Source organism: Psammomys obesus, unplaced genomic scaffold, assembly GCF_907164565.1.
Source record: "Psammomys obesus unplaced genomic scaffold, mPsaObe1.curated_primary_1811, whole genome shotgun sequence".
NCBI classification, from domain to species: domain Eukaryota; kingdom Metazoa; phylum Chordata; class Mammalia; order Rodentia; family Muridae; genus Psammomys; species Psammomys obesus.
The window spans coordinates 112,407-164,451 of record NW_026590905.1 but is presented as its reverse complement, the minus strand read 5'-3'; the positions used below and the strand labels follow the sequence as shown (position 1 = coordinate 164,451).

The window sequence follows — 52,045 nt, the reverse complement described above, 5'->3', positions numbered from 1 at the left end:
ACAAGGCACATACCTGAACATAGTAAAGGCGATATACAGCAAGCCTATAGCCAACATCAAACTCAATGGTGAAAAGCTTAAATAATTCCCACTGAAATCAGGGACAAGACAAGGCTGTCCACTCTCTCCATATCTCTTCAACATTGTTCTTGAAGTCCTAGCTAGAACAATAAGACAATTGAAGGAGATCAAGGGGATACAAATTGGAAAGGAAGAAGTCAAAGTATCACTGTTTGCACATGATATGATGGTATACCTGAGTGACCTCAAAAACTCTACCAGGGAACTCCTACAGTTGATTAACACCTTCAGCAAAGTGGCTGGATACAAAATTAACTGAAAAGAATCAGTAGCCTTCCTGTATACAAAGGACAAAAGGGCCGAGAAAGAAATTAGGGAAACAACACCTTTCACAATAGCCACAAAGGACATAAAGTATCTTGGTGTGAACCTAACCAAGCAAGTCAAAGACTTGCATGAAAAAAATTTCAAGTCTCTGAAGAAAGAATTAGAAGAAGATATCAGAAGATGGAAAGATCTCCCATGCTCATGGCTTGGCAGGATTAATATAGTAAAAATGGCCATCTTACCAAAAGCAATCTACAGATTCAATGCAATTCCCATCAAATTACCAACACAATTCTTTACAGACCTTGAAAGAAAAATTCTCACCTTCATATGGAACAACAAGAAACCCAGAATTGCTAAAACAATTCTCTACAGTAAAAGATCTTCAGGAGGTATCTCCATCCCTGATCTCAAGCTGTACTATAGAGCAACAATACTAAAAACTGCATGGCACTGGCATAGAAACAGACTGGTGGATCAATGGAATCGAATAGAAGACCCTGACATAAATCCACACACTTATGGACACCTGATTTTTGACAAAGATGCCAAATCCATTCAATGGAAAAAGATAGCATCTTCAACAAATGGTGCTGGTCTAACTGGAAGTCTACATGTAGAAAAATGCAAATAGCCCCATATTTATCACCCTGCACAAAACTAAAGTCCAAGTGGATCAAAGACCTCAACATAAAACTAGACACACCAACTCGCTTAAAAGAAAAAGTGGGGAATACCCTTGAACTCACTGGCACAGGAGACAACTTCCTGAACAGAACACCAACAGCACAGGCTCTAAGAGCAACAATCAATAAATGGGACCTCATGAAACTGAAAAGCTTCTGTAAAGCAAAGGATACTGTCCTCAGAATAAAACGACAGCCTACAGATTGGAAAGGATCTTCACCAACCCTATATCTGACACAGGGCTAATATCCAGTGTATATAAAGAACTAAAGTTAAATAGCAAAAAAATCAAGTAAACTAATTAAAAAATGGGGTACAGAGCTAAACAGAGAATTCTCTGCAGAGGAATATCAAATGGCAGAGAAACACTTAAAGAAATGCTCAACCTTATTAGCCATCAGGGAAATGCAAAGAAAAACGATCCTAAGATTTCACCTTACACCCATCAGAATGGCTAAGATAAAAAATTCAAGAGACAACACATGCTGGAGAGGTTGTTGAGAAAGGGGAACCCTTCTCCACTGCTGGTGGGAATGTAAACTGGTACAACCACTCTGGAAAGCAATCTGGCGCTTTCTCAGACAACTAGGAATAGTGCTTCCTCAAGATCCAGCTATACCACTCCTAGGCATATATCCAAAAGATTCTCAAGTACACAATAGGGACATTTGCTCAACCATGTTTGTAGCCGCCTTATTTGTAATAGCCAGAAGCTGAAAACAGCCCAGATGCCCCTCAGTGGAGGAATGGATGCACAAATTGTGGTATATCTACACAATGGAATATTACTCAGCAATAAAAAACAAGGAAATCATGAAATTTGCAGGTAAATTGTGGGCTCTGGAAAAGAACATCCTGAGTGAGCTATCCCAGAAGCAGAGAGATGCACACGGTATATACTCACTCATATAGACATATAATATAGGATAAACCTACTAAAATCTGTACATTTAAAGAAACTAATCAAGAGGGAGGACTCTTGTTAAAATGCTCAATTCCTATCCAGCAAGGCAAAGAGGCTGGACATCAGAAGAAGGAGAAAAGAGGGAGCAAGTCAGGAGCCTGACACAGAGGACCTCTGAAAGGCTCTGCCCTGCAGACTATCAATGTAGATGCTGAGACTTATGGGCAACCTTTGGGCAGAGTGCAGGGAATCTTAGGAAAGAAGTGGGAAACAGTAAGATCTGGAGAGGACAGGAATTCCACAAGGAGAGCAACAGAACCAAAAAATCTGAGCATAGGGGTCTTTCCTGAGACTGATATTCCAACCAAGGACTATGCATGGAGATAACCTAAGACCCCTGCACAGATGTAGCCCATGGCAATTCAGTATCCAAGTGGGTTCTATTGTAATAGGAACAGGACTGTCTCTGACATGAACTTATTGGCCTGCTCTTTAATTACCTCCCCCTGAGGGGGAAGCAGCATTACCAGGCCACAGAAGACGACAACACAGCCACTCCTGATGAGACCTAATTGACTAGGATCAGAAGGAAGGAAAAGAAGTCCTCCTCTAACACTGGACTTGGGGAGGAACATGCATGCAGAGAGTGGAGGAAGGGAGGGATTGGGATGGGAGGAGGGAGAGAACCACAGGGGGGGATACAAAGTGAATAAAGTGTAATTAATAATAAAAAAAGAATATGTCATTGTTTGGAGAAGAGGAAACATTCTCCATTTTCAATTATCAAAGAGATGTCCCTCCCCAGTTTCCCTTCTTGTTCCCAGCCCTCTCCCTCCCACCTCCGTTCTCCCCTCATCTGATCCTCACCCTTGTTTCCCTCCCCATTCCATTCCCTACCCAGTTCCCTTTCTTCATCCACTTCTGCTGTCTATTCCATACTGTCCCTTCTGAGTGACATTCCAGCACCCTCTCTTGGTCCCTCCTTGTTACTTAGCTTCTTTGGGTCTGTGGATTGTAGTGCGATTATCCTGAACTGTAAGGCTAATAGCCACTTATAAGTGAGTACATACCATGTTCTGGGTCTGGGTCACCTCACTCAGGATGATCTTTTCCAGTTCCATTCATTCGCCTGCAAATTTCATGATTTTTTTTAAGTAACTGAGTAGTAGCCCACTGTGTAAATGTGCCACAATTTCTTTGTCCATTCTTCAGTGAAGGGAAGTCTAGGTTGTTTCCAGTGTTTGGCTATTATGAATAAAGCTGCTGTGAACATAGCTGAGCAAATGTTTTTGCTGTATAGTGGAGCATCTTTTGGGTACATGCCCAGGGTCTTGAGGTAGAACTATTCCTATTTTCTGAGAAAGCACCAGTAATTCTGGAGACATCAGCCCTTGGGTTTCATCTGGAGGTTGGTGGTGGGGGACTGGATCTAGAGCTCTGTCATTGTGAGCACATATCTAGACTGGATTGTGTCTTTCTTTCCATTCTTTTCTTTCTTCCTTCCTTCCTTCCTTCCTTCCTTCCTTCCTTCCTTCCTCCTTCCTTTTTTCCTTCCTTCCTTCCTTCCTTCCTTCCTTCCTTCCTTCCTTCCTTCCTTTCTTTCTTTCTTCCTTCCTTTCTTTCTTTCTTTCTTTCTCTCTTTCTATTTTGAGATAGAATCTATGTAGGCCAGCCTGGCTTTAAGCTTACTATGTAGTTAGGGTTGTCTTTGACCATCTAACTGTCCTGCCTCCTCCACTTTCCAGGTTCTGGGATTATAGGCACGTGGTCCACACCAAGCCAGCCCTGACCTTTTTTTTCTTGGTGTTTGTTTTTAGAGTACTTCATGTTCACAGCAAACTTGAGCAGGAAGCAGGCTCAGCATAGTCCTAGAGCCCTGCATACAGCCCCTTGCCTGTAACTACCAGAACGCACATCTACTGTGATCGCCTACGGTGACGCAGTCAGCCCAGGCTCGGCACTCGGGCTCACTCTCGGAATGTACCTCAAGCACTTTACAGCCATGCTCTTCACGACAGTACCATATAGTAAGAAAGACTCACCCAAGCGCCGTGCCCGACAGCATGAGTCTCATTTAAGGAACTCAGAGAATGGAGACCGCGATTTCTCACGAGAGTTGCATCCGTTGCCCTCATAAAGTAACTCATAATCCAGAACACTGGTCCCATACTTTTCTATATCTTTTCTCACCTGAAATGATCTTCTTCAGTGCTAGGATGGAGGCTGGGTTTCCATATGCTAGGCAAGCCCTCTGCACTGTACTCCATGTCCAGAACCTCACTCAGATGTTTCTTTTGGTCTCTTCCTTTCTGGATTTTTGAAGCAAGACCTCACGGTGTGCAGGCATCTAACCCCTGATCCATGTGCCTCAGGCTCCTAAGTTCTGGGATACAGACATGCATTTTCATGCCCAGTCTTCCAAAGACTGCACTAGTAAGCAGTAGATTTGAGAATTCACTGTGTTTCTTTGGGATGCAATATCCCAATTAAGTCACTTCATTATTTATTTCTTTATTAAGTAAGAAGTGTGCATCTGTAGTTTTTTTAGTCTCTGATGAATGGGATCTTTCTGAGGATGATAAAATAGAGAACGATTGTGACAAATAGTTGATTTAGGCCTAAATCGTCCACTGTTCTTTCTTGCCTGCTGCCTGTGAGAAAGTCAGTGCAAAAGGTTCACCACAGGGCAGCAATTCTTGAAAACCCATTTTGACAACATTACTGCCGATGTATTCCTTTCGAGTCTCTCAGTTTTGGGGGTATGATGAGTCTTAAGCATCTCTCTCTACTTTGTCATCAATAACCTAAATATAATCTGTGTACCTGAATGCATATGGATACATTTTTTTTCTTAAATTGACCCACAAAACACCAACATATCTTGTGTATTCACATTTTTCTCTATTAGCCCAGAGTCTGACATAAAGCACAGCTACCTGAAGGCATAAAAGGAGAATGCTGACTAAGTGGACTCTGGGTTTTTATAACCTGAGGTTGTGGCGATGAGGAGTGAAGAGTGCTGGGTGGACTTCATCAAAACATATTTTATTCATGCATAAAATTCTCAAGCAATAAAACATTTAAAACCCACATTTTTTTATAGCAGTTATTCAGAAAAGGAAATCTAAATTTCTTTTTTTATTTTCAGTAGGAAAATAAAATAGAGTAACTGGGAAAACAGACTTATTCGGTATTCTATTTTAAAACTTCTGTTTTTTTTTAAATAAACCATTATCATTGGTGGTTGTTGGTTTTTGTTTTATCTTTTTATGTAACCTAGCTGCCCCTGAACTCGTGCCCCTCCTTCACCTCCCTAGAAAACGCTGGGAGTAGAGGAACAGCACCGGGCCCAATTGATAAAACTGCCCCATTTTATTTTATAATTGTTCAAAGAATAATTTATCCCCGTTTGTGAAGTGTGAAGACCTGACACTGATTCTTTTGGCCAATGAGTTTCTATGCAAGGTCAACTTAGATACGGTTAATCTGACCATTAGCGGCAGTTATTTTAATGCTATTTATTTATTTTTTGAGACAGAATCTAGGTAGTCCAGGCTGGCCTATAGTTGGCGATTGCCTTTCTTAATCTTCCTTGTCTGGCACATGCGCTTGATCTTTAAAGAGCAGGGAGCTAGAGAGGGAGAAGGAAAGGCAAGAAATACCGAACTAAAGCCCGTGTCTTGCAGACATTCGTCCACCAGATGGTGCTGTGCTCCCGCTGGTGCACGGAAGGCAGCGAGGCCTTACAGGGACTCCACTCTGTTCACCGCAGTTTTGGATCCTCTTCCTCAGCCTCTAAAGAGGGTGGGTTACCACACCTGGCAACTTAGGGAGCCAAGCTGTCCTAGAGCTTTGGATTCCTGTCTGGACTACAGCGGAGAGCCTGTTAGAACAACCTGTAAGGCCAGAAGGAACACCACCCTACAGCCCACCCCACTTCCCCGATCCTTCCCAGACTGGGTAGTACCGACTGCCCTTCCTGCCTGGCGTCCAGAGGAGCCAAGGCCAGCCCAGATGCCCCGCTGAGCTGTTCTGCAGGGTCCCAGGCTCTGACGCCATTGCAAACTGCTGGGTGGACTAGCAGCCCTCAGTCACCAGTTGAGCACGGGCCGGGGCCTAGTCCAGCTGCGGTACACCTGGGCGGTGTGAGGGGGCGAAGGGAAGGCTTAGGAAGGCTGGTTATCAGGGAAAGGTCACCATTAAGGTGTCTCCTCTCCCTCTGTATTCCCCTTCTTTTGACTTGTCACTCACCTGTAGGACCTGGTTTGCAGTTTTCACTGACTGACACCAGGAATTTTTGACATAAAGGATAACACAGACACAGCTAATGAAAACCTGAGTGTATTTGTCAAGTTTAATGTACCTTTCCAATCCCAACACTTAGGGAACAGCTCCTTCTATCTCCTCTCAAACTTTGCTGTTTCTTATTTGCCTTGTCTATTGGTCTACAGGTGCTACTACTCTCTGCACACCTTTTAGAGCTCTCTCTCTCTCTCTCTCTCTCTCTCTCTCTCTCTCTCTCAAACAGTTAAGCATATGTAATACCCAGCAATCCCTGATTCTAAACTCACAGGACACTTTGCTCAGTGTTCGATCAACCCACAGCCAACGTCACTGGCCCTCCGGATTTGACAGCTGACGTAAGCAGGCTGCTGAAGGCAGATTCTAGATGATGGGGTTCTGAGGGAAGAGAAAGAGGTTATTACAACCTCAGCAGACAAAAGTTACACTGAGTTCAACTTTAGGGAAAGAACTAAAGAAATAAAAGGAGAATATTTGGAGCAGCCACATGAGTCACTCTTCTTATTTCTTACTAATGGACAGCTTTCCAAATTTTTCTTCAATGCTGGGGTCTAGCTCAGGGCTTTGTGCCTGCTAGGTATCCATACTACGATGGAGCTACCCTCAACCAACCCTTATCACTTCCTGACTGCAGATCCTTGCTATTTCATTTCATCCCTCAACACTTTAGAACACACCACTCTAAGCATTTTTACATCAACGGCCATCAATTCTGATAAAATGCTAAATGTGGTTAAGATGTTTTACTGCGTCCTTAACCCATCATTGGATGTTCATTTACTTTTATGACTCACCAAAATGCAACAGAATACACATGCAACTTAATGTCTAACTCTTTAGACAGTACATTTCTTTTTGTTTCATTTTGTGTTTTCAGCGCTGGAGATAAAATCCAGGGCCTGCACAGGCTAGGCAAATGCTCTGCCACTAACCTATCCCAGCACTTTCCAGGCTCTTTCCAGAGTTCTGTTAGGTAGAAAGGCAGCTTTTTGTGCTGTTAACTATTCTCGCCCTGGGCGATCTCTAAGACTGCAGTTTCTACCGTGCACTGTAGTAAGGCAAGGTAAATCTGAATTCTCCTTCTATCACATAATAGGAGCAGAGAGACAGACCCTGGGCGTCCTCTATTCAGAAGGCCTGCCTCTAAGCAGGATTTCCAGGAAGGCTACAGACAGAGTTGTCAGTCAGCACACCCCACTTCAGGACCTGGGACAGCTACGGCATAACCCCAGCGGACTTTGATAGATCAGGGCGCCCAGCCCCATGCCCAGAGGTGTTCTGCATGGGAAGGTCAAATAGCCAAGTGTCACCTGGCCCCACAGAAAGCTCTGTAGCAGCCACAGGCCTCCCGTTTCCTCCACTCCAAACCTTGATTTATAAATCGCTGAGCTACTTCAATACTGGTTTTGTAATTTTTTTTTTACATCCTAATCACCAATGTTTCATTTGACCTCAGAGAAATCCACAGAAGAAAGAAAACTGGTTTTGTTCATACATTTTTCTGCATGCCTTGTTTATAAATAAGGGGTACAAGCTCGACACTGTTTTGGCACCAATTTGGGACTTTGTAGGCATGAGGTATTGTGTGTCAGTGTTTACTGAGTTGTTCCTCAGTGATGTTTCCCCCTGCTTCTGGGTGTAAGCATCAGCCCTCGATCGCTTTCACAACCTGAAAAATCAGTGACATGTCTTCTAGTCTATCCAAAGCCATATTTTATTTGGATATCTAGAGCAGCAGTTCTTAACCCGTGGGTCGTGACCCCCGACAAGGTTCACATATCGGATATCCTGCATATCAGACATTTACATAACGATTCATAACAACTAGCAATATTACAGTTATGAAGTAGCAACAGAATAATTTTATGGTTAGGGGGCACCACAACATGAGGAACTGTATTAAAGGGTCACAGCATTAGGACAGTTGAGATATGCTGTTTACGGGCCTATAGATGAGTGATTCCATCTTCTTTCAATTTCTTGGTTAGAAAAGGGTTTTGGAAACTCGATGTTGATTGTGAAGGCATGGGGTTCCACCTCACTTCTGTAGTGTCCCTGGAGTCCAAAAGCAGAAGCAGTAGGAGACACACTGTCTCCTCATCCAAAGTCAGCATGTGTTTATGCCCTATTTCAGATACTGGGAACCAAACAATGAGTAGATCTCTTGCACTGAGGTGACGGACAGGGCCTTGTGTCACTTCACTGTGCTTTCAGAAAAGGGGTAGATTGGCTCTTTAAAAATAGGGGAATGGCTAGAACTAAACAGGCTAGAGAAATATCAAAACAATCAGAAGAGGAGGGAAGAAGGGGAGAAGGACAAAAGGAGAGAGAGAGAGAGAGAGAGAGAGAGAGAGAGAGAGAGAGAATGTGAGGTTGCACTGGGGTCCAGAAGGTTAAGATGGTACCCTAAAGTCTTAGCATAACAAGATCAAACAGAGCTCTTTCTCTACAGAAGAATAGTCGCTGCACACAGAGCTGGAATGAGTCTGAAATAGTGCATCTCAAACTTCATTTTCTGTGGAAAACTCTGACCCCTAGAAAAGATGAAGCCACTTTGTTGTCTCACTGGAGGCAGGCTAGCCTGGCAGAAGGGCTTGCCTGGGTGGTCTATGAGTCAAACAACTCAAGTCCTCTAAATTGCAACCTCTTCTATTTTAAAACAGGGTTTTGGGTAGCTGGGGCTGGCCCGGAACTCGCTGTATAGCCAATGATGACCTTGAACTTCTGGTGATCTTGCCTACAGGTTTGAGTGTTGGGGTTATACTCATGAACCATAGTGCCTGGCTAGTGCAATGCTGGACATCACACTCAGAAAACAATCTGCTTTTCTAGGTTCTGCATATACTGTTGCTTCCACCTCAGTTTAGGGATAAAATAGAAGCGTTTCTTAAAAGTTTTCTCCGAGCCCTTCTGTAGTTCAAATTTACTTCTTTTCTCTGAGCACCCTTCTCGGTTAACATTCTGTACCCATGGTTTCAAAGTGCCATGCAGATATGTCCTTCCTCGGACACTGAAAAGAGTAAGAGGAATGCCTGGTCTGTGCTGACAGTGAGCATCCGACTGTGTTCTGGCTGTGTTCGGCTTCTAGAGCCACTTCCTGGCAATTAGAGTTACAGCAGCTGGGGCAGGCAGCACAGTTACAGTGATACTTCGCACAGAAGAATTAAAGGGAGACATAGAATTCATGGTTGTTGTTGTTGTTGTTTTTAGATCTAACTTAATAGCTTTTATTCACAGAAAAATACCTTTAGAAGCAGACATCAAGTTTATAGAAAGCTTGTTTCTTAGAGACAGATTTTGTCCAATTCATGGTACGTGGGGAGCCATGAAATATTCTGTATATCAGAAGCAGACCTTAAAGGAATATTAGGAATAAAACAGATTTAATTGGAAAAATGTCTGTCCTGCCAAATAGTTGGATTTGCCTTTGGGGGCCTATGCCAAGTGGGGTGTCTGTAACTCTGTGCCTGTGTACCAGAGAATGATGCCTCAGAGGAGGCAGTGGGCACAGCTTGGAAGGGCCACAGCCCGCAGCCACTAGGCTGCGTGCTTTAAAGGCTGGTGGGGCGATGTGGAGGGCTAGAGTACGGAGTGTGTCCCCCAAAGCAGGGCCTGCACATCCACGAGGCCTGGAAAGGCAGAGCGCAGACTTGGCAGGTCTCCCCTGGGCTCGGAGAAAAGTTTCTAACAAACAGAAGTGGAGCCTGGCACCGTGATGTAAACCGCTGAGGCAAAACTTCGTGACTGCGCCTTGGGCCTCCCGGGGGAGCTGCCTTCTTGCCGCAAAGTGATGCAAGCCGAGCGGCCTTCAGGGCCTGCCTCCTCGCTGCTGCCGAGAAAACTTTTAATTGCTTTATTATCGTGCTCTCAACTCTCCTTTCCAACAGCAAGCCAAAATTATAGTCCTTAAAAGTTTGTGTCCTGTGGCTCTCCACCTGCCTCCAATTAGAATAAAAACTTTGAATGACAAACACGTTTGGGTAGAAACTTTGAGTGACAAACATGTTTGGACTATTCCAAAGCTCTGGAGGAGGCTCTGCCTTTAGCAAGCAGAAGGCCTTTGGAGAGCTCTGAGTGGGGATTCAGCCTCTTCCCCAGCTGCGGTGCTAAGTTTCAGGTGGCTGCCTGGAGGCTCTTAAAGAGCGGGGTCAGGAGGTCACAAAGTACCAGGGAAAGTCAGAAACTTTCCCACGCTGAGGACTCCTTCAGAAAGTTCAGTCAGGCTGCGGTGGGTCAGAGGGAAATAAAAATAACAATAAACTAGGCGCCGGCTGTTCAGGGTGTTGACTGTAGCTGCTTAGTGACTTGCTCCTAATAGAAAATTACACATAAACTATCCAGTCAAACCGGTCTAGAAGCACACAGGAATACAAATATCAGTTGTCTCCCTCTGAACGAGAACAAAACCCATTTTCTTTCAATCATCCAAAATATAAGGTGAAGAATAAGCTTAGTGATCAGTATTACTAATTTTCTAGCAAAAACTCTTTAGGAAAAACGAAGTCCAAAAAAGAAAAACAAAACAAAACAAAGAACAAAACTAAAAACAACCCAGACATCTTTTGGCAGGAACTAACCATAGTTCCACAACAGCAGTGCATGCTTTCATACTCATAAACCCCACCACACGTCTCTTTAACTCTTCTCTTTGGCCCATGCCGAACACATGTTTTTATTACCAAAAGCTTAGTTAAGCGGCGACTTCAGTTGTGGGTGTTGAACCAGATGAGGTTTCCTTACTTGAGCACATATTAATACGCCTCCTGGTGTATGCAGCTATTGATCCTGCTGGTAAGTTTTCTCAATACCTGTCCATAAAGCAAATCGCTTTGAGCAGTACTGCGTTACTCTTCTGCATCAAGAGCGTATTCCTTTTCCATCTCTGTGTTAGGTCACAGGGATGCTGAGACCACACTAGTACATTCTATTGATGATGTTATGTTGACTGGACCACGTGAGCAGGAGATAAAAAACCCTCAGGCTTTGCTGGTAAAGCAGAAAATGGGGAAATAAATCCAGCTCAATTTCGAGGGGCTTCTGTCTCAGTAAATCTTCCAGGAGTCTGAGCAGTGTGGGGCAGGAGGATATAGCCCCACCAGGCTGGTTAGCTGTGGTAGCCAGCAACTCCTACCACCAAGACTTAGAGATCCTTTTTGGATTTTAGAGTAGTAAGAATGTGTTACTCTGGTGAGTGTGTCAAGTGCCTCAAAAAGCAACTAGTTTTGAGTGGGGCTTGAAGCATGACAAGGCTCTTCATCACGTGCTGCTGAGCCAACTGCTTTGACACTTGGACCGTGCCCCATAGATTTCGGCAGGTTGCGTTTTCATTTTTGTTCAGTTCTAGCAATAGAACGGAGGATGCTCATTCAAACCCTCATGCCGATAGCTACCATGTCTGTGACAGAGGGGCCAATAATACGCTTTAGAGAAAAGAACAACAGCGTCTTCAATAAATGGTGTTGGTCAAACTAGATAACTACATGTAGAAAAATAAAACCCAATCCTAATTCAACACTCTGTGGAAAACTCAACTTCAAATGGATCCAGGACCTCCGCATAAGACCCTGAACACAACAGAGGAGAAAGTAGGAAATGTGCTTGAACTCATTGACTTACGAAAAGCCTTTCTGAACAGGATCCTCATAGTGCAGGCTTTAAGGCCAATACTTTTTTAAAGATTTATTTATTTAAAAATATTTTCATGTAATGTATTTTGATCGCTTCCCCTCCCACAACTCTCTTAGATCTTTTTCACCTCCCTGTCCTCTCATCTTATGCTCTCCCTCTCTTTCAAAAACAACAACAACCCCCCCCCACAAAATTCGAAACATACATACAACAAGACAAGAAGTACCCAAACAAAAGCAAAACAAAATAAAAAGCACCCCTCCCTGTAAAACTCATGAAGTTGTATTGGCCATTTATTTCTGGGCATGAAGCCTGCCTTGGACTATGGTTGACAGACACTCCATTGGGGAAAACGGATTTTCCTTTTGCCAGCAGGTATCAGTTGCTTCTTGATAGGGGTTAGAGCAGAATGTCCACTTCCTTCTCTCAGTGCCGGTACCCCATCTCTAACCACAGACTTTGTGAGTTCACACGTACATCGGGACTGCTGTATCTAGAAAACACAGTTTTTCCTTAGAGCCATCCATCATCTCTGGCTCTCACAATCTTTCTGCTTCTCTCCAACATAAATCCTGAGCCTTGAAGGGGATGGGTTTGATGAAAGCACCCCACTTAGGCCTGGGTGCTCCAAAGAGAAACAGTTAATACATAGCTCTGAAGCACAGCTTGTGAAAGCTGTTGAAGTGGACTGGTGCAGAGGAAAGCAGAGCCCTGGTAAGAGAACATTTCTGGCAGAAACAGTAAAACAAGCAAACCCCCAAAAGGGGTGTGGCCGCGCCTGTTCCGGGGGACAGACACATGGCTGCCCAGCACACTCAGAACAATAATGGGTAGAGCGTTCCAAAATGAAACATTGTATGTGAGGCCTGGGCAGGGCTGGGGGCAGGATCTACACCTACTGATAACTGAGCAGCAACTCTACCCACAATCCATTCGCTTACATCCTCTGGGACACTGCATACCATCACTCGTGTTTTCCAGATTGAAACCGGAGCCGTACACCACCCCAGCAGAACAGTTTGTTCCATAAGACATCACAGCGTGCTAGGGAATTTGAAACAGCCCCTCTAAGGGGGGGGGGGGGGACGAAGACCAGCGGTATGTTTGTTTACCTACTTTGTTTTTTCTTGTCCATTATGCTTATTTTTTTTAAATCTTCACTCTTGCACAAGTATCTTTCTTGCTTTTATTTTCATAATAAAATATAATAAGATAAAACAAAAACTAACACATCGAAGTTGGACAAGACAAAGTAACAGAAGGAAAAGAGTCCGAGAGAAGGCATGAGAATTGGAGGCTCACTGGTTCGCATACTCAAGAATTCCATAAAGAATAAGCTGGAAACCATTATATATATTTATAAGCATGCAGAGGACCTGGTGCAGACCCATGCAGGCCCTGTGCACCCCGCTTCAGTCTCTGTGGGTTCTTATGAGCTTTGTTCATGTTGACTTAGAGGGTCTTTTTTCTTGCTTTCTATCCCCTCTGGCTGTTACGCTCTTTCTGCCTCTTCCTCCAAAGCGCTCCCTGAGTTCTGAGGGGAGGAATTTAACAGAGACATCTCATTTAGGACTGAGTGTTCCAAGGTCTCTCACTCTGTGTAATGCTGGCTGGTGGGTCTTTAGATTTGTCTCCATCTGTTGCAGGATGAAGCTTCTCTGACGATGGCTGAAAAGGCACACAGCAGGAATACCATAAGGAGTCATTTTATCCCTATGTTTTGTTTGTTCAGACCAGTGTTACTTGTTTTTTTTTTTTTATTTTCCCTGAGGTTCTGGACTATCTAGTCTCAGCGTCTTGGTCACTTAAGCAGTGTCAAGTATGGGTTTCGTCTGATAGAATGCGCTTAAGTCAAATCAGTTATTGGCTGGTTACCCCCGCAAGTGTTGGGCCACTGTTGTCCTAGCATATCTTACAGGTAGGACGACATTGTAGAACAACAGAATTTGTGTCCGTCTATATTTCCCTTTTTGAGAGCGTGCAGAGTACCTTCCTGCTCTTTGTAGGCACCAGATTAACTTCTCCACGTTTAATGAGTTGTATGGGTGTTGTCTTCAGCAGTGGGGCCTTGCTGTCAGTTTGTGGAGAGTCATCTGTTGTCTTGGCAACAGCCTGAGCTGTCTGAGGACTTGAAGAACCAGCCGGACCCTATGGTGTTCTTGGAAGCCATTTTGAGTCTGGAGCTAAGTTAAGCTTCTGTTCGCTGTGAAACTTGAGTTTCTGTTCTTTAGGCCTGAGCAGCATCCCACCGCGTAGCCATGAAATGTTCTGTGACAAGCGTTCCAGGAAGATTTCCTCGACTGCTTTGTAAAGTCCTAACTGCCTGGTCTTGCTTCTGTAGCACGAAGACCATGCTGTCCATTGGCAACATGTGTGTAGGGGGCCTCGGTCCAGACCACGCACGCTACTTCATTGATGTCTCAGTCTCTGTAAGCCCCCATGGGTCTGGGTTAGTTGTTTCTGTTGGTCTTCTTGTGAGTCTCCTGTCCGCTCCAGGTCCTGCCATCTTTACCCCAACACTTCCATAGGACCCCTGGAGCTCCATCCCATGCCAGGCTACAAGTCCCAGCATCTGTCTTGATCAGCTGCTGTGAGGCTCCTGTCCGCAAGCACAGCGGAACGTCATTAATGTCATCAGGGGCTGGCTCTCTACCATGGCGTGGGTCTCAGATTGTGCAATTATTCTTTGGACATTCCCTCTTTATCCCCGTACCTCTTGTAGGCAGGGTAATTTTTGGATCAAAGGTTTTGTCGGCGGGTTGTAGTTCCCTTCCCTCCACGAGTCCTGTCTTGCTAGGAGGTTGTCAATGCAAGTCTTCATGTCCACCCCTGTTAGGAGTCTCAGCTAGAGTCACTCCCGTATCCTCTCAGGAGTCTACCCGGTTGAAGGCCTCCAGCTTGACAAATAGATGCGTGGTCTGGGCCTAGGCCCCCTGCACATATGTAGCCGATGGATAGCGTGGTCTTCCTGTAGGTCTCCTGGTGAGTGGAGGCAGGGGGCTGTTTCTAACATGGACTCTATCGCCTGCTTTTGGATAAATTCCCCTTGGCAGGGCTGCCTTACCTGGCCTCAGGGGATGAAGATATGTTCAGTTGCGTTCACTTACCTGGATGCAGCATAAATTCGTTTTTCCTTGTGGCAGAATAAAATTCCACTGTGTGTGCTTGCTTCATTTTCTTTATGAGTTCCTCCATGGATAGACATCTAGGTTGATCCAAAACTTCGGTAATACAGCTGTCCTCCCTCTCCACCATTCCATTCATAATTATCAGTTTCCCTTCTTGTTCCCAGCCCTCTCACCTCCCAGCCGCCCACCCCCGTTCTCCCCATATCTGACCTCCACTCTTATTTCCCTCCCCATTCTATCTCCTGTCCAGTTTCCTCTCTTCATCCACTTCTGCTGTCTATTCTATTTCCCCTTCTGAGTGACATCCCGGCACCCTCCCTTGGGCCCTCCTTGTTACTTAGCTTCTTTGGTTCTATGGATTTTAGTATGGTTATCCTGTACTATAGTCTAATATCCATTTATAAGTGAGCACATACCATGTGCGTCTTTCTGGGTCTGGGTTACCTCGCTCAGGATAATCTTTTCTAGTTCCATCCATTTGCCCCCAAATTTCATGATGTCCTGGTTTTTAACAGCTGAGTAGTATTCCATTGTGTAAATGTACCATTTTCTGTATCCATTCATCCAGGTTGTTTCCAGTGTCTGGCTATTATGAATAAAGCTGCTCTGAATATAACTGAGCAAACATCTTTGTTGTATGGTGGTGCATCTTTTGGGTCTATCATCTTTATTTTTATGTGGGTGGATGTTTTGCCTGCACTTACGGCTGGTACCCACCAAGGCCAGAAGAGGGCGCCAGGTCCCCTGGAGCCGGAGTAAATGAACTCAAGAACAGAAATTTATAAATAGATCTAATAGATCAGAAAAAGCTTTTGGTATAAATCCAAAGCTGATTCAAGGTAAAAGCTCTGAAGACACTAGAAATAGAAGGAAATTTTCTCAGCAAAAATAGGCTAAAGATAACAAACGCAGAGCCGATCAACTATAGGTCGGTCATCTGAAGGGGGACACTCAAAGCATTTCTCATGAAATCAGGAATGGAAGTGGGTGTCTATTTTCTTTACTTTCATTCAATATAGAATCTGAGCAATAGAACAAGAAAGGGCAAAAAAAAAAAAAAACCCAGGCAGGTAGGGACGAGGCCAACAGATGCTATGATTCTATGAATTTTAGAGTTTTAGGAAATCTAAACTCCACCAGTTTTTCTAAAAAGTACAGCAAAGTATCAAGATGCAAACATAATATTAAAAAATTTTCCCCTACACCAATAACAAATATACTGAGAAATAAATCAGAAAAACAATCCTGAAAAAAAAAATCACAGATTCCTTAAAAAAAAACGTGTGTTGGAGTAAATCTAACCAAGGAAGTGAAAGATTCAATAACGAAAACTTTAAAGCACAAAAAACAGATGTCAATGAAGATGCCTTTTAGTGACAGAACTCTCATACTCATTGATTGAAAGAAATAATATTGTGAAGACAATTATCGTACAATAAGTAATCTACAGGTTTAATGCAACCCAGTAAAAATTCCTGTGACATCCTTCACAGTATTAGAATAAGCAACATTAAAATAAAAGTAATATTAAAACATACACACATACAATATGAAAGCAGAAATAATTCTGGCCAGGAGAACTTGAGGACTAATGGGAGGAGAAAGGAGAAAAAAAAAAAAAGGCTTAGGACTTGAGGAAGAAAATATTCAACACAGAATATCTACTTATATGAAGATGTTTTAAAACTACAAAAGAGGCTTTGGTCCTTGTATCTAATTCAGTGCTAAGCAGCAATGGAAATACAGGGCACATAGGCTTTGTACTTGACCTCCAAGTGAAATTCATAAGGTTTCCCACTATATTAGAAACTGACTTCCAGAATGACCAGTTCATATTTTACCAAATGCTTTCAAAAGGAATGAATATAGACTTGTATTAAGAGACTTGGATGCTAAAGCTATTTATAGAGATAGTCATATGCTCTTTCCAATAAAATATAAAATAGAATTTAAGAGACATTAAGAACTGCATAATACTATGTATTATTATATCCTGTAATAGAGCAGAGAGAGAGTAAGGAAAACAAAATATTGAAGGATGATGCCAGAGAACGAAGAAGCCCAGAAAATCTTAGCCAGGATGAAAAAAGAAATATATTTTTATATCATTGTGAAATTTTAGGATTTCCAAAAGAGTATAAATGGCAGTCTAAATATTCAGCATGTCATTGTAAGTTAAAACAAAATGAAACACTATTTCATAATCTCAATATGAGATTCTGTGTGTAACAATGACTAAGTAATTTGTACACATTACAGTGTTTAGATCCTGTGTCAAGGCCCCAGTTATTCAAATGTAATTTAGAAAATAATTTAGTAGTTTCTGACAATAAATATCCCTTTCTACAATAATGTTTATAAACTAAAATCTAGATAATCTGTGTGCATATACACCAGTAGCCTCATCCAGAAATAGAAGAAATGTTTGCAATAAGAAAATGCTAAAAAGTTCCAATGTCTATCATGAAGAGAATTTGATGCTTATTGACATAATTTTATATATTGAGATTCAATATTCGGCAGTGGAAAAGACTGAATACGGCTACCCCATAGACCACCACATGCTTAAACTCCTAAAGCATGGTTAGTAAAGGCAGCAAGTCACAGAATACGTAGAGTATGCCATATTTATATAAGACTGAAAACTGACAAAATTAAAAATGCATAATTTGGGAATAGAAATCTACTTTTAAGACAGAGCAAGGAGATTAACACAAAGCAATTGCCACCCGATCAAAGTGGCTTTGCTTATGTTTGAGAACATGATTTACATCATTCATGGTTTTTTTTTTTTAATCAACTGTGACTTCCAGCTTTTTCAGAGTGGAGTGTCTTCCTCTTTAAAATGGTAAGGCCCCACGGTGCTTCCATGTCCATCATGTAATACATTTTGCATAAACTTTATTTTATCCGTATCAAAGTTTTTTTTTTCCCCTATGGCCAAATAGAAGCAACTCAGTCGAATATGGTATAAGTTTAAACGATATAAGATAAGCAATAATGGAGAATCAAAAGAGGCTAATAAAGCCTGAACTGTCTCTTGATCTTACAGTGGTAGCGTGTCCAATATTATAGTGTGCAAACACTCTCTTGATTAAAAAAAAAAAAAAAAGAACCATGAATGACATAAGTAAGTCAGCCACTTTGGCCATGTGGCCTTTTCTGGGCATCTATCTTTTTGACCATGGCTGCCACTCTTGAGCAGTGACTCCTCCTCCACTGCATCTCGAGTTTGCCCCTTGCAGGCGATCATGTTTAAAGGAATTTCTTGCAGATAAGAGCAAATACTCAGAAAATTACACGATCCAGGATGCCTGATTCCACAATTCTCCATGTCCGTTTTAATCACTGGCCTTAAATCTCTTCTCTTGGTCCACTTCTATCTTCAGAAACATTTCCTCCTTGAAAACAGAATTCAATGGATGTAAGTGACATCAGCTTTCACTGGATGGAGATGTGAAAGACAACACAAAATTCCCAACTCTAATAGGAAAGAGCACTCTCCATGAAGGCTGTTTGCTCTCTCAGGAGACCCTGTATCTGCCGATGTGTTGAATAATCTCAGGGTAAGCTCCATTTCCCCTGGGACTCTGCCTAAGCTTTTTTCCATGTTGTTTCACCTGGGCATAGGAAAGAAGGCAACATGCCACTGAGATTGTGAAAGTTACATGCTATATTGTCTTGTTTGTGAGACTCTTCAGAAGCGAGAAGCAGAGACCATGAGGTTTTTATAGCAGAACTTTAAAATTAATGTGTTTTGAGTATAAAGAGTCATCCTGCATAAGACTGACAGAGAGGAAGCACATTTTTAAACATCTGTTATTTTTTCTCTGCACAAATGATTTTATTTCATTCTCACCCTGATCCTTTTCCAGTCCTGTTACTTGATGTTGAAAAATGAGAGGACCGTGACGTAAAGAAATGTGCAGTAGACACACTGGAAGTCTCAGCTGACTGGCAACTATCTGACTTCTGGTGTTTTTGGTCATTGTGACTATTCGTCTCCAAAGATAATAGTGACAATTAAGGAGCAGTTGTCCAGGTTTAGTGGAATGCATTGACTTCACACCACTCTTTTGAATCTTTATTTCTACATGCTTCATCTCATACAAACCACGATAAATTCCTTTATCTGAAGGAGGAAGTTATTTAAAGAACTTTTTTGAATGGTCACCAGATCTCAGGAGGATCCCATGGCATTTGGGAAGAAATATCAGGCCACTAAGCCAGCACTGGAGGGCAGAATTGAAAGAATCACCACAGCCACCATGGTTTTTGCCTTTGGAGCTCAGGTAAGTGGGTATGGAAGGAATCTGCAAACTGCAGAAAACCAGCATACTGAACATGACTGTTCTTGCCTTTTTGAAGCTGTTGGATAGCCTCCTTGCCAGAAAAGCGATAAGCAAGCTCAGCACTGCCAGAAAGCCCAAGATGCAATACGAGGCATATTTGTCAGGGAAATGGGTAAATGTTGTCAGCCAGACTGCTGAGATGCACAATTGAATGACGGAACCAACACAGACTACAGTGTTTGAGAGTTGGGCCACCATACACATTTGTAATGTGTTTCCTGGTTTGATGCTTTGAAGGCCACAACCACAATGAAGGTCTTTACTAAGATAGCAAAAACAGCAACAGAAAATACAACTCCCAAAATCATTTGTCTCAAGACACAGGTGAATGTTCTATGTTGGCCAATGAATATTAATGAGCAAGAGAAACAGGGCATTAGAGAAAGGAGGAGGGTATAACTGAGATTTATGCTATTTGCTCTAACAATGGGTGTGTCCCAATATCAGATAAATAATCCTAAAGTCATTGCCAAAAAAGTAGATAAACTACTGGCCAGCGATACCAAAACAGCTCCTTGAGTATCTTCGCGGGACAAAAATATCATAATTTTAGGGAAACACTGACTTTTCTGCTTATTTGTCAGTGGACTGTGGAAAGGGCATGGGAAGAGAAGAGGGAGGGGGTGGGATTGGGAAGGGACGAGGGAGGGGGCTACAGTTGGAATACAAAGAGAATAAATTTTAATAAATAAATATGCAAATAAAATAAAATAAAAAAAGATACAGGTAGAGGCAACTGTTCAAGCAGTTAAGGCAAATGCAGGGGAATGGGAAGTCTTAGCCACTGAGCCTAGCGTTACTCACTCTGAAGGACACTAGCATGGGACCCATCTTTCCTCAGGAAGGCAGTTACGGCAGGGCAGGGGACTGCACACCTGTGTTTCACAATCAGGAGACAGAAACAGAAGGATCCCCAGCCAGTCTGGTCTACATACTGCATTCTAGGAGACAGAAACAGAAGGATCCCCAGCCAGTCTGGTCTACATGCTGCATTCTGGGTCAGACAGAACGTCACAGTGAGGCCTTATCGCAAAAGAAAAGAAGAAGGAAGGAAGGAAGAAAAGGAAAGGAAAGGAAGGAAAGAAAACAATTGCATACTGAACTGTGAGTTTATATGTCACACAAAAAATTCTAGAAACACAAGCAAAGTATTGATCATTCTATACTGTTAATTTCTCTTAGCACTGCTTTCATTGTGTCCCATAAGTCTGGGTATGTTGTGCCTTCATTTTCAATGAATTCTAGGAAGTCTTTAATTTCTTTATTTTTTTCCCTAAGCCCAGCTGTAATTGAGTAGTGAGTTATTCAGTATGTGTAGGCTTTTTCTATTTCTGCTGTTGTTGAGGTCCAGCTTTAGACCATGGTGGTCAGATAGGATACAAGGGATTATTTCAGTCTTCTTGTATCTGCTGAGGCTTGCTTTGTGACCAATTATATGGCCTATTTTGGAGAAGGTTCCAGGAGGTGCTAAAAAGAAGGTATACTCTTGAATTTGGGTGAGAGGTTCTGTAGATATCTATTAGGTCCATTTGATTTAGGACCCCTGTAAGTGCCACTATTTTCCTGTTTGACTTCTGTCTGGATGATCTGTCCCTTGGTGAGAGTGGAGAGTTGAAGTCTTCCACTATTAAGGTGTTGGGACCAACATCCTTAGCTATCAGGAAATGCAAATCAATATGACCCTGAGATTTCACCTTACACCCATCAGAATGGCTAAGATAAAAAACTCAAGTGACAATACATGCTGGAGAGGATGTGGAGAAAGGGGCACCCTCCTCCACTGCTGGTGGGAATGTAAACTTGTACAACCACTTTGAAATCAATCTGGCACTTTCTCAGATAATTAGGAATAGTGCTTCCTCAAGATCCTAATACCCCACTCTTAGGCATATATCCAAAATATGCTCAAGTACACAACAAGGACATTTGTTTAACCATGTTTGTAGCAGTAGCAGAACCTAGAAACAACCCAGATGTCCTTAAAGAAGGAATGGATACAGAAATTGTGGCACATCTACACAATGGAATATTACTCAGCAATTAAAAAACAAGGACATCATGAAATTTGCAGGTAAATGGTGGTATCTAGAAAAGATCTTCCCGAGTGAGTTATCTCAGAAGCAGAAAGACACACACGGTATATACTCGCTTATAAGTGGATAATATAGGATAAACCTATAATATAGGATAAACATTCTAAAATCTGTACACCTAAAGAAGCTAAACAAGAAGGAGGACCCTGGGTAAGATGATCAATCCTCACTCAGAAAGACAAACATGATGGACATTGGAAGAAAGAGAAAAACAGGAAACAGGACAGGAACCTACCACAGAAGGCCTTTGAAAGACTCTACCCAGCAGTGTACCAAAGCAGATGCTGAGACTCATAACCAAACCTTGGGCAGAGTTCAGGGAATCATATGAAAGTAGGGGAAGATAGTAAGACCTGGAGAGAATAGGAGCTCCATAAGGAGAGCAACAGAACCAAAATATAGGGGCATAGGGGTCTTTTCTAAGACTGATACTCCAACAAGGTCCATTCATGGATATAACCTAGAACCCCTGCTCAGATGTAGCCCATGGCAGCTCAGTATCCAAGTGGGTTCCCTAGTAAGGGAAACAGGGACTGTCTCTGACATGAACTCAGTGACTGGCTATTTGACCACTCCCCCTGAGGGAGGAGCAGCCTTTCCAGGCCACAGAGGAGGACATTGCACCCAGTCCTGATGAGACTTGATAAGCTAGGGTCAGATGGAAAGGGAAGAGGACCTCCCCTATCTGTGGACTTGGAGAGGGACATGGGAGTTGATGAGGGAGGGAGAGTGGAATTGGGAAGGAATGAGGAAGGGGGCTACAACTGGGATACAAAGTGAATAAGATGTAATTAATGTAAAAAAATAAAAATTTAATTAAAAAAATTCTCAGCCAAAGACTGGTTCAACCAGTTTTTTTTTCCCAGTGATATGTATAGGTTGTCTTCAGGATAATTTCTTCACGGTCATTATCCAAAGTTAATGTGCTTGGCTACCAGCTCTGCTCACTCTCCCTTCTGATTCTGAAGAATATATCCTTTAACATAAGCAGCTAGGTACTGGCGGTTTGGAGAAAAATGGTACACAGGAAATACAGCTGGTTGGACTACTACAAGAGAATAGATGTAATGCCCTAAAAAAGCATTTTACAAAGTATTAGCAGCAGCCGAAATGCCAATGGGCCAGAGAACCCAGTCTGAATCTACTTAAGAGGGTGTGTGGTGAGTCCTGATCGCAGTTAGTCCAAGTAACGAAACATTTGTATAATGATAATTTCATCTGTGGATGCTGCTGCGTACAGAGCACACCCCTAGCATACATAAAGCTTTAGGTTCAATTCTCAGCACACAAAAATCTGATAAATGCATGATGGTGATGATAGGAATATTTTTCTCCAAATTATTTAGTACAGTGGGATCATATTATTCAGTTAAACCCCTGATTTGCAAATAACAAACTCTCCCATTTGTAAACTGTTTTTTCAAAATTAGTATTTTTTTTAGCACAGCATAAAAATTATTGTTCCAGAGTATGGAAAGCTTAAGTATAGGAGTACAAGAATAATGTTATACTTGGTAGTTGTTAGACTCTGAAGGATAAAGGATTCAATCACATACTTATAAACGTTAAGGTTTCCCTTGATGGCTTAGAAAGTACTGATATGGGGTGAAGAGAAAAAGGTTGCCCTAAGCATGTTAGGCAAGACTAGAGGCGCTTAAAAAGTTGGTGTCCCTAGAGAGTATGAAGGTAGATACATTTTCCTGCCTTTTTATCTATTAAAGTCAATGTGTTACTTTTCTAAGAAAGTGGTGATATTTGAAGTCGGCGAGAGGACACCGCAGGGGCTTGTGGGGGCTCATCAGCAAGCCCAGCACTCAGGAAGCAGCCAGTTGGGACTGCTGCAACCCTGCCACCAAAAGAAGCAAAGGACTTTATTTTAAACAGTCTGCGACAGGTAAAGATTTCAATCAGGAGGGTAAAATGGGCAGGGCAAAATGCCCGCTTTGAAGTGCGCGTTAGATGTGAAGTCGGGGCACAAAACTCCTGGAGGAAACCTTGCTGGTGAGCTCTCGAGAGGGTTTGCAGCTAGACTCACCACGACGGGAGTCACAGAGCGGTGCGGTGGGAGGAGCAGACCCACACAGTCATTCATCCGAGAGCACCCAGCGCTTGGTGTTTAGTGGCCTCATGCTAGCTCACAGTGCCAGGGAATACAAAAAGAGAGCTCCAGCAGCAAACGTATTCAACCATCCTGCAAATACCCAGTTAGTCCTCAAATAAGGATTTATGGAGTTTCTACTGATCACCGTAGTTTGAAGGGTCTCAGACACCGATCTCGGCGCCCGAGGAAGGCAGCGCTGTGATTCCTCTGATTTGACGAGTTGTGTGATCACTGTAATTTATAGAGTTACTCTGATGTTTAATTTTCCCTCACGAGGAAAATTGGTTGTAAGCATGAAATAAGGTCATGCTTTTATAACGCATTTCATAGTTTAGGGGATACAGGGAGCGCTAACTGTACCCATTTCTATGGCTACAGCAATAACAGAGCCATTAGTGAAAAGCAGGGGTGGAAAGAAAAGAAACTGAACTCGGCGCGCATGTGCAGAGGACAGAGCTTGGCCAGATGCTGGAGCGCACTCCCGTCGTCTTAGTCGCCGAGGAGGCTGAGGCCGGAGGATTGCTGGAGCCCAGGAGTTTGAGACCAACCTGGGCAGCACAGCCCGGCTCAATTTCAAAATAAAACAAGCAAAAACAACGGTGACGAAAATGGCTGGGCTGAAATAAATTAAAAACAATTTTTTTTTTCGTTTCGGTTTTCAAGACAGGGTTTCTCTATGTAGCCCTGGCCAACCTGGAACTTACTCTGTAGACCAGGCTGTCCTTGAACTCAGAGATCTGCCTGCCTCTGCCTCCTGAGAGCTAAGGTTAACGGTGTGCGCCATCACCACCCAGCAAGAACTTGTTTTAAAGTGCTGTGAGCTGGCCATTTAAATATAAATGTATCTTCAGGCATTGTGCCACTCCCAACACCTTCTTGTCTGTCATTTCCACATTCAAAACCATTTCTAGAAATAGCTGTTTCATTTGCAGTCTCTCCATCTGGGACGGGGGGACAACCAAAGCAACAAAGCGGTCTTCCTTCAAGAGGTGTTATGGTGGCGCACACCTATGATCCCAGTCTCCGGGAGGCAGAGACAGGCAGATCTCTGTGAGTTCAGGGCCAGCCTGGTCTACAGAGTGAGTCCAGGACAGCCAAGCATACACAAAGAAACCCTGTCTCAACACACACACACACACACACACACACACACACACACACACACACATACACATGAGATGTTTTTCTGAATCCAAGTGGACAACTTTGCAAACAGCAAAAGGAGTCTGTTTAGGAGACATGGAAGGAAGGAAACCAGTCAATATGGGAAATTCGGTTTTAGCATCCAAATGGTAGATTTCAGCAACTCTTCTGTGTATTGTAGCAACAAAGAACTACAATGCTTTTGGAGATCTTGATGCCCAAAGAGACATCTTTCTATTTTATTGCATTCACCTGCTATTTTTTTGTTTTATTATATTTTTGTTATTTAAAACAAATTAAAAATTTTAAATATATTTCGATGCTATCCTTCCCCTCCCCCAAGTCCATCCAGATCATGTCTTCCTTCCTACCCACCAAGCGTCAATTCTTTCTCAAATAACAATCCCAAATCCCCAAACAACAAATAAAACACCCTAAACCTAGAAAATGAGATACAGGAGCACGCAAAAAGAAAACAAAAATAAGACAAAACCCATCAAACTGTAACCAAATAAAGGAGGAAAAAAGAAAAACAGGACCCCCCCCAAAAAACCCCTAAAAACCCTGTGGATTCCCTTTTTTGCTGCCCAACTACTCCTGAACACGAGACTTGCCCTGGAATGGTTGATATACCCAGTGTCATTCTATGAGGAAAAAATTGGACCTCCCCTCCCCCAGCTGGGTCTCCAGAAGACCGTCATGGTCTCATCACTGTGTGTGACCGCTCTTGTCATCACACCACTGAGATGTTCAGGATGAACAGTCTCAACAATTAAGAGAGACGAACGTGCACATAATTTTTAAATTCAAATCCCAAAATACCTATTTGCAGAGACTGTTTTTTTTTTCCCCCAGGTCTTCATTTTATTTCTCTCACTCAAGTCAGGCACTTCCACTTAAGCTTTGAACTCTATGATTCATTTAGAAAACTGACCAAGCTGTTTTTTGTTTTTTCTGTTTTTTGTTTTTTTTTTTTTTCATTGCCAGGTAGGCCATGGGTCTAGTTGATCATTACAAGGATAGGAAAGTTGAAGGATTAATCCAAAATCCACTTATTACAGTGATTCTGCACACAGAAAGTTCCAGTACTGGGCATTGGAAAGGACAAAGTAAGGTCACTCCCAGCCTAATGGCATTCATCAGTCCGTTCCCTTAAACCCTGTTCTCTGAGGAATAGTGCATGGTGCTGACTTCAAAGGTACCCAGTTCACTGTGTTCACCGTAAGTTTGTCATTGAGGGAAAAATGCTGAACACTGAGAGCCAGAGATGAACTCACCAACTTTCACTTGAGCTTTGGTGCCATTCTGCAGAGACTGGTAATGAGACATCTCAGCCTGGTTGTCCTTATCCACAACATTCTCTTCATTGGTGCTTCTTTCCGGTTGGCCTGTTTTGAAGAATGGAGAGAGCTAAAAGTGAAACAAAGCTTCCAGAACTGGATCTATAAGCCACTGAAATGCAAATAACGCTGGTTACTTTAGCTGCCTTCTTTTTTCTCTAACTGCACATTCCAGCGGCTTTCATTACTGTTTCACATATCAAACATTTATCACAGGGCTAATACGTGCCAAAAGAAGGCCTGTATGCTTTATATCATACTAACAAAGTTATGTTTGCTAACGCCACCGCCACTTTATAAACGGAACTTTTCTAAGTCACCCAGTGATGACGTGAGGACTCTGCGCACCAGATTATTTATTTTTTATTTTTAGCTCAAGAGGTTTATTGACTATAGTACATGGTAAGCATGGGGAAGAAGCAGATTCTTGTTTTGAAGAAAAATAGGAGCAATTTGAATGAGGCATTTTAAACTCTTTGCCTAATAGCTTTTCTTTCTTTCTTTCACTTTTATTTTTTATTGATTTATTATTTATTACAATTTATTCATTTTGTATCCTGGTTGTAGCCCCCTCCCTCATCTCTTTCCAGTCCCACCCTCCCTCCCTTTTCTCCCCCTATATGAAAGGTCTTCCTACCCTACTATCTGACCCTAGCCTATCAGGTTTTATCAGGACTGGCTGCATCTTCTTCTTCTGTGGCCTGGCAAGGCTGCTTCCCCATTAGGGGAAGGTGATCAGAGAGCCTGTCACTGAGTCCATGTCAGAGACAGCCCCTGTTCCCATTACTAGGGAACCCACTTGGACACTGAGCTGCCTATGATCTACATCTGCGCAGGAGGTCTAGATCCTCCCCTTGCGTGATCCTCAGTTGGTGCATCGATCTCTGCAGGCCTCCCTGGGCCCAGAATAGCTTTTTAAGAAAAATGCTTTTTGCTTTCACAAATAAAAAATTACTTAAGAAAGTTCTAATAAAATAAAAAGTTCTAATAAAAGTAAAAGTTTCAGTGAAGGATGGAGAACACGTGTGATATAAAAATTGTCAGAATATGAGATGGAAAGCTATGAAGATGGATGGGAGTAAGAGAGAAAATAGAGTGTGGGCAATTTAACCAAAACTGAAGATATATGAAGAAGTCACATGGCGATCTATGACTTTATAAGCTAGTTAGAAATAACCGCCATAGTCTAAAAAGAGTTTGAATGGAGGTTATTACATTTTGTTAAATAAAAAAAAAATCCCAGTGGTAATACTTTTAGTTAAGAAACTCCAAAAGGACCCCCAAATTAAACAAGTTATTATCATTGCCCTTGGTGACCCATCTTAACCCTGTAGTAAGGCTCTTTTGCTGAAGACACCACACACCCTGGCTGCGGGACACAGAAGCAAGGCTGGAACTAGGCTGACAGCTTCTTTCTGGTTGACTGGCTTTTATAGTGCCAGGAGTTGCACTGCAAGCTCTTGTAGAAGAAAAGTCAGCAGTGGTCTTTCCCCGCTGTGGACCTTGCATTCTTTAATACCCACCACCCAGACATGAAGCGCTTCCCGGAGTAACACTGGCACACTGTTATGGGGATAAATCACCATTTCCTGATGGTGTTTGAGGCCTTCTGTACAAGAAGGACTTCACGCTCATTTCTGCAAACCTATGCAAAGGTCCATGTCTGGGGAGATCAGAGCCCCTATGGGTGAGCCTACTACTTCTGTTTTGCTAAGAAGACACACTGTTAAATTGCCTTCTCCATATTTATACACATAGACTAGTGCCATTGTCAGATTATAGCAAGGAAGTTTCACTTTGCAGAGAATATCAGTTAGTGAAGATACCCGTGGCTAGTGAAAGGGCTCGAGAAAGAAATGACTATGAAGTGCCCAACCTTAATTGAGACACTCATCTGATCATCCTGGAGGCACAGGAAACATTGTGAAAGAGGGGACATAAAGAATTTAAGAGCAAGATAATGGGGAGGAGGTCCATGAAATGCTGTCTTACGGGTGTGACATGGCCATGGGATTCATGAGCTTTTGGCAGCTAAGTTTGCCTGTATAATTGATCCCATTAATATTCAGCCACAGATGTGGGAGGAGGCTCACTGGCTCCAGCTCATCACATGGGGGCTATTAGGATTCTGTGGAAGAGAATATCATTGTCTTCAGAGATACAGCCACTTTCAAGTTACTTCTGCTCCAGTGGATAGTATAATTGAGCATTGCATTTTATTTTTCTAATAGGCAATAATCTGCTTGAAGCTATAAAGTAAACACAACATCGTGCAGCTATATCTTTAGATAAATGGAATGGCTGACAGCACTGTTACAACAAATGAGAAAGAGGAAGTGTTGCCGAATGTGCCAGCCCTGCTGGCAGGCAGTATTTTTAAGTATGTATTGAAAACATTAGAAAAACCACTGGAAATTTTCAAGTATAACTAATATTATAAGGGAAGAAGTGAATAATAAAAATAGTCAATTAAATCTGAAGAAGTCAGATAAAGAGCAGATGACAAAAAAGAGGCCAACATCCCCCCCCCAATAGAAAATTCTCACATGATGTTCATCAATATAAAGATCAATAACCAATTTAATGTGAGACCACCAAATGCATGAATTTCTACCCAAAACAAATTGGAGTAAAACACAATAAACAAACAAAAAGCCACCAAGACTCAGCTGTGTGCCAGCTAGCATGAAATCCGCAGGGAGAGTCAGTGTTCCGTGGGGATGCAGAATGTGAGACTGTACCTGTTCTTGAGCACATGGTCCTAAACTCATGCATGTACTCACTCACTGGGCTTAAACCACAGAGCACACGATTGATGGGAAGAAAGGTGGTAGGGATAATGGAGGAATTGTAGGAGAGGGGATGAGGAGTGGATTAGATCTAAACACGTCTTATGCAAGTATGACATTTTCAAACAGTAAAAAGGAGTAAGAAAGAAACAATGGTAGATTGACAAGGCATGGAGAACAAATGGTACCAACACTACTTAACAGAAAGTTGGAACCAAGTATGTTAAAGATAGACAAAGCAGCCTTCAGGAAAAACAATACTTTCCAGGCGTTAGAAGGGACATGAGAACAATAATTAAAATAAAGAGTAAAACCAACAACATGAGACTTATCTTATAAGTAATGCTGAAAGAAATTCTTCAAGCTGAAATTAGAGGATATTAATTCATAAAAAAAAAGCCAAAGTAGAAAATCAAGGGCAAGTATACACATACAGTAAAATTCAGTATACCGGAATTTACTAATGATGATAAATCAATTCTAACTATAGTGCAGTGGTTTAAAAACAACAATAAAAGTAACCGAGTCAAGAGAAAACCCCACCGTGAAGGAAGCCATCGGGACTGACCTCAGGTCACCCAGACAATCCCTGAAAAAAGGAGGTCCTGGGGTCTGGCAGGTGCTCAGCCGCCAGCCCAGAGACCTGCCTGCTCACCCAACTCACCATCCCAGATAGAACTGTGGGCCCAGGGCACCAGAGACTGGGTTTCCCAATGGGGAGGAAACCCCACGGTAAGGGAAACAGCAGGTCCGACCTCAGGGCACTCAGCCGAACCCTCCTCCCCAAAAAACTTCTCAGGGGGAGGGGGAAGAAGTTCCCGGGTTCCTGCAGGCGCCCAGTCACCAGCACAGAGCCACTCACCTGTGCTTGCATGCTCTACTCACCATCCCAGACTGACTGAACTGTGGACCCCAAAACACCACAGACTGAGTTTTTCTGTTGGGAGGAAATCCCTCAGTGGGAGAAACATCAGGTCTGACCTCAGGACACCCAGCTCCAGAAAAATTTCTGGGCTCCCTCAGGCTCCAGGCTCTAGCCTCCTGCTGCATGCATGAGTGCTGCACTCACTTGCCACTGATTACTGTTTGGGTACTGGGGCACAGAGCTCCAACCTCAGACCTACAGAAGCCTGGGATACACAGGCTCAGCCCCAGACACCAACAGGTGCAACCTGTTCTCCTAGCTAAACTGACCAAACTGCGGGGCTCTCTGCTCCTTCAAGAGGGCTGTGTCCAGTAAACACAATGTAAGAGCAGCAGCAGTAACCCACTAAATTCAGAGGAAGAACCCTAGCAGCAGGGCAGCTGTCTCCAGGATTTCTCCTGGTGAGAGGAGAGCCCTCTGATTACCAACGACCATAGTTACAACACAGGTCCATATGCCTGAGGTGAGCTGTGGCAATTCCTGAGAAGCACTGGCTACTTGGTGACTGTACCCAAAAAGTTGAGGAGGTCACCTTCAGAAACAACCATCTTCCTGCCAAGGGGATTCTCCCCAGCCCAGGATTCCGGGAGGTACCAGAAACTAAAAGCTAAAACCTGAGACATCCAGATGGGTCAAGGCCAGCATAAAAGCACAACCAACAAAAGCCAAAGCAATATGGCATCTTCAGAACCCAGTAATCCAGGGGCAAAGCAGCCCTTGAAACCCTATCATCAGTAAAATTCGAGAAAATGACCTTACATCTATGCTTCTGAAGAGGAAAATGGAGGAAACAAATAAAATATGTAAAGAACTAGAGGAAGATAAAGTCAAACAGATTATGGCCATCGGTAAAGAAATACAGGATGATGCAGCTAAACAGTTTGTGGCCTTCATAGAGTAAATACTTAAATCACTGAAAGAAATATAAGAAACAGAGGAATGTTTAAACAGGTGAAGGAATTGAAGGAAAAGCAGGAAAATGCAGTCAGACAGGTGAAGGAAATAAAAAAAAATGGTTCAAGATTTGAAGATAGAATTGGAAAAATTAAAGAAAACACAAACGGAGGAAATCATGGAGAGGAAGAAATTAGGAAGAAAACTGGAACTGTGGAGGTAAGCATAGCTGACAGACTACAAGAGATGGAAGAAAGAATCTCAGGTGTGGAAGATACAATGGAAGAAATCAATGTATCCATCAAAGAAAACGTTAAATCTAAAAAGTCCTTACATAAACCATCCAAGAAATCCAAGACAACATGAAAAGACAAAACCTAAGAATAGTAGGAATAGAGGAAGAGGAAGATTCCCTACTCCAAGGCCCAGAAACTATTTTTAAAAAATCATAGAAGAAAATTTCCCCAACTTAAAGGAGAGGCCTACAAAACACCTAATAAGTTAGACCAGAAAAGAAATCAAAACAGCAAGTTTACAGAACAAAGAAAAAATACTAAAAGCTGCAAGGGAAAAAGGACAAGTAACATAATGGCAAACCCATCAGAATCACACCTGACTTCTCAACAGAGGCTAATGAAAGCCAGAAGGGCCTGGGTGGATATCATGCAAACTCTAAGAGAACACAGATGTCAGTCAGCCCAGGCTACTGTACCCAGCAAAACTCTCAGTCATCATAGATGGAGAAAACAAGATATTCAATGACAAGAACAAATTTCAACAACATCTACACACAAATCCAACATTACAGAACATACTAGAAAGAAAAATACAACCCAAGAAAACTAACTACTCTCAGGAAAAAACATGAAATTAATAACCACATTACAGCAAAGCTAAAAGTAGCCAAGCACACAAACACACTACCACAACCAACAATAAACTCAAAGCATCTAACAGCCACTGGTCATTAATCTCTCTCAACATCAATGGATCCAACTCTCCAATAAAAAGACACAGACTAACAGAATAGATACGTAAACAAAACCCAGCAATCTGTTGCATACAAGAAACACACCTAAGTCACAAAGCTAGACATTATCTGAAGGTAAAGAACTGGAAAACAATTTTCCAAGCAAATGGACCCAAGAAGCAAGCAGGAGTAGGCATTCTAATATCTAATAAAATTGACTTTCAACCAAAATAAATCAAAAGATATGGGGAAGGACACTTTATACTCATAAAGGGAAAATTCCACCAAGAAGACATCACAATTCTGAACATCTATGCCCCAAATACAAGAGCACCCACATTTGTAAAAGAAACATTGATAAAACTTAAACCACATATAGATCCCCATACATTAATAGTGGGAGACTTCAACACCCCACTCTCAACAAAGAGAGAAATTAAATAAAACAGAAATTAAATAAAGATATGATGACTCTAACAAAGGTCATGAGTCAAATGGACCTAACAGACATCTACAGAACTTTTCACCCAAACACAAAAGAATTTACCTTCTTCTCAGCACCTCATGGAACCTTCTCCCAAATAGACCATATAGTTGGTGATGAAGCAAGCTTCAACAGATACAGAAGATTGAAATAATCTCGTCTATCCTATCTAACCACCATGGACTAAAGCTGGACCTCAACAACAATAGAAATAGTAAAAAGCCTACACACACATGGAAACTGAATAACTTGTTACTCAATGACAGCTGGGTCAGGAAGGAAATAAAGAAAAAAATAAAAAAGTCTTCTTAGAATTAAATGAAAATGAAGGAACAACATACCCAAACTTATGGGATAAAATGAAAGTAATACTAATAGGGAAGTTCATAGCACTAAGTGCCTTCAAGAAGAAATTCGAAACATCTCATACAAGCAACTTAATGGCTCACCTGAAAGCCCTAGGAAAAAAAGAAGCAGACACACCCAAGAGGAGTAGATGGCTGGAAATAATCAAACTCAGGGCTGAAATCAATAAATTGGAAACAAATAAAACAATTCAAAGAATCAATGAAACCAAGAGCTGGTTCTTTGAGAAAATCATCTACCCCTGAGATGGGGGCAGCCTTACCAGGCCACAGAGGAAGACTATGAAAGACAGTCCTGATGAGACCTGAGAGGCTAGGGTCAGATGGAAGGGGAGGAGATCTTTCCTTATCAGTGGACTGGGAAAGGGCATGGGAGGAGATGAGGGAGTGGGGAAGGGCAGAAGTGGGAGGGGATGATAGGGGGGACTACAGCTGGGATACAAAATGAATAAACTGTAATAAATAAAAATTATATTAAAAAAGAGAAAAGTAATCATGGTGACACTAACTTGTTAATGGACGCATAATGCATATCGATTGTAACATTTAACGTACAAGGAGAACTGGAAGTATATAGTTATGCATGTAATTAAAATTAAGTAGAATACAGAGTTGTAAGATATTTTATGTATGGTGGCTATGAAATAAAAATAGAGTAGAAGAAGAGAAAAACAAAGAGAGAAAAAGAATCTAATCAAATCATACCACTATAGGAAATTACAAATGAAGACAAAAGCAATCCAGGAAACTGTAAAAAAAAATATAAATAAAAATAACAAAATGGAAACAGTTCATCTTTATTCAGCAATATGTAAAATAACCACAGCCATGTGTTACTTAACAATAGGGATACATTCTGAGAAATGTGTTATTGGAAAAATTTTGCTATTGAGCAAACATTTAAGAGTATGACTGTGTAAGTGAATGTGACCATACCATAATAAGGAAATACAAGCTTATGGGCCCATGTGGTTTTCTCTTGATTGGCACATTTTTTTGTGCCACCAACTATATTTATACATGAAATAAATTCTTCTGTCTCCCCAAAATACAAGCTAAAACTGTTTTTTTAAAGAGATAACATAATTAGATGCTGCTTACAAGATACTTAAGTTAGCCATAAGGAAGTATATAGACTGAAACTTAAGAGTGGAAAAATACATTTCATGTAAATGATAATCAAAATGAGAAAGGGTAAGTTGAGGATGGATCTCAGTGGTAATATCTTGCCAGCTTGCACAACAGCCTGGGTTCAATGCATAGCACGAGATGGCTGGGTGGATAGATAGATAGATAGATAGATAGATAGATAGATAGATAGATAGATAGATAGACAGATAGATAAATAGATAGAGATATATAGATGATAGAAGCAAGAATAGCCACCACACTTGATTGTAACTTTGAAGAGAGCAGAATTTAGGTCAAACACTATCACAAAGGGCAAGAAATGACAAATAATGACTGTGGGGAAATTCATCAAGAGGATATAACAATTGTAAATATATTCAAGTATATAAAGCAAATATTAACAGATCTAAAGTCAGAAATAGGCCATAACAAAATAGCAGTGCTGGATAGCCATATCTCCCCTCTCAGAAATGGATAGATCATTCAGTCTGAAAACCAAAAGGAAATATTGAACTTGAAGTTCACAGTAGATCAAACGAACCTGACAGCTATATATAGAACATTCTTTCCAAGAAACAGAATACACTTTACTCTCATTTTAAAAAGCTATCATTGCCCCCTGCCAAAGTCAGACGAGTATATAATAAGAAAATCACAGACTAATATCTCAGATGAGCACATGTGCAGTGATTGTCAACAAAATACTTGGCAATATCTTATTAAAATAATTATACTCTGTGACTTGACATATAAAGATGGGCTAACATAAAGAAATTACTGAACTGATATAGCTTAATAACAGATAAAGTCTTTATTTTTAAAAAACACATATTCTTCTCAATAGATGCAGAGAAACATCAGAAAAATTCAACATACTTGCCTGATCAAAACTTTCAGCATACTCAGTAGAGAAGTTATGTACCTCAACACATTAATCAACATACATAGCAAAGCCCATACTGTTGATAAAGAAGATGGGAACCTCTTCAACAAATGATGCTGGAGAAACTGGGTGGCTGCCTATAGAATTTAACTAGATCCTAATTTTCCACCCTGCATGAGAAGTAATCCCAAGAGCTTCAAAAACCTTCATGCAAGTAGCCTGAACCTAAAAAAATCATGTAAAACAGGGAAAAGGTACTTATAGAGACAAGCATAGGCTAAAACGGTCTGAAAATAACTGAAAAACAAACAAACAACAACAACACACACACACAAACCAAAACTCCTCCAATCATTCATTTCTTCATAGAAATGAAAACAACCAAGTGAAGAAATGGCCCAGAGGATGAGAGAGAATCTTTGGGAATGACATGTCTAGTAGAAGACTAACATATAAAATACACAAAGAACTAGAACATCAAGAAATCCTACAACTCAGTTAATGTGCTAATAAAGTGCACAGTTCACAAAGGATGAAAAATAGCCAATAAGCATATGAAAAAGGTTCAACATCCTTAGACACCAGGAAAAAGTGAATTTTACTTTAAATAGCATTCCCCAGCCCAAGGATTGATCATTAAGAATACCTCTTGCGTCATGACTTCTTCAGAAGCCCCCTGCTCCACCAGAGACCACACTGGCTGCTAAAATTGTAGGCAGGCCAGCTGCTCACAGACCATTCCCAGTCTCTCAGTGTCCACTCAGCTTACTGCCAAATGTCCCTGGCCTCCTTGTCACCATATTCTGGCTCACAACTCAAGCAGATACCCAATGCTCAAAAAGAGACCACAACAGTCACCCAGGTGGAGACTCTCTGTTCAACCACAGGGAGCACACACCAGAAGACCAGAGAGAAAATGGAAACCAAGGAACAAAACACCCATCCAGCAAAGACAAACCTAGAAATCAGCACCTAGACCTATAACCACTAAACCAAACGCCTGAACACCAGGGTAAGACACAGTTAACACCAAGGCAATATGTCACCACCAGAGCCCAGCTACCCTACTACATCAAGCCCCAACTTTCAACACAGCAGAATGACCTTAAAAGCAAAGTTATGAAGATAAAGGTTCCTAAAGAAGAAATCAATAAATCCCCTAAGAAATCAAAGAAAAGACAAACAACATATTGGAGGAAATAAATAAATCCCTTAAAGAAATGCAAGAAAGTCAAGAAATACAAACAGTTGAAAGAAACAAATAACACTTCAAGACCTGAAAATGAAAAGAGAAACAATAAAGGAAACACAAACCGAGAAATTCTGGAAATAAAAAATTTAGGTAAGCAAAGAGGAACTATAGACACAAGCATCACCAAAAGAATACAAGAGACAGAAGAGGGAATCACAGACATTGAAGATTATGATAAAAGAAATAGATGCTTTGGCTAAAAAATATGTTAAATCTTCTTTCAAAGCATTTTTTAAATTAACATGTTTTATGAGAGATGTCATTGTTCATAGGAAGCAGTAGGGAGAAAGGTGATGCAAACATTTCCTTTACTGAAGGCAAGCAGAGAACATTTTGAGAGAAACTATACAAGACGAGGCCCATCATTATCAAGCTGGTGGGAGGAGCCCAGTAAGGGCATGAGGTTCCACCTCTCTCTACGTATTTAGAAGTAGTTGATGGGGAAGGCGGAGACTGTTCTTGAGCATAGAATATATATGTAAAAAAACCTCTCATCCAACACCCTGCAAGAACTCTAGTAAAATGAAACAGGTTATAGGAAAAACACACACACACACACACACACACACACACACACACACAAAAAAAAAAAAAAAAACAAAAAACAAAGACAAAAAAAACCCCATAAATATAGGAAGGCTAGCTCATAAGAAGAACAGGATCAGCAAAAATGGGAGAAAAACAGGAGTGGGTAATGGGGTGAATATGATAAAAATACATTATATACATGCATGAAATGTCATAATGAATCCCATTATAATGCATAATTAATACTTACAAGAGGGAAAGATACAGTTATATAAACATGAATTATGACCTGTAAAATATTTACTTACTAATATCTAGTTAATTGCATGTTTATAATCAATAATATAAACATCAGCAAAACTCTATTAATATAGATTATTACTAATTTATCATGATTAATAAAAAACTTACAATAATTTTGATTCTTAACAGCTTTTATTAACAGCATGTGTATTAAATTTGTGTATGGTGTATAATGTATGCGTGTGTTATTTAATTTTCAATTTGTGGTGGTTTGAGTGAAAACGGCACCCATAGGCCAATAGGGAATGGCACTGTTAGAAGGTGTGGCCTTGTTGGCGTAGGCACTACTTTGTTTTAGGAAGCGGTCACTGGGGGCAGGCTTTGAGCTCTCAGATCTTCAAACCATTCCCAGTGTGTCAGTCTCTTCTTGCTGCCTGTAGATCAAGATCTCTCAGCTCCTTCTCGAGCACCATGTCTGCCTGCTTGCCACTTAGTGATAATGGACTAAACTTTTGAACTGTAAGCCAGTTAAATGTTTCCTTTTATCAGAGTTGCCCTGGTCATGGTGTCTCTTCACAGAAATAGATCTTAACTAAGACAGAAGTTAGTACTGGAAGTGGGGTATTGCTGTGATAGGCTAGACCATGTTTTTGCTTGGGAGAATGTGGACTTTGGAACTTTGGGTCAGAAAATCAGTGAAATGTTTCAAGCATGACTTAATGGGCCATACTATTAGGAGGATGGAAGATAGTGGTGCTGACAGTGATTTTTGAACTGTTGTGGCCTAGATTAAGAGGTTCAGAGGAGAAGAACTTTAGTATGTGGCCTAGAGACTGTTCTTGTGATATTGTGGCAAAGAATGTAGCTGCTTTTTGCCCTTGGCTGAAAAGTCTGCATGAGGCTAAACTGAAAAGTTTTGGATTAATTGCATTGGCAGAGAAAACCTCAAAATAGCCTAGTATTGACTCTGTTGTTTAATTATTAGTATTCACTCTTATGAAAATCCAGAATGAAAAGAAGAAAGCTAAACAAGAAAAAATACAAAACGTACAATTTGAGAAGGAAAAGGGCACCAGGAAGTGGAATAGAGCTAAGTCCTCTATTCAAGGAGATAAATGGGCTAAAGAAAAGCCTGATATTAAGTGGAATAAAGGGAATAATGGCCTCAGGGTTTAGACCCCACCCAGCAAAGTTTCCTTTGTGAAAAAGAAGTGAAGAAAAGCTTAGAACCAGGTACGGTGGTACATGCCTTTAATTCCAGCACTCAAGAGTCAGAGGCAGGCAGATCTCTGAGCTTGAGGCTGGCCTGGTCTACAGATAGAGTTTCAGGACAGCCAAGCTTAGGCAGTGAAGAAAACCACTGAAAACTGAAAGGTGGTGAAGATATAACTTAACAAGTGGGCCATATTCCAGCTCCAGCAAGCAGTGGAACTTGGCAGCTTCAGGCACATGGTTCTGGCTTTAGAGTCAAGAATAGGTGAAAGGTGTTATGGAATTTCCCTTTATGACTAAGGAAAGCTACTGAGGCCAGGCATCTGTCAGGGTGTCCCTTCATGAAGGCCTAGAGAGGCCATTATATGAAGCCTGTATTTCCTTGGAGACCCCAAAATGCTGGAGATACCATACCTGTGTTATATCTGCCAAGGAATGCTGCTAATGGGAAGTGGAAGCATTCCAGGAGAAAGAAGTATGTTGAGTTAAACAAAGCTGAAAGGAGTTAGAGATCTGGAGAATGCTTTGACATTAGTCATGAAGATACAGAGTTTGGAGCTTGTCCAGCTGGGTTTTGGTCTTGCTTTGGTCCAGTATTTTTTCACTAGGCTCCCTTTTTTTTTTTGGAATTTTAATTTTAATGGAATATAATATGCCATTATATGTTGTTAGGCTCTTTTTTTTCCTTTTTGGAATTTTAATGTATATCCTGTGCCATTATATGTTTTAAGTGTGTGATTTGATTTTTCATTTTTATTTCACAGGGGATTACAGTTAAGAGATTGTATGAGTCTCAGAAGAGAGTTTGAACTTTGGATTTTTGATCAGTGCTGGTATTGTGATAGACTATGGGGACTTTTGAAGTTGGACTAAATGCATCTTGCATTATACTGTGGCTACAGGCCTATGGGGGCCATGGAGTGGAATGTGGTGGCTTGAATAAAAATGTCCCCTATAAGCCCTTAAGAGTGGCACTATTAGGAAGTGTGGCCTTGTTGGAGTAGGTACAGCCTTGGAGGAAGTAGCCACTGGGGTCAGGCTTTTAGGTCTCAGATGCTCAAGCCATGCACAGTGTGGCAGTCTCTTTCTGCTGCCTGCAGATCAAGATGTAGAACTCTCAGCTCCTTCTCCAGCACCATGTCTGCCTGCATGCCGCCATGCTTCCCGCCATGATGGTAATGGACTAAACCTCTGAAACTGTAGACCAGTCTAACTAAGACACCATCACCATAATGAAATGTTTGAAATGGGTCATTTGTGAAGGAAATGGAGTTTTCTTTTGGCATACTTGTCTGGAGCATGAGGTCAAAGATTGGTCAGCCCCATGGTTTGAGTGCTGGGAAGATGGCACACCATGACATAAGCCAAGAAACCATAGGAGACTGAAACACCTCAGAGTCCTTCCAAGCCAGTGAAGCCAAGGTCCTTTCAAGAGGGCTTGCCTCTTTAAGTCCAACTTCCTCCCCAGGGACCAAATTTTTACATATGAAATTTTAGTGAAAACTCATCCAACCCACATAAATTTAAAATATTTCAAAAATTCCACTTGTCTGTGAAAGGAAGAGCACAAAGGAAAATTTCCTGTCTATTGAAATAATAGGAAGCTTTTCTGAGACCAAAAATATTGTGCAGCACATAGGAAGTCTGGCTCGTGAAGGGTGGGGATTACCAAGTCTTATGGGTAGCACTTCTGCCTCCTGACGCAACTTTAAGACAGCTGATGCTAATGTGACTTGAAGCGTCTTTAGGAGAGATGCTAATCATCAAACTCACATTCCAGAGGATCACTGAATTCTAATGCCTAACTGAAATTGCTTCTTCTGACACTAAAATCTGTTCCTGCTCGAAAACTTCCAAATAAATAGAAAATAGAATTAAGCGAGTCTGTAGAAGTTGTGTGTCACTGTAAGAAACCAAACTGACTTGCGAGGCAGTGTGAGGCTGGTCTATGAAACAATCCAGTGGTTAACATCTCGATAAAGGGTATCAGAGTCCACACAGTGAGTGTCCAGGAGCTGGTAAAGAAGGAGGAAGAAGAAAAAAAAAGACAAGAAAAATGTGTCATTGCTAACTGGTAAATGTGCAACAGTGTGTACTCAGCTGTGTTGTGTGTGGAGAGAGTTCGGAACCCCTCAGTCTCCTGTCAGTTAACAAATGTGCACTTGATACAGACCAAAAAAAAAAAAAAATCAAATTAAAAATCCATCAGAATTTAGAACACAGTGCTGAGCCACACAGTTCCAAAGGAAAATTCGGACTAAGTTAGCCCTTGAAGAAAGTAAGGCATTTACCTACCAAAATAAGACAAGATTTTTTTTTAAGGCCTCTCAGTCATTTCTCTTGATGTTTACCATCTACCTCACCATTTCCTCTTTTTGTGGTCTGGAGGGAGAAGTGACATTCGTCCAATAAACTCCCTGTCCTTGTGCAAGAAAGGAAATTCTGACTTGATTGCCCAGCTGCAGACGCGTTAACATACGGCGGTATCCGGGTCTATTGGGGTCGAACTTTTAAAAACGGGCGAAGAATCCCCCTTTTGAGAGTTACTTTCCAGGAGCTCTTACTAAGCTGAGGAGAGAAGGAAAAGGAAGAAAGGGAAAGAAGAAGAATGAATTCAACCCAATCTCCCGCATCCCACCACACAGGTACAAAGCTTCCTTTGCTTGCATGGCTCTCTTATTAGAACAGGTAAGAGGTTTGTTAAGGGCCAGGGCAATAGAAAAGTTCACAGTGAGATGGAAAGAATAGGGAAGAGAAGAAAGGTCATCAGGATTAGCAGAAAGCTTGTGGTGGAGTTGGAGAAGGCTACCCTTTGACTGTTTCTACCTTTGCGATACTCTCAATGTCTTTGAGCAAGTCCTTCACTGCTGTGGAATTTACTCTAACTGTCTGTGAAATGTATCCTGGGGAGAAGAAAGTACCTACTAAATGACTGCCCATATTTTACTTAATTTACAAAAATCTTGAAAATGAAATGCTGAGAGGAGGACAACAGGAGAGAGACTAAAACAGCAAAAGGGGAAACGGGGTAAAACGAAAGGAAAAGAAAGGAATCCACTGTGTATTCTATCTTTCTTCCTACAGAGAAAAGATGCTTCAAAAATTCCCAAGCGCTCCCATGGACTGTGGCTGGGGCCTCGATCCTGTTTCTCGGTGTCTGTTTCATCACCAGATGTGTTGGTGGGTTCTGAAGGTCAAATTCACTCTCGTTCTCCATGGCAAACACTACCAGTAGATTCCTGCTTGGTGCATCACTCGTTTAACAAAGAGTTTTGTTTTGGTTTTTTTTTTTTTTTTTTTACAAAGTTTTGTAAATGCTGCATTTTATTATTCTTGACTGCTTTTTGTTGTTTAACAGTTTCATACATGTAAATAATGTATTCTGATTAGTCATTCTCTCATGCCCTCTCTTATGTCCCTCCCTTCACTATCAATCCCCACCCAGTCCCTCTCCCAGTTTCCTGACTTTTGGTTTGGTTTTGTGACCCATTTACTTTAACATGGGCCGTGTGTGTGATCACTGAAGGAGGGTGTCCATTGGAGGCTGATGGGGTCTTCAATGAGTACACAGTTGAAGGGAACAATTTCCCCACTTCCTGAATCTATCAGTGGGAAATAGTCCAATAGGGGGTGGGGCCTCCTGAGGCCGTCCTCCAGCCATGCCTGGGGATGATTGGGTCCATTCTTTGGCAAACCCAGTGAAGCCATCTGAAGCTACTATTGGTTTGTGATCGTGATAGCTGTGTTATGTCCAGAAGATGATGTTTTACAGCCGTTCTCCTTATCTTCTGGCTCTTATATCCTTTCCCTCTTCTGCAGCGTACTCTGGGTTGTGAATGTCTTGTTTAGAGCTGAGCACCCATCCATCATTTATTCTCAGCACCTCGTATGGCCCTGCACTTCTGCGTCCTCCGCCACTCACCGGAGGGAGGGGCTCCTGTGATGGAGACTGAGTTGTGTTTGTCTATCTGCGAATATAAACACAAACATCTCAGTGGCAACTTGACACTGTATTAGTTCAGCTCATTGGTTTTCAACCTTTGTAACGCTGCCACCCTTTAATACAGTTTCTCATGTTATAGTGACTCTTAACCATAACATTATTTTACCGCTCCTTCATGACTGTGATTTTGCTACTGCTATGAATAGTAATGTAGAGATCTGATGTTCAGGATATCTGCTATGCAACCACCCCAGAGGGATCGAGACCCACAGGTCGAGAACCACTGATTAGTGGCCCAGCAGTATACATAGGATCAGTTGTGGTCTATGATGCTCCCTGCAACGGGTTTTTGACTACATTTAGAGTTTACTTCACTTTCCTCCCTATTCATCGGCAGTCTGCCAGCTATTTCCTAGGCCAGAAACTCAACTAGTCGAAACATGACTGAATTTCAGTCATCTCTACTTATTTTATTTTATTTTATCTTATTTTTTGCAATGCATGTCTTCCATTATCTTGGTGCTCTTGAATTCTTCTCTTCAGACCCCTATCATTAGGTCATCCTTCTCTATGAAATGTTACCCAGCAGATTAGATACCGGGTCAGGACCAAAGGCACAGCAATCTGCTTTGTGGATGGAAGGGTTAGGTGCTTACACTTGGCTCAGAAGGGACTGCAAACAAATTTTTAATCTGAAATAAGGTTTATTCTTTTTAAGTCAGGAAAGCCATGAGATGTGAATTACTCTTTCTTTGAAGAAGTGGATACCAGCGAGGAGAGGAAAATAGGTGATCACTGTCAGCCATCTTGCTATGAGCACGATCTGGAGGCCAAGGGTTTCATTGCTAAAAAGGACATTTAGCATTAACCGTGTTCCCTTCCTCCTACAGTAACGTACCGTATCTTTCAAATTTATGGGGAGAAAGAGTTACAGACACATGAAACTATTAAGGAGCTCTCCTGCTACAGCGAAGCATCAGGTATAATTGTGTGCAAAGTATATATATATATATATTATATATAAAGTCATATATTAAAGAATATATGACCTTTTTTTTTTAAGCTTCTAGATTGTTTTTAGAATAAGAAAACTATAGTGGGATTTTTTTCCCAAAAGGAATGACAAATCCTATCTGTGCACAGAGTGAGAAAACATTGATAAGAGCAGAGGAGCAAAACTCAGGAAGTGAGGTAGCTTTGGGCCAGAAATCTCTGAGGCATTACAGTAAACTCTGAGGACAAATTTCAACTATATATCTAAATGGGAAGTCTAAAAACGAAAGGATTTATTCCCAGGAGTGGAAGTTTTTCTTCGTTTATCTGCTTCCCAAATGAGGTTGGGGAGAAAAGCATGTGCAGAGAATTTTAAAATACCTAAGAAAAAAATACTCAGATATTCTTCTGTATCAGCAAAACGCTAATGAACGTCGGCAAAGTACATTACTTCCTTGAGGTACAGTTTTCTTGTCATTTAATTAAGAAAGATTTTGTTGAATTAATTTCAACGACTTGAAATTCTGGTCCAGAGGGTTGGTGAGAGTGTCATTAAAGGCGGCTTAGCCTTAGAGTCACCTAGTAATAACTCAAGACTGACCTTTCTTAGCCTAAGCACAGAGACTTGAGGTCTCTGGCAGGACTACATGACTAAGGTAAACTGCACATATCGCTGTATTTGCTCGTCCTGCCATCTAAAATATCAAGATTGTGCTCCACAGACAAAATTGCTGTTAATTGGCATCGGAATTACCTAACAGTCTTACAGAACAAGATGAGGGGTACAGGAAGATTCTAGGTCCGTGTTAGACTTCACAGGATCACTGGCAATGTTCCCCAGCATTCACTGAAGCCTCTCTCCTCTCAGGTTCGGTGAAGACTTGCTGTCCTTTGAACTGGAAACATTTTCAATCTAGCTGTTACTTTTTCTCCACGACCACCCTGGTCTGGCCTTCCAGTTTAAGGAACTGCTCAGACATGGGGGCTCACCTGGTGGTTATCAACACATTGGAAGAGCAGGTAACTGGCTAAAGGGCTCCTCAGTGCTGACGCCATGTTCTTCACAGATATGTTTGCCCAGACCTGTGCACAAGGTCTGAGCCACAACTGTTGCCAAAGGTGAGGGCTGAAATGTGCTGCTGCCACTATTTCATAGCCGAGTGACTTTCAGTCTCAGAGTTACTAGAACCTTTAAAAAGCTGATGTCCATGAGGAGTTCTGATATTAAGTGGAATTGGGGGAGGGTTAAGAAGCTAACTCTAGAATAATATTTTGTTGATGAATACTTTGTTTGAACGAGGGCAAACCACTATCTTCAGGCTCTGAATAATTTCTCATGATAAATCGTAAACATCGTAAACAAACTTTGAGAATCCCTAAGAATCTCCTCTTATGAGTTATGAAGTTTTCATTGGTTGAATTTTGTTACTTACAGTTTTTCACAATAAAAAAATTGCTTGGTAGCCTTCAACAATTTTACAGTTTTAAGCTTATCTATTGAGTCTTGTCTCAGTTCTGCCTAACCTCTTCTAAAAACTACTTTCAACATTCCTTCAGAACCAAATAGTTGATCTCATCTAATAATAATAATAATAATAATAATAATAATAATAATAATAATAATAATTTATGTATATTCCTTAGGAATTCCTTTTTCGCACAAAACCTAAAAAGAAAGAGTTTTATATTGGACTGACCGACCAGGTAGTAGAGGGACAGTGGCGATGGGTAGACGACACACCTTTCACGGAGTCCCTGAGGTAAGTACTGCCTTTGAGGGAAAATTGTCACATCAGATAATCCTGAAGTGAGGTCACATGGAGGGGAATTCTCAGACTGGCTTTTGTTGCAATGACGCAAGTCTAGGCCCATCACTAGTTACACTAGATGCAGGAAGAAGGAAATGGGAGGTTATCACTGATGATATTGGATGCAGGAAGCAGGAGGTACAGGCTCTTAGCATTTCCATTCCCGAGGGTTGCCAAAAGAATGAAAGAGAAATAACAGATGAAAATGCTAAGGCAATAAGAACGGAAGAACCATTGACTTACAATGCAGATTTAAAAAAGAGTGAAATCTAATCTTATGCCCTAAGATAGAAATAAGTGAAAATTAGTAATTTGGAAAAATGATAGAGAATATTCTTATGATCCTGGTCCCTTTCCCCAGTGTCATTAGAATACCACATTTTACAGTTAGTGGTTGGTTTCCATTGTTTCAGTCTATTGAAATTACTCATTTCTGAGACATGTTATTAATCTTTATCCAGCATTTGAGGAAACTACATGTCAAAGGGATGGAGTGGCTCACTCAGCTAATAGGCAGCAGTTGTGAACGCAGGGCTTGGCTGCTCTGAGTCCTGAGAAGATCTGCTTTGCAGGAAGCAGAACTCTGCTTTGCACAGACTCTAGCAGAACAAAGAGAGTGAGAGGGTCATGAGGTAGAAGGGTAGAGCCTGCCAGGCCAGGAGTTCTTAAAGTGACCTCTCTTCCTGGGTTCAAATTCACGGAGCTGTGTAACAGCATAGAAATCCAGGAAGATCCCACCAGCTGATGGCATAGGCAAGTGGGTTTTCTCTGTTGATAAAAATGGAGATAGCACTCCCCACCTCACAAATGATAGTCAAACATCAAACAGTAAGCTGTTTAGTGTGCTACCTTTTCTGAAACTTAAAATCTCCTATGTTTCCCCTCTACAGCTTCTGGGATGCTGGGGAGCCCAACAACATAGTTTTGGTGGAGGACTGTGCCACCATGAGGGACTCTTCAAATCCCAGGAAGAACTGGAATGATATTCCCTGTTTCTACAGCATGCCGTGGATTTGTGAAATGCCAGCGATAAGTCCTTTGCGCTAAGTGCAAGGGAACACAGGAGACATGGTTTAAAGGCATGAGGAGGAACAAGAGTATGACAACACCCAACATCCAACATGAGGAAACATCCGTTATGTATCATAACGGCCACATATGTTTGTGTTACTCTAATATAAGTAAAAGTGAGTTGTTCCCATTGTTAAAAATCCAGGGTACTGACTGATGTTCTTGCCATAAGTTCTCTTCTCAGAACTTACAAAGCGATTCACTGATAAATGCAGCGAGAGGGAAGGGGTTCTCCTTTTGACATCTGTCTTGCTAATGAGAAGACAGGTGTGAAAGGACAGTGCAGAGCAAATACACAGTCCAGAAAAGAAGAGGTCTATAGGAAGAGACTTTGGATGGACACCAGGCCATCCTCTTCCTTCTACATCCTAGGGTCTAGCTTATCTCCTCATGCTGTCGACACCTGGATCACTTTTGTGTTTTCCAGAAGTGAGGAAGACACATCTTTGAGTCTTAGAACTTACTGCTGCTCAAGAGAATGGCATAGCCTTCAGAGCATCTCCATAGGGAAAAGCCAGTCAGACTTCAGCTCCTAACAGACTGGGTCTTGTCCACATTTCCCTGAACCCCTATTTTCTCTGCATTCTCTTCTGTCAACTGGATATCAACTGCATTTGTATCTACTGCTCAAACATAGCCGGAGTTCAAAGTGAAAACATCCTTTAAAAATTCAGTTTGACATTTTTCTGACTCAAGATTTTGCATTTATTGAATGATATTCTCCCAGTACAGACCATGTTCCTTCCAATTGGAGTCATAAAGAGACCTTCAGCAGCATTCACACATTGGAAAAAAAATATGTATCCTTGAGTAGGAAAATTAAACTAAACAAATCAAGTTGATATAGTAGCATTTTTATAAGCATGTCTACTAGGCATTTTAACAATCTGATTTTGAAATTGATACATTCTTTTAAACATGAAGTCATTTAGACCAAAAGAAATCCTAAAACCATACGTTTGACTTTCTAACTCATTTTTTTATGCTTTTGAAAATTTTATGAATGTATGTAATTGGCTTTTAACAAAACCATCCTCATCCTCTCCACTACAACCTGCCGCTGTCCACCTCACTACTTCTCCTCCACATTTCGTGTGCTTGGTTTTTTTTTTTTGTTTTGTTTTGTTTTGTTTGTTTGTTTGTTTTTAACCCCTTTGTCCGCTCAGGGCTGCTTTTACGCCTTTGGGTATAAGACCTTCTCCTGGAGCGTCGGTAGCCTCTTGGGAACCACATCTCAACACTCCACCTGCCCAGCAGCCAACAATTGCCAATTGCCAATCCTCAGCTGGTGATGGGATTTCATGAGCTCCATGCCACCCACGTGGGGATGTGGGATGTTTTATACTGCCTTTATCATGTTGAGATGTGTCCCTCATGTCCCTAGAATTTTCAGGAGTTTAATGACAAAGAAATTCTGAATTCTGTCAAAGGGCAATGACCGTGGGTTCTGGGATTTCTGTCCTTGAGTCTGTTTTGGTGGTTGATTACACCCAGGAACATGTTGTAACATCCCTGCATCTCTGAGATGAAGCTGCTCTGATCATGGTGGCTGCTGCTCTATTGTGCTTTTTTCTATTGCTGTGCTAAAATATTGATGAAAACTAACTGAGACCAGGAAAGGTTTATTGTTTCTTAAAATAAGTTATTTATTTGGAATTATCCAATAGAACCTTTGAAAATATAGTGTTTTGTAGGTGAGGCTACAGAAAAACTTAACAGCTTTAGCCACAAAAATAGAGTAATAAAACATTCATATTCTCAATGACATTTTCCCTAAATAAGCCACCAGCAGGATTTAAATACACCATTTATGGCCTAAATAATTTTAAAGAACAGTCACTTTACTATACTGTTTTTAGTAAAAGTTATACATGTTCATTATGCAATTTCTCTATGGGAAACAAAGATGTATGGATGAAAACATTCTCCAGTTAGATAAATACTTAGCATGAACATTAAACATCATGGGTGACTTCTCCTCCATACAGGAAGTGCTACTTCACAATATGGCACCTTGGAAAATCAGAAAGTAGCAAAAGCAGGATAGTCAGGCCTGCCTCCTACCTGCCTTTCTTCCCTAAAAGGAGACATAATGCTGAGCTCCGCTCCTCCTCCCTCAAGACCATCAGGTTACAAGGCTTCTCTCACTATGAGAAGATTCTGCACAGGCCTTGTAAGTTCCCCTGACTTTATTAGCCATAGATTGTGCTTTATTTCTTAAGTTGCACACTTCCTCCCCAGGATTATTCACCTCTTTTTCAGACTTATCATAAAATAGATTTCCATTTCTTTATTTCTGAATAACCTTGTATCCTGTGAAACTAAATATATATGTGTGTGTGTCTTTTTCTTGTAATCTATACTTTTAGATACATGCCCTCAGATAATGTATCCTTACATGGAAGTAATTATATGAAAATTAGTATCATAATGGAAACAAACAAACCATAAATCAAGGCATTTTTTTTTCAAATATTAGTAAGTAAACCACGTAGGGCTGTTACAGCAGAGCAGGGAAAATCCTGATACAGGTTTCAAATGTTACCTGATGATACTCTAACCTTTGGAGGATTGCAATCTGTTCTCAAGGATCCATCCGTGGACTCTGCATCTGGTGATAAAAAATATTGGTTTCCCTCACCTACGAACAACATTGAGCATTAGATGTAAATGATGGGGAAACGAGATGCAAAAAAAGGGTTTGTAGGGGCCAGGTGTATAAATGCACATCTTTAGTGCCAGCCTTGAAATTCTGCTTAATTGCTCCTGTAGCAGTTTGCAAGTTTCAGGTCTTAAGTTGAGGTCTCTGATTTATTTGGAATTGATTTTTTGCAGAGTGAGAGGTATGTATCTAGTTTCATTCGTCTACACACGGATACCCAGTTTTCTCAGCATCACTTGTTAAACAGGCCACATTTTCTCCAATATGCATTGTTTTTGTATCTGCCAAAAATCAGGTGGCTGTAGCTCTGTGGTTCATATTTGGATCTTCTGTTATGTTCCATTGATTTCCAGTGCCATGGTATTTTTGTGACTATGGCTCTATAATATATCTTGAAATCAGAATAGAAACTTTCAAGATAAATTACCTTTTATCTCATAAGGAATAAGAAATAATTTATTATAGGTCAAATATGAGTGACTGTAGCCCAGGACCATGAATTCAAGTTGCCTTCAACGCATTTCTATATGGAAATGATTATATGAACTTTTGCAGTAACATAACAAAAACAAGACATAAATTCAGGCATTTTTTCAATATATTGGTAGGAAAACCACGTAGACCTGTCAGAGCAAAGGATGGGGAACCCAGGGACAGGTTTCAGATGTTATCTGGTGACACTCTTAGCTCTGGAGACGTTAGAAGCCAGTATTTCGTTAATAAGTTTTTACCTGGTTGTTGAGATGATATGTAGTCAGGCTTAGGGATGAGCCATGCATGGCTAATAAGACTAAAGATATCCTGTGTATATTTGGCTCTAGATCTGCGGCATATCAACCACTCCACAATCAGGAAGTTCAAATTATTTTGCCAGCTTTGTAGAATCTTTTAATATAGATATGTCTTATTCACGTGATGTATGGATGTATACAGCTCTTGCAGAGTACCCTAATTCAATTCCGAGCACCCACCCTGAGCAGCTCACACCTGCGTGTACTCCAGATCCTGGGGATCCAACACCTCTGGCCTCCTCAGGCAACTACACTCATGTGCACATATCCACACACAGGCACATGCGTATTCATATTTTAAAATAAAAATAAACCTTTCTATCTCCCCCTTCTTCCATAAGGTTCCCTGCTCTCTGCCCAAAGTTTGGCTATGAGTCTCAGCATCTCCTTCACTACCCTGATCGGTAGAGTCTTTCAGAGCTCCCCCTCCCCCCACCGAGGAAGGCTCCTGTCCTGTTCCCTGTCTTAGGAAGATGAAGCATCCCTGATGAGACCTGATAGGCTAGGGTCAGATAGAAGGGTAGGAGGTCCACCTCTATCAGTGGACTAGGGAGGGATATGGGAGGAGAAGAAGGAGGGTGGGGGAACTGGGAGGAGATGAGGGAGGAGGCTACAGCCAGGATACAAGGTGAATAAATAGTAATAAAGAAAAAATAAAAATAAGCCTACACCCTTAGACCTAGCTCTGGAGGCAAAGGTAACCCCGGGCTTAACCTAATGGGTCTTCCAAACACACCACAGCACCCCTGTACTCCCAGGTGTAGGTCCAGGAAGCACAGCTTGCATGCAAACCCAGAACCAAGCCTGATCATGCCATCTTCAAACTTCCAATAGAGTTTTATTACCCTAGCCCTGTTTATAAAACTCCTATACCAGTCCAGCCTGAGACAGGCTAGAACCTAGCAGTGGACACACAACCAGGGAAAGAAATCCATGCTCAGGTGACATCACAAAAATAAAAGCAATGTGAATGGCCAGGGCACTATGAACCCTCTCCAACCCACTAGACCTATGGAAATGCTCTCAAATAAAGTCACTGAACCTTCAGAAGCAGAATATAAAAAAAATTATAAGTCTCATTAAACAACTCAGGGAATTTAATGACGAAATGAACAAAGAGCTCAATAATCTTAAAGGTGATAGGAATAAATGCTTGAGTTATGTCCAAAGACACACAATGTCCAATTGAATCAAATGATAAACTCAATTTCAATTTGAATACTGAATTCAGGAAAAAGATGGAATTATTGAAAAGAACTCAAAGTTAACTGAAGACGGAATTGAAAAACCCAGCAATTCAATTAGTAAACTTGTAGTAAAGCCTTATATGTAAAATGGATAAAGATGAAAACAGAATATCAGGACATGAAGGTAAACTAGAGGAACTGGACCACTCCAGCCAATAATGGGGAGAAAATTTAAATACACAAAAGAAATATAGAAGAATTATGAGACATGAAACAACAAAATCTTCAAATTATAGGCACAGACAAAGGAGAATAATCCCAGTTCAATAGCATAGACCAGATCTTCAACAAGAGCATAGAAGAAAACTTTCCCAGATAGAGAAATACATAACTATGCAAATCCAAGAAGCACACAGAACACTTATTAGACAGGACCAGAAAAGAACCTCCACAAGGCATATTATAGTTCAACACTAAGCATATAGAACAAAGAGATGGTACTGAGGGCAACAAAAGAAAAAGCACGTGTAAAGGAGAAGTCAACAGAATAACAGCTGATTTCTCAATGGGAAATTTAAAAGCCAGGAAATCCTGAAGCAATATACCTCAAGTGTTGTGACACTCTGCTTTACTCAGGTCGGTGCCCAGTCCAGTCATCATTAGAGAGGCTGCTTCTGGCAGCTGATGGAAGCAAATGCAGAAACCCACAGCCTAACATTTGGAGGAAAGATAGCCCAGGTTGGATGTCTCCAATTGGTCCTCCCCACCTCCCCCCCGCCTTGGAGGTCGAGGACACCAGGAGAGCACTGTTGCAAGATCAACTAAGTAAGGCTCACTGGGGCTCACAGAGACTGAAGCAGCAATCACAGAACATACATGGGTCTATGCTAGTTCCTCTACATACATGCTGTGGTTGTAGGCTTGGTGTTTTTGTGGGACTCCAGACAGTGGGAATGGGGGTGTTTCTCTGACTCTTTTGCCTGCTCTTGAGACCTTTTCCTCCTACTGGATTTTTTTCTCCCAGCCTTGATGTGAGGGTTTGTGTCTGGTCTTACTGTATCTTGTTGTTGTGTTGGGTTGATGTCCCTGGGAGGCCTGCTCTTTTCTCAGAGGAAATGGATCAGGGAGAAGAGGAGAGCTGGGGCATTGGAAGGAGTGGGGGAAGGAGAAGTTGTAGTCAGGATGTATTGCATGAAAGAATAATAATAAAAAATAAACCATGGATGCCAACCTAGATTATTGTACCCCCAAAAATTGTCTGCCGTAGTTGAAGGAGAAAGAAAAAAAAAACTTTCCATGGTATAAGCAGCTAAAAGAATTTATGTACACCAAATGAGCTCTGCAGAAAATACTGGACTTGAGAGAGGAACTGACACAGCTAAGACACAATAGAAAGGAAACAAATATAGGTAGATGGAACTAGAAAATATGTTGAGCAAGGTCACCCAGGCCCGGAAAGGCAATGCAATGTTTTCTCTCTTATTTGTGAGTCTTAGCTCTGAATCTGTAGCTGTGAGTGAATAACCTGGTGTCACCACAAGAACTAAGAAAGCAAAAAGGAACCATATTGTGCTGAAGAAGGAGTCTAGAGAGGCAGATGGAAGGACACAAGTGCTACAAAGTGTGACACAGGAAAAATGGTGTGTGTGTGTGTGTGTGTGTGTGTGTGTGTATGTATGTGTGTGTGTGAATTAGCTGAGAAGGTGGGAGGGAGACAAAGGAAGAAAGGAGGGGGGATAAATGCACTAACAATGTTTGAAAAGCCATAGGGAAAACACCTTATGTTTGCTTAAAATGTATTATGTATTATAATGTATAATGCATTACATATATCTCTCTACATATATATATATATATATATATATATATATATATATATATATATATA

At 41.4% G+C, this 52,045-nt stretch overlaps 1 protein-coding gene and 1 pseudogene across 1 annotated transcript; one reads left to right on the top strand and one right to left on the bottom strand.

Moving 5' to 3' along the window:
- Positions 1-19,142: 19,142 nt before the first annotated feature.
- Positions 19,143-29,689, bottom strand: LOC129678537 (vomeronasal type-2 receptor 26-like; annotated as a pseudogene).
- Positions 29,690-40,310: 10,621 nt separating this feature from the next.
- On the top strand, positions 40,311-45,493 carry Clec4e (C-type lectin domain family 4 member E). The gene is made up of 6 exons (XM_055609391.1): positions 40,311-40,347; positions 40,787-40,882; positions 42,536-42,625; positions 43,507-43,658; positions 44,283-44,398; positions 45,337-45,493. The coding sequence occupies exons 1-6, from the start codon at positions 40,311-40,313 to the stop codon at positions 45,491-45,493; spliced, it is 648 nt and encodes a 215-aa protein (XP_055465366.1).
- The last annotated feature ends 6,552 nt before the right edge of the window (positions 45,494-52,045 follow it).

What these genes read in the sequence shown, in the direction of transcription:
- Clec4e (XM_055609391.1), top strand. Translation starts at nt 40,311, where the DNA reads ATGAATTCAACCCAATCTCCCGCATCCCACCACACAG. An exon ending in TCCCGCATCCCACCACACAG is followed by an intron (nt 40,348 to 40,786) that starts GTACAAAGCTTC and finishes TTCTTCCTACAG; the next exon opens with AGAAAAGATGCTTCAAAAAT. An exon ending in TTTCATCACCAGATGTGTTG is followed by an intron (nt 40,883 to 42,535) that starts GTGGGTTCTGAA and finishes TTCCTCCTACAG; the next exon opens with TAACGTACCGTATCTTTCAA.